Source organism: Trachypithecus francoisi, unplaced genomic scaffold (assembly GCF_009764315.1).
Source record: "Trachypithecus francoisi isolate TF-2019V2 unplaced genomic scaffold, Tfra_2.0 Lachesis_group4, whole genome shotgun sequence".
Lineage (NCBI taxonomy): Eukaryota > Metazoa > Chordata > Mammalia > Primates > Cercopithecidae > Trachypithecus > Trachypithecus francoisi.
The window spans coordinates 103,826,438-103,897,909 of NW_022681469.1; the positions used below are offsets into that span (position 1 = coordinate 103,826,438).

The window sequence follows — 71,472 nt, forward strand, 5'->3', positions numbered from 1 at the left end:
TGCTGGAAAGACCACAGTGGACATTCTACAAATGCAAATTCCCTCCTGGAACAGCCCAGCAACCCTCTGTACCTTCCCCAAAGTACCCATGCCAGGCAGGCGTAGAGTCTAATGGGGTGCCTAGGAATCAGCATTTAACACGATTCTGATGAATCAAAAAGTTTGAGAGGTCGGTCAGCAAGAGGCTGCCGTGGCCTCCACTCATTTGCAGGCTCTGAAGAGACACAGATTCAGGTAACAGGCCAGACAGGACAGGACAAGGATGGGGAGGTGGAGGGCAAATTCCATGGACCACCAACCACCCCACCATCCCCACTGAGACTCCGTGATTTACGGAGTGACAAAGCCAGGGAGAAAAGATGCCCCCACCATACGAGGGACTGAGATTTCACCTAAAGCATGCAGCATGTGGCTGAAGGCCATGGTTGGGCAAGCCAGGAGCACAGCACGGGGTTCACAGGCCCAGAGGTGCCCCCCACACCCAGACCCCGTGCAGACCTCCTAAGCACTGCCTGTGTCTCCTGCCTGGTTTATTTCCTTCCCCTCTTCTACTGTGTTGGTTTCTCAGCCGCCACCCACCACCACACACCCCTCTCTACAAGCTTGGTGGACTCAAAATGGTGGGGAGGTAAGATCTGGGCTCTGGGGCCAACGTCCTGCCTGAGACATTAGTTCCAACCCACCTAGCTGTGATGTGAGCCCCCGAGATTTCTCAAATGTGAGATGGGAAGGTAACTGAACCCACTCACCAGGACGGCTGTGCAGACTGAGATTACATATAGCCACACCTCGGCGTCCAGCACACGTGGGACCCCAGTCGTGTTGCCCCTGATGGGAATCCCTCTATGCCCCTTCTGCTACCAGAGCCAACTCCCAGCAGTAGCTGTGGAGGGTGCATCCTCTATTCCCACTCCACTTACTTCCCATGGCTCCATGCAGTGACCTGCCATGCAGCGGCCACCAGCAAATCCGGCCCCACTGGATAATGGACCACCATCCCCCTCCTCACTTTGGGGCGTCTTCCACTTGCAGTTCCGAAGCAGGCCAAGAAACCGCCCTCAAGGGCAGTCACCTGTTCCTTATTGCACATAATGACCTGCCACGCAGGACCACCAGCAAACCCAGCTCCATCATCCAGGCTCCTGTGGATAACCGAACTCCCATCGCCCGACCTTGGGGCATCTTCCACTTGCGGTTCTGAAGGGGGCAGAGAAACCTCTCTCAAGGGCACTAACCTGTTTCTTATTGCACGTAATGGCCTGCCAAGCAGGGCCACCAGCAAACACGATCCACCGTCCAGGTTCTGGTGGGTAACTGCCTCCCACCCTGCTTCCTCCTGGGGTGTCTGGGAGGCTCAAACGGCCCTCCAAGGGCACTCATCTGTTCCTTATTGCACTAATACCTCATTTACAGAAATCCACCTTGACTTCCAGCACTGCAGGTGTGACAATTTAGGAATCCTGCTTGCAAGCTCCAAGAGCTTGAGGTCACGTCCACCTCACCAGCATCCCAGAGACCCAGCACGGTCCCACTGTGTTTAAAATTCCAAAATACTCCTTCAAAATGCTACTGGAATTTGGTTTGCGCATAAAATGCTAAAAAACCTTCAAGTGAAACAAGTATCTTCAACTGTTTGATACAATGACATGTGAGTTACACATCTGCCAAATTGTAAAGCCTCACGCATAACATTTTATTAATGGTCAAACGGTTCATTAATATAAATTACGAGAATCTCCAAGAAACAGGTTTTCTTCTGGCATTAGATGACCAAAGGAAAACTGGGTTCTGGCTGGCTTTCAGGCCTGTAGAGGCAGACATATCTGCTGACACAATCAAGCTCCTTCCCACTGATGTGGCCTCATCCCAGGCCCCTCACCTGGATGCCCGCAGGCCCCTGGAGGAGCAAGCTGACCTGCCTACATTTCTCAAATGCACAGCTGTTGCTCACACTGTAGATGGAGCTCAAGGCACGAGCAGGCCACCACGTGAAAAATACCAGTCAGCGTCCACGCCAGGTGACGGTGGTTTTCACCCCATCCCAAAGCCCCATGTATGAGTTTACAGCCATGACTACTAAATGGATTTTTAGACCCTCAAGACATACTTTGTTTGCTTTTTTGCAACAAAGTTAAAAGACTATCACTCAGATACAGGCTCTGAAACTGTGCAATCATTATTTGGGAACAGAGCCTCTGCCAGATCAGGACAAGCACTTGGGACAACACCCCGTGACCTCGGTCCACACAAACCCATCCAGACCAGAGGCCTCTCGCACTGTAATTTCTGTGGATTTCTGTAAATGAGGTATTAGTGCAATAAGGAACAGATGAGTGCCCTTGGAGGGCAGTTTCTGAGTCTTCCAACCACACGGCCACATTAAGGCTGAAGCCCTGCCACCTCCAGAAACACTGTCCCTCACGAGGTGTGCCTGGCTTCTCCCTTTTTTCAAAACTTAACAAAACCTCAAAGGACAGGTCTGTGTAGAAAAAAACAAGCTACTTGCGATTCCTCTTCCCAGTTCAGGCTGTAGGAAGCTCATTTCAGCCCTGTGTTCTGACTGTGGCTTGGTTCCCATAAGAAAGTCAGAATTCCAGTCCCTGTCTCCTGGGCGGTGTGGCAGGCATACATACCTTCAGTTACATGAGGAAAGGCGTGGCGAGCCCCCTTCCTTCAGTAAAACTGCACAGTTCCCAGAACCCTGATGCCATCCCCCTCATGCCACTGTGAACACCTGGACAGAACACATTTTAATACGTGCACCTTTGTGTGCTAGTTTTCTATTTCTCCACTAAATCACCCCAAATTTATCACCCTAAACACTTATTTTCTCACATTTCTGGAAGCTGGAGTCAAAAACAGGTCCCACCAGCTAACGTCGAGTTGTCGGCAGGGCTGGCTCTGTGGAAGCGACCATCTCCTTCCCTCCCACGGCCTCTAGAGGCTTCTGCATCCCCTGGTCCATATGGCACCTACTGTCTTCAGGACCCACAGAGATCCTAACGGCCCCTCAACAGGAAGACGCAGAATGTCAGGAGCCCACACCCTAGCGCTAGGGCCAAACCTCCCCACCCTCCCAGCTCCTCACGCACTCCCGTGCAAGCTAATATAGATTCCACTTTAACTAGTGTCACCTGTGTAAGGGGTAGGTGCCCAGCTGTGAACTGATTAGCCTCACCCACACAGACCCGGGGAATAAACTCACAGGCCATGGACCACTCCACAAGCAATGAGTGACCACCTGCTCAGGGACCTCCATGGCCCAGCAGAGCACTCTGGTGCCTCCCCGTGGACTCAGAGTCTGCAGTGCCAGAGGGCCCTGGATAAAAAAGACAGCTCCCATCTCAGGAGGCACCCACCGCGGTTGGGTTCCCGGTACTTTAAGTAGCCCATGTGGACAAGCCGCACCCCGTGCAACTCCACCACAAGAATAACGGCTGCACGTGGTGAGTGCACAGGTGGCCACCCCTCAGTTCAGCTGGCTGTGTTAAGCACATCACCACCGTGACGTCAAATCAGACTCATCTGCTGGCACAGTCCAGGCATCGGCCCCTAAGAACATTCTGGAGTGCAATTCACAGTAGTGATTGTGATCAGGGCCACACGTGGCTAAATGTATTTACAGGAGGATTCCACAGCCAATCTGGTTGGACTGAGAGCCAGTCCCACTGTACATTCCCTCTGTACATTCTTACAACACCATTTTATTTGCACTTTATTAAACTTTTATGGCTTTTTTCTGCCTATCTTCTTTATGGGAGTGTTCCTTGTTCTTATGACTGCAGTGATACTTCAGGCTACAACTATCAATGTGTAAAATTCGTTTGGAAGGTGCCTTATCATTAAACATTTCACAAGCAAGCAGTCAGAGGCACCTAACCCGGAGGCCTGTTTTCTTCTCTGAGCCAAACCTACATTGGACTCAAAGAAAACGGCACACGGAGAGGGGCTGGATCTCCAGTGCCCATTCCTAGGGAGCCTCCTGGGGAGCAGATATGGAGGGAGAAGCCCTGGGCTATGGCACCGCCGTACTAAAGAAAAATCTATTTGGGTAAATGTAAGTGTCAGACATAAGAGATTAAGCAAGCCATGAAAAGAAACCACTAACCACAGCTTCTCCAAAACAGAACTAAACTCCCTTTAGTTTGCATTGGAAAAGCAGAAGTGATGATCAGGATACAAAAAAAATGACAAAGTATCTGAACACAGGAGAATAAACAAGGGCCACTGTCTCTTCCTGTGTCAGTGGGAGCCTCGCATCTAAGCTGGATTTAGAAGGTTACTACATTGGACTGAAAGTTATCCCCAACCCTAGTTTGTAAGCAAGTGGAGCAGAACGCTTCAATTATTTCAAGGTTTAGCGGTAAAGCTCTGTAACTCTCACAACCATTTTAGTTGGTGTGAATTTTAAAGTGACTCAATCTGTTGGCTGGAGTATCTAACGGCTTAACCACGGGGTCATGTGGGAAAATTATTCCAATTGCTTTTGTTTCTTCTACTGAAGATGCATTTGAACGTTCTTGTAGTTTGCAGTTGGCTGGTTCTGATGTTTGGTCCTGAGGAAGCCCAAGTACCCGGAGAGGAAGAATCTGAAACCTGAAGACACTCGAGTGCTGTCTGGGGAGATGGAGACCCCAACCCGAGGGCCACTGACAGACTCAGCATGGGTGCAGGGCCGCCCAATGCAACAGACCACGTATTTGCCACTTACAAAACAACATAAGCACACACCCCCAGGTGTGCACACACGCTCTGTACACACTCACGTCTGTCCGTGCCAACACCAACCCACAACCCCGAGGTGTGCACACACGCTCTGTACACATCTGTCCCTGCCAATACCAGCACACATTCTCTACGTGCTCACATCTGTCCCTGCCAATGCCAGTACATATCCCCAAGGTGTGCACACACGCTCTGTACACACATCCCTCTCTGCCAATATGAGCACACACCCCCAGGGGTGCACACACGCTCTGCACATACTCACGTCTGTCCCTGCAGCCTGAGTCAAACAGTCACAGAGTGGCAGAGGAGGAGGAGGGAGGACGTGATGGGCACTGAGGTCCTGGGAAGGTTCCCCTCCCTACTTCGGGAGAGACCCCTCATGTGATCCTGCCATCACTCACCCTTCCGCCTCCATCCTCCATCCTCCCACAGGGATCAGGAGGACGCCCACTGCACAGAGCTGTGATGAGCATGAACAGAAGATGGCAGGAGCTCACGCCAAGGTGCTGAGCACGGGGCCTACGGAGTGCTTCTTTCTGCTGTGGCTGACATCATCAAACAAGAGGCAGACACGGCTTCCAGAGAGAATGTCACTCACTGAGAAACTGAAACGTGGGACCTAGGACCCTGTGAAGGTCTAAGAACAAACCAACAAACCAAACGGTTTTGTTTGTTTTTCAAACACCATAGCCTGTTTTTTCTTTTTTTTCATGCTCTACCTTGGGTATCATTTAGTTTAATTTCAAAGTAAGTCCAATAAATACACAAAATCACAGGACTGAGCATGGAGCATTGTTTCACTTCATGTCCTCCAGCCTTTAGGACACATTAAGGAAAGACATGATTCCAGGATTCCCATTAGAAAGGCTGCCCTGAGGCACCTGCTGGGGCAGCCAAATTGCAGCAGTTGATGCTGCCCCCAAGCTGCTTGGATGAAGCAGAAGATTCTGGAGATCTCTTCTCTTCTGCCCCTCACCCAGGAGAGATAGTGCGGGGAGAAAGGTGAGAGAAGACAGGAAGAAGGAGGGGGGAGGGAGGTAGAGAGGAGGGGAGAGGGATGGAGAGGGGAGGGGGGAGGGAGGGAAAGGGAAGGGGGGAGGGAGGGGAGGAGAGGGAGGGAGAGGGGAGGGGGGAGGGAAAGGGGAGGGGGGAGGGGGGAGGGGGGAGGGGGGAGGGAGGGGGGGGGGAGGGAGGGGGGAGGGACATGTTCCATCCACCAAGGCAGCCGCACTGCAGAGAGAATGGAGGGTGTTTTGCCTCTCAGGACAGCAAGTTCAAGCTGTCTGTAATTGTTAGCATAAACAGTGACCAGCTGAGGACAGGGCTGTAATTGGAGTTGACAAGGTTTTATTTTCATAGTTGATATTGGGGACCTGGATCTAAAGCACCATACCTTGCCCTTTCGCCAGATGGGCCAATGCCTCTCTATACTTGACTCTATTTGACTAAATAGCTGATATTGACTAGGAATTATGACGTGTAGGATACCCCTTACCATAGTAACATCAGACTCACGTTCTAAATGCAATTTGCTCAGGGACTGGCTTCTAACTCTGCGTAGGAATGTTAAGCTCAGTCCAGTTCAATTCAGTAAGCATTTATCAAGAAACTCCTAGACCAAGAGCTGTGTTAGACACTGGGTATGGGGTGACGGGGATACGAAGATGTGGAATTAGAACTCGAGAAGCTCAAATGCTCTCATTTAATTCCCTAATGCAATTACCTAGCTTCAACCTGATGGCTGTAATGTCTAAATTCACTTTTTCTTTATTCCAGTTCTACATAACAAAGCATCAATAATCACAGAGGAATGATTCTGTGTTGGACTGTTCCGTGGACAGAGAAGAGCATTCTGACCAGCGTGAGACACTGTCTCCATTCCCAGGGAGCCCGTGAGGTGGCTGCACGGAGCACACGCGTGAAGATTCAGGAGCACGAGCATCAGGTGATGGGAGGGGCATGGAGACAGCACCAGACAGATGCCTGCTAAGGGGCCACTGCAGCCAGGCTGGCCGGGAAGGTCACGGGAGTGGGCACAGGCATGTCCCTCCAGCCGCACTTGGTTTTCATGAGGACACATGCAGGGAAGGGGATGACATTGAAATGCTGTGGTGCTGAGGGGAGGAGGGGAGGGACACAGGGCCGAGGGCTGGCCACCACCCCTTGCGTCCCTGCCCCTATGAACACTGCCAAAATCAGCCCCAACGTGAAGTGAGGTGGGTGAAACAGGTGGACAGACTTGGCTTCCATGGAATTCACAGATTCCAGTCATTAAAAATCCCTTCTGAGTTTTCATCTGGAAAACTTTGCAAATGTATTTAGTGACAAGAGGCAGAAGATGAAGCCAACACAGTTGGGCTCAAACCTCCGCCCTTCCCCTCTCTGCATCCGGGACCCACCCTGAGCCCCTGAGTGCGAGGACCCGGAGCTGCCCAGCCCAAGGGAGTGGCCCCTGACCAGAGGAGGGAGCCGCACGGCGGGGGCCCCCAGCACGTGGATGGCAGGATCTGTGCTATGTCAGTCCCAGGGCCCCAAGCAGAGAAGGCCTGGGGCTCCCAGCTGAAGTTTTGCTGTCTCCTCTGTCACCAAAGTCAAGAAGGACTGAGTGAGACCAACGTCGGACCTGCTGGCTCCTCGGTGGCTGCCGATGTGGCCCTCAGGCTGCGGGTGAAACCGTCTAGGGAAGCCCAGACAGTGGCAAGAATCACAGCCACGAGTGTTCCAGGGGCCCTAAAACACAAGCGCAGCCTGAGGAAGGCAGCGCTCGCTCAGATCCCCGTCCAGGCTTGTGTGCCACACTCGAGAGCACACGGCACCAGAACATGGCGCTTTAAGTGACTTTGTGGGGTGTAGGAACACAAAGTGGGGTCTCGAGTGGCTCAGAAGTCACTCCCACCAGCCCACGGGGACCCGGGTGGCCCCTCTGGACGTGGCTGGCGTCTCTCCAGGGCGGGCTCCAAAGTCCTATGGAGGAGGTGAGTGTCCGTCTTGCTCTGAGGAAGGACCCTGACAAGTATCCTGAACATGCAGACACTCAGCTGGCTGACTCATCTGAAGGGATCTGCTGAGCCACGAGCCAGGGATGGCTGGAGAGAACTCGACTAACACACGAACACTGCCGAGGCGCCCACCTGGGGCGCCCACGAGAAAACTACGGAAGCTGTGAAGACGGAGGTGTGCATGGGGATGGGAGAATCCTGGGAGGAGCCGCACTGGGGACCGGGAGGGACGGAGGGCTGGGCCCCACAAGCAAAGGAGGGAGGCGCTCAGTGCCATGAAGACCCCTCTGCACCCACGGCTGCAGGCCTGGCTGGCAGCACGACCTTGTCTGCAGAGGCCCAGGAGCACATGTGTTTGGCAGGAGCTGCCCTCCTGGAGCCGCACTACGGGTACCATCATTTTAGAGGCAGGTACGTGATATCAACCATGACAATCAACCCTGCCACCCTGAATTACAGCCATGTCCTCAGCGGGTCACTCTTTATGCTGACAATTACAAAGAGTTTGAACTCGCTGTCCCAAGAGGCAACAAGCCCTTCATTATCACGGCCACAAGCCTCTGTGCGGCCCTCCTCCCACTCCGCTTCCCGTAGGGGCAACCTGAAGTCCCATGACAGTGACTCAGAGCCAGCCCAGTAGCTTCAGTGCAAGAAAAATCACAAAAACTCAAACACATCCTAAACATGGGCAGTTGGTAGGAGCTGATTCCTAAATTAAACATGTTCGGAGGCTTTCTGGGCTAGCACAGCTCTGATAACAGGCTTGCGCTTTCTGCTCCCTGTGAAGGGCGGCAAGGAGGCCGGGCTCTGCCATTCTGCAGGCTCCGATACGTGGAGTCTGCCCTGTGGCCTCGGTGGCCTGTGCCAGACAGTGTGACCGTCGCCCGCAGTGAACACCCGGCACAGCAGAGCAGGCTTGGGGAAGAACAGAAAGTGACCTCTAAGCCTGCAGAAGACGCTAAGCCACGCACGGCCTCACGCACACTGCGTGTCAATCACCGCCGAAGCAGGAACGAGCTCTTAATAGTTCCAGTAAATGCAAAGGCCGCCCTGGAAAACTGCGTGAACCTTTCTGACTACTCACAGGTGGGGAGCCACTGCCTGAGACACAAAGGTAAAGAATTAACCTGAAACTGCATATTATAAAACTTATTTTTAAGTGATGGCACTTAATTTGAAAGACTCCCAAAGAATACTGCATTAGAAAGTGACAGAGTGAAACTGTGAAGCTGACCACAGGAGTCCCTGGAAATTTCACCAAATGTTGTGTCAAAACTGGGAAACAGAAGAACCGCACCTGATGAAACATTTGATTAATCACTCGAGTCCTCCCCACATACGAAGCTATGTTAAAAAGTGTTCCAAAGGTGGAGAGGATGATATTTCTTCCGATTTCACAGGGGATGTACACCACCCCTGCAATATGGTTCCTAACATCCAGGGGGCGAGAGGATGATATTAGTCTCAATATTGCAGGAGGTGTACACTCCCTAGTGACATTGTTCCTAATATCCAGGGAAGTAGAGGAGGGTATCACTCCCAATAGAGCAGGGAGTGTACACCCCTTCTGTGACATTGCTCCTAATAGCCAGCGGGGGAGAGGAAGATATTAGTCCCAATATTGCAGGGGGTGCACACCCCCTTGTGATATTGTTCCCTGTATCCTGGGAGGGAGACGATGATACTCGTGGCAATATCGCAGGGGGTGTACACACCCACTGTGATATTGTTCCGAATATCCAGAGGGAGAGAAAATGATATGACTCCCAATGTCAAGGGTGTGTACATCCTCCTGTGATATTGTTTCTTATATTCAGGGGGAGAGGATGATATTACTCCCAATATCGCAGTGGTTGTACACACCTCCTGCGATATTGTTCCTAATATCCCGAAGGGGAGAGCATAATATTTCTCTCAATATGGCAGGGAGTGTACACTTCCTTTGTAATATTGTTCTTAATATCCATGATGGGAGAGGATGATATGACTGCCAATATCGCAAGAAGTGCACAGTCACCTGTGATATAGTTCCTAACATCTAGATGGGGAGGGGATGATAGTTACTGCCCATATCGCATGAGTTGTAAAACCCCTTCGATATTTTGCCTACAATCCTGAGGGGAGAGGATGCTATTGCTACCAATATCGAAGAAGGCGAACACCCCCCTGTGACACTATGCCCAATATCCACGTTGGGCGAGGTGGCTCTTAATAGACAGTGGGGGAGAGAGGGTGGCTATTAGTTCCACCTCGCCGGGGGTGCCTAAACCCCCTGCGAGGTGGCTCCTAATAGCCAGGGGGGGGAGAGTGGGTGGCTATTAGTTCCCAACTCGTGGGGGTGCCTCACCCCCCTGTGAGGTGCCTCCTAATAGCCGAGGGGGTGCGGGTGGCTATTACGAGCCACCTCTCGAGGGTTGCCTCACCCCCCTCACAATATCTCTGTTGGCTGTACACCCACTACAGTACAAAGAATAACATTATCTTCTCTTCCTTTAGCTCTTGAGAACAATATCACATGGAGGGGGACACACCCTGCACTATTGGAAGTAATAACATTCTCTCTTATTCTGGATAGTAGGAACAATAGCTCAGGCGGGTTGGACAACCCCTGTGATACTGAGAGTAATATCATCCTCTCCCAACGTGGATATTAGGAACCATATCACAGGGGGCGTGTTCACTTCTTCGATATTGCTAGCGATATCATACTCTCCTCCCTGGGTATAGGAAACAATGTGACAGGCGTGGACACCCCCCACGTCTTGGGGAGTAATATCCCTCCCTGGATATTAGGATCCACGGTGGACACACAGCGTGTTTACGATTTTGTGAGTAATAGCATTTCCCCCTATAGACATTACGAGCAGTATCAAAGACGAGTGTACATGCTCTGCAATATAGGGAGGAACATCATCCTCTCCCCGCCTGGATATTAGAAACAATATCAAAGGAGCGTTTATAACCCCTGCGATACTGGGAGTAATATCATCCTCTCCCAGGTGGAAATTAGGAACAGTATCACCGGGGGCGTGTACACCCCCCGCGATATTAAAAGTAATATCATCCTCTTCCCTCCTGGATCATGGGAACAACATCACTGGGGGGTGTACACTTTCTGCGATATTGGGAGCAACATCATCTTCTGTGCCTTGGAATATTCAGGATAATATCACGGGGTGGGGCTTGTACATCTTCTGCAATATTGGGAATGAAATTATCCTCTCTTCCCCTGCAAATTCTGAAAGATATCACAGAGTGAGTGTTCACCTGCTGCGATATGGGGATTAATACCATCTTCTCCCCTTCTGGATATCAGGAAGAGTATCACACGGGGGTGTACAGTGTCTGCGTTACTGGGAGTAATATCAACCTCTCGGCCTTGAGATATTAAGAAGGATATCACAGGGTGGATGTACACCCCCTGCCATATTGGGATTAATATCAGCCTCTCCTCTCCATGGATATTAGGAACAATATCCCAAGCTGGGTGTACGCCTCCTGCTCTATGGGAAGTCATATCATCCTCTCCCTTCTAGGATATTAATAACAATATCACAGGGTGCGTTAACACAGCCTGCGATACTGGAATTATTATCATCCTCTCCCCTCCGGATACTAGGAACAATATCACAGAAGAGCTGTACCCTCCCTGCGATATTGGGAGTAATATCATATGCTTCTTCCGTGAATATCAGGAGCAATATCACCAGGTAGCTGTCCATTCATTGCTTTGTTGGGAGTCATGTCATACTCTGCCCCCCTAGGTATTAGTATCAGTGTCACAGGGTGAATGTACACCTACTGCGATATTAAAACTAATATCATGCTCTCTGTCCCTGGCTATTAGGAACAACATCACAGGTAGGTGTACACCCCCTGCGGTATTAGGAGTAATAATATGATTAATTATTAAACATCAATGATCAATTTTGATAATTATCAATGATATATTATTAATAGGATACCATTATTAATTATGCATACTTCTGTTAAATATATGATTATGCATGCTTAACATTAATTATTAATATTATGTCATTTAACAATATTATTAGTTCTTAATATTAATTATTATTTTATTACCAGCATCTCTTAGTATTGATTTAAGTGACATTAACTGCTGATATCATTATTTTATTATTAATAGTGATATTACTATTATTTGTACTAATCGTTAACAGTATTTTTTTTTAACAGTATTAATTTTTACTATCTTTACTGTGATTATTAATAACGATGATTACTATTAATTTTTATTATATGTATTAATTTTAATAATAATAGACTTGTTCCTGATATCTGGTGAGGAGAGGATGAGATTACTCCCAATATCGAAGAAAGTGTACACCCCTCTATGATGTTATTCCTGATAGCCAGGGTGTAGAGGATAACATTATTGAAACTATCGCAGTAGGTGTACATCCACTCGGTCATCTTGTTCCTTATGTACTGGTGGGAGAGGATGATATGACTCCCAATATGGCAGGTTGCGTAGACCTCCCCCGTGATATTGTCACTAACATCCAAAGGTGGAGAGGATGCTATTTCTTCGGATTTCGCAGTGGGTGTACACCACGCCTATGACATGATTCCTAATATCTAGGGGGCGAGAGGATGATATTAGTCTCAATATTGCAGGAGGTGTACCCTCTCTAGTGATATTGTTCCTAATATCCAGGGACGGAGAGGACGATATCACTCCCAATAGAGCGGGGGGTACACCCCTTCTGTGACATTGTTCCTAATAGCCAGCGGGGGAGAGGAAGATTTTAGTCCCAGTATTGCAGGGGATGTACACTCCCTTGTGATATTGCTCCCTATATCCTGGGAGGGAGACCATGATACTCGTGGCAATATCGCAGGGGGTGTACATATCCACTGTGATATGTTCCGAATACCCAGAGGGAGAGAAAATGATGTGACTCCCAATATCACAGGGTGTGTACATCCTCCTGTGATATTGTTTCTTATATTCAGGGGGAGAGGATGATATTACTCCCAATATCGCAGTGGTTGTACACACCTCCTGCGATAGTGTTCCTAATATCCCGAAAGGGAGAGCATAATATTTCTCTCAATATGGCAGGGGGTGTACACCTCCTTTGTAATATTGTTCTTAATTTCCATGATGGGAGAGGATGATATGACTCCCAATATCGCAAGAAGTGTACAGTAGCCTGTGATACAGTTCCTAACATCTAGGTGGGGAGAGGATGATATTACTGCTCATATCGCATGAGTTGTAAAACTCCTTTGATATTTTGCCTACAATCCTGAGGGGAGAGGGTGATATTGCTCCCAATATCAAAGAAGGCATACACCCCCCTGTGACACTACGCCCAATATCCACGTTGGAAGACGAAGACATTATGCCCAATATCGCAGGGGATGTACACCCACCCTGGGATATTGTTCCTTATATTGAGAGGGGGAGAAGATGCTATTGCTCCCAATAACGCAGGGGCTGTGGCGGTACACCCCTCCTGTGATATTGTTCTTAATATCCTAGGGAAGCGAGGATGATACTACACCCAATATCGCAGGGGGTGTACACCCACCCAGTGATATTGTTCTTAATGTACTCCACCTCCCACCACCAGGGATATTGGTCCTAATATCCAGGGGAAGAGAGGATAACATTATGTCCTATATCACAGGGGAGTGTACACACCCTCTGTGATGTTGTTCCTAGTATCCAAAGGTAGAGACAATGATATTACTGGCCATATCGCAGGGGGTGTACACCCTTCTGTGATACTGTTTTTGACATTCAGTAGGGGAGAGGACAACATTAATCCTAATATCACAGAAGGTGTACAGACCCCTGTGATGTAGACCCTAATGTACAGGGGAAAGAGAAGACTATTGTTCTCAATATCGCAGGGGCTGTAACCACCCTGCCCCCTGTATATTGTTCCTAATATGTAGCGGGGTGGAGGCTCATAGTACTCCCAATATCCAAGAAGGTGCACACACACCTGTGATAGAGTTCCTAATATCCAGCGGGAAAGAGGCTGATTTTACTTTCGATATCGCAGTGGGTGTACACAGCCCCCAACCCTGGGATAGCGTTCCTAATATCCAGGCGGGAAGAAGATGACATGGCTGACAATATCGAAGGGGGTGGACACTTCTTCAGTGATATGGTTCCTCTTATCCAGGGGGTGAATGGATGATATTACTCCCAATAAAGTAGGAACCGTACAGCCACCCTGGGATTTTTGTCCTTAATAACCACAGGGGAGAGGTGATATTACTACCAGTATTGCAAGGGGTGTACACCCCTCCTGTGATATTGTTTCTTATATCCAGGCAAGGAGAAGATGGTGTTAGTACCAATATTGAAGGGATGGACAGCCCCCATGGGATATTGTTCTAAAGATACAGGTTGAAAGAAAATGAGATTCCATCCAATATAACAAGGGGTGTACACCCCACCTGTGATATGAATCCTAAAACCTAAAAGAAGAGAGAATGACATTGCTTCCAAAAACACACAGGATGTACACCCACCCTGTGATATTGCTCCTGTCATCTAAAGGAAGAGATGATGATACTACTCCCACTACCGGAGAAGGTAGACACCCCCCTGTGATATTGTTCCTCATAACTTGTGGGGGAAAGCATGATATTACTTCCAATATGACAGTGGCTTGACACCTAATCTGTGATATTGCTCCTAATTTCTAGTAGGTAAAGTATGATGTTCCTGCCAAGAGAGTAGTGGTTGTACAGTCACCCTGTGATATGTCTCCAAATATCCAGGAAACACAGGACAACATTACCCCAAATCTCTGAAAAAGTGTACACCCATGTGTGATATGGTTCCTAATATCCGGAGGTGCAGAAGGTAGTATTCGTTCTCCAATCGCAGGCTGTGTACACACAACCTGTGAAATTGTTCCTAATATCCTGAACAAAAGAGACTGCTAATAATGGACACACATTGCAGGGGGTAGTAATTGGCTCTTAGATCCACATCGCAGGGGGTGAGGCACCCCCCGCCATATGGGGAGTAATAGCAACCCCTTCTCCCCCCACCCCCAGCTATTACGATCCACATCGCAGGGCAGTTCAGGACACCAGCTCTGCCCCAACCTTGACCCAGACAGTGGGTGTCATGGGACCACCTCACGATGGGTGGCAGCTCAGCTCGAAGGCATCCCTGCTGCCAAAGACCAACTGTTCCTGCTAGTTTGAATCTGGCCACAGGGTCTCTGTTGATGAGACAGGTGACCATGAGGCAGACACCCTGAAATCTAGCACGACAGAGCTCAACGCCCCCCATGAGAGGCACCATAGCACGCAGACTTTGCAGACATACTAGCGAAGGCCACAGCAGGCCCTGAGTAAGGAACAATCTGACCAAGATCCTGAGATCCTGCCGCACAGCCCTTAAACCAGGGACTGGAAACTGTTTCCCTAAAGAGCCAGGAATCAGTATTTTCAGCTTTGCCAACTGATCTTTGTCTCAAGGATGCAACTCTGCCATGGCTGCACGACAGCAGCCTTCTGCAGGTGGCCTGTGAAGAGATGGGCATGACTGCACCCCCATAAATCTTTACTTATGGACATGGAAACTTCTCAGTGTCATAAAGTGTTCTTTGTTTATTTGTTCAACCATTTGGAAATGTAAAATCCATTCTTGATTCACGGGTCACAAGAGCAGGCAGGGACAGGATGCCCCTGGCCGACCTCTGGAATGAGCTTAGAGAAGGAAATGACAGGCTGGGCCAGTGCAGCCTCCTCAGAGCAGATTCGCTGCAGGAGCGTCCTTCTTAGCAATCACTTCTCATCCTTTGTCGTGGCTTCAAGTGCAATTCAGGCGGGGAAAGAGAACAGAACTGACCTCAGCAACAAGAAGGAAGGAGATGCAGGACCAAGCAGCTGTGTGGATCAATCACACTCAACAGTCACACCAAGTGGAGCATAGGCAGGACCAATGTGGGGGGGGTGGGCTGAAGTGGAGGCTCTCTGGGGTGGGGGACCTCTGGATGGGCAAGATTCTCTACCTAAAACTCATATAGAGGTTCTACACAGCAGTAGTTACAGAAAACACACACTAAGAAAAAGGCCAAAATAAAAATAGGACACCAAGTTTGGCCAACTGGGTCTCACAAGCCAGTAGGTAAGAAAGCCCAAGTGGGCCCACCAGAGGAGCTGGGGCTGGGTTCCTGCCTGCAAGGGGCCTGGGACACCACATTCTCACAGGTGAGTACCGAAGCTTTGGGGAGGAAGCTTTCAGAGTCACCCAGTGAGCTGATCAGAGCTGGAGCCACAGAGCAGGTGAGGAGCCCTGGCCATGTCCCCGTGCGGGCTGAGAAGCTGGGGTGGGGGCACACCCCCAGGGGACGATGCAAACAGTGGGCCACGGGCCCTCCTCCTGCTCAGAGGATGCTCAGCTCCAAAGGGACCACCAAGGCCTGGAACCCAGGGACACACCACCTGACCATCATGCCCAGGCCTCCTGGACCAGGCAATGTCCAGTACAGGCAGGCAGTATGGGCTTGGGGCCAGGACAGGGGTGGATGGTCCTGCTAGGCAGACCTCCTTCTCCCTACCAGCTGGGCTGGTTGCACTGTAGTTTTGGTTCTGGCAACATATTGCTGCCCACGTTGGCCATATCAGTCCCTGGCTCCCTGGCTAGGCCCATTGCTGTCCAACTCACCTACACAGGCCCCACACACCCAGTGCCCACCAGACTCCTGTCAGCCAGGAGGACCCATGCTCATCCCCTGAAGTATCTGTGGGAGCCTGCATCCCACAGGGACCCACAGTTCAGGGCCAACCTCCATGGGGGCCTCTAGGTTGTTGTGGTAGGGGCGGGGAAGCATTGACCTCCAGCCCTCCCATCCTGGCCACTGTGTTTTTTGGGGATCATTCAGTCCTGGGAGCTTCCTGGGGACCCCAGAAGGAAGAGAACCGGGTGGTCATGGCATCCTCAGCCCCAGGCTCTGGGCCCAAGTGCAACAGTCTTTCGATTCTGGTTTGATCTGGGTGGCAACAAGAGGTCTTGTCATTCACACAAGGATTGGTTTCAATATAATTCATCAAGGGACTGTGGAGGACACAGATCAGCCTCCAGACCAGTTACACCTGGTGAATTAGCCAGTGCAGGCTGGGGAGTGGAAAAGCTGGCCCCTGATCTTCCCACCTACCCTGCCCACCGGATGCCAGTAGCGGCCAGGGATCCCTGACTTCAGGCAGAGGCAGGCAGCACAGTTGCTGCCTCCTTTGATCCCATCCCAGGGCCCACAGGGCCTGGAAAAACCTGGCAGGGGCTGAGTTGGGAGAATCAGGCAGGGGGATGCCAAGTGAAGAATGTGAGGGACTGGGTATGAGGGGCACTAAGGGCATAGGGTCTGCTTCCCCTGGGGAGGTGGCAGTGAGACATGGAGTAGCCAAGCCTCCGCAGGCACCACCTTCTGCCAGGCACACGTGGTGCCCATATCCACCCCAATGGCTGCAGGAAGGTTCTTCATCAACAAAAGGGGAGGACGCACCCACACCCTCATAGGCATTGGTGCCCACCCACATCAGAGAAGAAAATTACTGCTCTGCTCAAGGTGTGGGGAAAGGGACAATATCCCCTTCCTCCCCATGGTGGGTCCAAAATTACCTGCTTCTGCCAGCACCCCCACCCCCAACCTCACAAGCTGCTGACCTCCACCACAGTGCCATGCCACGTGCCAAGAACAGCTCAGCGGTATATCCCAAAGGGTGCTATCCTGGAGCGGCTGTGCTGGGCAAGGGACATGTTTCCTAGTCACAGAGGTTTTCTTTCTTTACTGCTCACCGGCCCTGTGCTTCAGTTTCTCCCACTGTGGCACAGTGTAAAAACCCCATCTTGAAGGCTAGGAACCCAGAAAGGTCACCACACCTGGTGAAATGGGGGGTGAAACTCCCTGCCTTGGACCTTTTGCTCCAGGACTGATATCCATTGGGACATAGCCAGGCCAGCATCCTGGGGACGGCTGCATTCCTTGCCTGGGGAACCTTGCTCCCAGTTAGGGATCACTGGAGTTGAGGCCCCTATGGATTGGGGGAGGCACAGGGGTAAAATGGAGGATGGAGGTAGCCCCATCATACAGGCCTGTGTTGACCCCAGAAAACAAGCATTGAGTTCAGACTCTTGTCTGAAGCTGGCCACCTGAAAATATTTGGGCTTTGGGGTGTGATGAGGGCCTGCAGTCAGGGAACAAAGTATGCTGGTTTGGACACGCAGGAGGTTCTCTGCAGCTCTCTCAGGTACAGGGTATGTTGCTAAGTATATGCTTTTAAAAACCCTAGGAGGAGGGGGCACCCAGAAGGAGCCCTGAAGTCAAGGGCAAGGTCCAGCCTTTCCACCTCCCCAACTGAAGACATGCTGAAGGACAATTCTCCAGAGTTTCACAACAAAGAAGAGAAAAAAGAAATCAACAAGACCTGGAGGATAGGCAAGCTAATGAGGGCTTACTGGGATTACCCTGCCTAATCCTCAAAACAAGCCTTCCCTATCTGTCCTCTGGGCCAGGTGAGGAAACAGGTCACAATAAGACATTCAGACCCTGGGCAGGCAGCTGGCAGCCTGAAGCCCAGGAGGTGCAAACACATTTTACTAAGGCACATCCTGCACAGCCCTAAATCTATTCAACCTTGAGTCAATACAGCACATGCTTCTGTGAGCACAGGGTTGGGTCTAGGGTTACAGATTGGCAGCATCTCAAGGCAGAAGAATTTTTCTTAGTACAGATCAAAATGGACTTTCTTATGTCTTCATCTTCCTACATAGACACAATAACAGTCTGATCTCTTTTTCTTTCCCCCACACAGAGAGTGTCACCACTGTATGTCAGCCACTGGGGGACAGGCTTCAGCTTACACCCACCTTCCAAATTCCACCCTCTCACCTTGGCAGAAGCTGGCCAGGAATTGGGGCTAATGGATGGGTGGGGTCTGCACACGACACCGTCTTCAGGTCCCCATGACGGCCTCACACATGGGTGGTGGCCCTGCAGTTCCAGGTGTCACACACACGCCAGCCCCTGCTCGGGCCCTGATCTTTGAGGAGGGGGAGCAGCAGAACCCGGACACTGGCCCCACAGTGCCACTCACACCCACAGATGATTCTCCACACAGGCATCAGGTCTCAGTCCTGGGCCACCTACCCCCGCAGGGCCTCAGCTCTTTCCCGGGACTCACGTGGTCCTTCCTCACATGTAGCTCTGGTAGGATGCATTGTTCTGTACCCAGGGGCTCTGAGGTGACAATGGCCACGGTCATGCAGAGTGCAAAGGCACTGGCTGGGTGCCCATTGTGGGGACCCTGACTGCAGCACTCCCAGACAATCATCAGGCATGCTGGCCCCCAGGCTTAGCTAGGGCACCAGTGGTAGGAGTGCACTGCTCTGGACTCTGCAGGAGGAGGACAACTGTCACCGCATCTTTATGTTCTCCTGCTGGTGTCACTCTGTGCTTCTCATCTCCTGGTTGTAGGATTCAGGGCAGACTCTCTGAACACCTTGTGGGAAACAGCAGAGTCCAGCAGAGAAGACAAGAAAAGCCCAGCTGTAAAGATGAAAAAATGGAAGGAGTGACATGGGCCTCCATTCAGATTCTGTATTTAAATGAGGTCTTCCGGAACACCTGCTCTCATTAGAAAATACTTCAAATATATGTATATGTGGTGTGTGTGTGTGTGTGTGTACATTTTAATATATCTACACACATATATTATTTAGTTAGTTAGTTAGTTAGTTTTTTTGAGACAGAGTCTCGCTCTGTAGCTCATACTGGAGTGCAGTGGCATGATCTCGGTTCACTGCAACCTCTGCCTCCGGGGTCCCAGTTCAAGCAATTCTCCTGCCTCAGCCTCCCGAATAGCTGAGATTACAGGCATGCACCACCATGCCCAGCTAATATGTTTTGTTTTTTTTTTTTCTTGAGATGGAGTCTTGCTCTGTCACCCATGCTGGAGTGCAGTGGCACAATCTCGACTCACTGCAATTTCCACCTCCTGGGTTCAAGCTATTCTCCTGCCTCAGCCTCCTGAGTAGCTGGGACTACAGGCGCCTGCCACCACGCCTGGCTAGTTTTTGGTATTTTTAGCAGGGACACGGTGTCACTGTGTTAGCCAGGATGGTCTCCATCTCCTGACCTTGTGCGACACAGCGAGGTCACTTGGGCAACAGAGCGAGACTAAGTCTCAAAAAGAAAAGAAAAAGAAAAAGAAAAAAGAACAATATAAGCCAAATTCACTCAAAAGAAATAAAAACGAGATGACAAGTCAATGGCACTGAACACAGAAAATCAACAGAAAAACTCAATAGAACAATAGCTGTTTCTTCATAAAGATCAACAAAATTGGTAACTATCAAGCCAGGCTAACAGAGAAAAAAAGAAATCATACAAATCACTCTAAGATGAGTACAAAAGTAATGGCAGTTTTGCATTCTTGGAATTTGCTGTTTGATACTGCAATACCCTCTTAAATAAATATGGTTATGTTATTCATCATTCTAATGGGCATTTCTTGCCTTTTTTTTTGCTAATGACTTATTACTTGTTTATTTTAGACTATGAAAATGATGTCAGACCGAAAGCAAATTCAAGCGACTTTCTTATTCGAGTTCAAAATGAGTCCTAAAGCAGGGAAGACAACTCACAACATCAACGCATTTGGCCCAGGAACTGCTAATTAATGTACATCACAGTGGTTCAAGAAATTTTGCAAAGGAGGCGAGAGCCTTGAAGATGAGGAGCGAAGTGGGCAGCCATCGAAAGTTGATAACGACCAATTGAGAACAACCACTGAATTCCATCCTTTCACAGCTACACAAGAAGTTGGCGAAGAACTGAATGTCGACCACTCTATGGTCATCTGGCATTTGAAGCCAATTGGAAAGTTGAAAAATCTTGATAAGTGGGTGCTTCATGAGTTGACCAAATATTTTTAAAAACATCCTTTTGAGGTGTCATCTTCTCTTATTCTATGAAACTACAATCAACCATTTCTTAATCAGATTGTGACATGCCACGAAAAGTGGATTTCATACAACAGCCAACTCAGTGGCTGGACTGAGAAGAAGCTCCAAACCACTTCCCAACGTCAAACTTGCACCAATAAAAGGTCATGGTCACTGTTTGATGGTCAGCTGCCGGTCTTCTGATCCACTACAGTTTTTAAATCCTGGTGAAATTATTACATCTGAGATGTATGCCAAGCTAATCGAAGAGATGCACGGAAAATTGCAGCACCTGGAGCTGGCACTGATCAACAGGAAGGGCCCAGATCTCCACAATGCCTGACCACATGTCATACAACCAGGGCTTCAAAAGTTGAATAAACTGGGCTATGAAGTTTTGTCTCATCTGCCATATTTATCTGACCTCTCGCCAACCAACTACCACTTCTTTAAGCATCTTGACAACTTTTTGCAGGGAAAACAAGTACACAACCAGCAGGATGCAGAAAATGCTTTTCAAGAGTTCATCCAACCTTGAAAGCACAGAATAAACAAGTTTACTTCTCATTGGCAAAAATGTATTCATTGTAATGGTTTCTTTTCTTTTTCTTTTCTTTCTTTTTTTTTTTTTTGACAGAGTCTCACTCTGTCACCCAGGCCAGAGTACAAAGGTGAAATCTCGGCTCACTGCAACCTCTGCCTCCTGGGTTCAAGAGATTCTCCTGCCTCAGCCTCTTGAGTAGCTGGGATTATAGGCACATGCCACCACTCCCGGCTACTTTTTGTCTTTTTAGTAGAGACGGGATTTCACCATGTTGGTCAGGCTGGTCTCAAACTCCTGACCTCCTTTTCTGCCTGCCTCAGCCGCCCAAAGTGCTGGGATTACAGGCGTGAGCCACTGTGCCCAGCCCATTGTAATGGGTTCTATTTTGATTAATAAAGATGTGTTGCAGCCTAGTTATACAAATTTAAAATTCATGGTCCAAAACCACAATTACTTTTGCACCAACCTAATAATTTAAGAATTAAAAGAAGCCTTTATATTAGAGAGCCCATGGATGATAAAATCATAAAGAATATTACAATCTCCATAACCCACAAACTTGGTAACTTAGACCAACTAGCTGCTTTAAAAGACACAATCTATTAATACTAAAACAGAGGAGAAATAGGTAATCTATATATATTGATATCTATTAATAAAATGGAATCAATACCTAATAACCTTACAGAAAACTTATATATTCCATAAATCTGACATTCTGTCATGTTATTCTAACATGTTATTCTAACTGTCTAGTGCTCATTGGTCAGAAAAGCCATGTCCACTATAGGATACTGCGGAGGGATGCGTTATGGAGAATTTAGGCAAGATAATATGATTTTCAGAGTTAAAGGAAGACAACCTGATTTATGTACAGTAATTCCTCATAATATCATAGGGGATACCATATTTAAACTTTGGGGTATCCCCAGGTATAATTCTTATTTGAGCCACATGTGAATTTCAGACACGGAGGCTTCCCAACTTTGGTGGCTTTCAACAAATGTGGAAGTTAACTCACAACCTATTTTGTGGAAGCATAAAATTCAATGAGCACTCATTTAACCTTTTATTTTAAATATTATTTTTGTAAACTTGCATTTCCAATTAGTTGAAATTTTAAACCTGTTTCAGTTCTTATCCACTTTTTTTTTTTTTTCCTGAGACAGAGTCTTGCCCTGTCACCCAGGCTGGAGTGCAGTGGCATTGTCTCGACTCACTGTAACCTCCGCCTCCCAGGTTCAAGTGATTCTCCTGCCTCAGCCTCCTGAGTAGCTGGGATTACAGGTGCCTGCCACCACGCCTGGCTAATTTTTGTATTTTTAGTAGAGATGGGGCTTCCCCATGTTAGTCAGGCTGGTCTTGAACCCCTGACCTTGTGATCTGCCCACCTCGGCCTCCCAAAGTGCTCAGATTACAGGCCTGAGCCACCGCACCCGGCCTCTCCATGCTTTTTAGGTGGAGGGGAGTAAGGGTTTCTTGGAATTAGGAGGAACTCCCATGTACCCAACCCATTTGGGTAAATTTCTTCCTTCAGAGTTTTTCAAATCAGCATCACCATTGTTAAAGGCCTCCCACATGGTAATAATTGTGCTACAGGGTTTTACAAACATGAAGTTTATGTTTGGCTGAATTAACGTCCTTGCTGTGGTACAAGGGGGCCAAAGGTGTTTTCACCAATTATGAAGCGGGTTCACTGTACAATGGCTACCAACTTTTCTGAGTACAATGAGGCCAAACACATTATACGTAAATTCCATGAAGTGAATTTGTTACTTACAAATAGCAAACAAAAGACAACAGAAGTCTAGGATTCAATATGAACCACTACCACAAGATCAGGAAAGCTACCCAGAGCAGATGGATGGAGTTTTGACTGTAAACGCTTCACTTGCACTACAACTGAGGGACCCCAGAAAGCAGCCCACATTGGGTTTTCTCCAAGGATGTGGTTTGCTGGACACAAGCGTTAAAGGTCATTCTGTTTCGAGCAGGGCCTATAACAGAGCCTGGACTGTTCTGACCTATGTCACTTGATTATCAGGATATTGCCTTCCCAGCATATCATACAGTTATCTTGAGAACTACCAGTAAGAAAGGGAGGAAAATGGCTCTGCACCCTTAAAACTGAAGGGTCAGGATATTTGCTGTGACAGAGGCACAGACAGTGGCAACAGAGTGTTCTTGTGAGCCATCTACTAGTTCTCTTAACCAGAACATGGCACCAGACCACTTTTCTATTTCCTTTCGATGGAAACTATTTCAGAATATTTTGAATATTTTGAGTTTCTACATCTATAGAGTGGTGGCACATGATCGCTGGCAGTGTAGACTCTCTGCATGGTTAAAGGAAAGAGTTCAGGAGCCCATCAACCCACATTGGTGGAGACCACCTAATCCTCCAGAGAGTGCCACTCCATCTTCCTGGGGTTAGCTCCACATGCAGTAAGGCCATTACGTCTAAGGCCGGCAAGACTTGCAGTCCGAAGATGAGACTTTCGACATGCTGAGAAACAGCAGTGATAAGAAAAGCCCACACACTGGCTAGGAAGTTTTCAATGCAAGCAGCTGAGACACTTCTTCATATACTTTGGTAGGGGCTAATATCAAACTATTTCTTCCCATTTTCTTTACTCATCAGTGCCTGAACCATGAGGCACCATAGATGTACACCTCATCAGGAGGGTGTATGGGACAACAGCAAGGGGAGCAGCAACACAAGAAACAAACAAGGCCACTACTTCTGCCTACATAATAACTATTGTCTTGGAGTGTACGATAATTAATAATGTTCACATGGCTGCCCTCAGCATACAGAGATGGTGACCAGAGCAGATGCAGGGACTACAGAGATACAGCCTGATTCTTGCTAATTAGGACTTCAGTGTTGGCTTATGTGCTGTGCTTTTGTGCATTCATAAGCCAGGGCCTCAAAACTGCCTGCTCAGCACAGGCCAAAGGTCATGCTGGGGTGCAATTAGACATTCATGTCTAGGAGATGAGAGCATTTTAGTGCGGGAGAAGATGACAACACCTGAAGACCACAAAACACTGTGCAGACCAAAGGGAAAGCCCATCAGCTCACGGTTCTGACCCAGGTGACTGCTGATGTGTTACGGAACAGTCAGCCGACAGCAGGTAGGTCAAGTTGAGCAGGTGTCCTGCATGAGGGCTGGTCCATTCCATTCGTGTTGCCAATTGTTTCAATAACGTCTCATGCACCCCACTGGTGAGGAAGGAATCAGCACCCTACGTTTACTGGCACCGTTAAGCACATGACATCTATTACTAAACAGATAAGTCAGACATCAGTTATTAATTACATATAGGAGGATGGGATAAGCTCCCACAGGCCCAAACAGGGATTAACTTGGGAGCAGAGAGTGGTATAGCATTAAAAAAGTGAGAATGTTCCTTTTATTTCATTTTTCTTTCTTTTTTTTTTTTTTTTTGACACAGAATCTCGCTCTGTCACCCTTGCTGGAGTGCAGTGGTGTGATCTCGGCTCACTGCAAGCTCTGTCTCCCAGGTAAACTGTATGTACTTAGGAATTAATACCAACTCATTATTAGCAAAAAATAAATATCTTTACATCAAGAGTAGTGTTTCCTTTAATAAAAATAGGTGGGATGTGTATAATGGACAAGGGGTAATCAAAATTTGCCAAATGAGTCTAATAAGACAATCCCAAGAATTCACAATCATTATTCACTGGTCCATTAATCACAGGAGAATATATACAAATGAAACTTACCTGTCCAGGCGCGGTGGCTCATGCCTGTAATCCCAGCACTTTGGGAGGCCAAGGTGGGCAAATCATGAGGTCAGGAGTTCAAGACCAGCCTAGCCAACATGGCGAAACCCTGTGTCTACTAAAAATACAAAGAATTCACTGGATGTAGTGGCAGGCGCCTGTAGTCCCAGCTACTTGGGAGGCTGAGGCAGGAGAATCGCTTAAACCCAGGAGGCGGAGGTTGCAGTGAGCCGAGACCGCACCACTGCGCCAGCCTGGGCAACAGAGTGAGACTCCATCTCAAAAAGAAATAATAATGAAATTTAAAAATTAAACTTACCTACATATTAGAAAAACATCCAAATTCAACCATGAATCCAGCACATTATCAAGTAAATAGACAAAAATTCTACCAACAAACTTAAGAAAATGTCATTATCTATGAAATTCAAGTACTACTGCTTAAAGAGCATTTACAGAACCCTCACCTCAAGGTTTCCCTGCAAAACAAGGTGAAATGCATACTCAAGACTCTTTAAGAATGAGCCACTGATAAAAACAATATACTTGTAACTTGTATAACACTTCATACATTTTTTTCAAGCACTGCATGATAATTAATTTGCATCAGGCTTTCCAAATTAGAAAAGCTTCACTTATAGAACTTCTTTCCAGTGGGAGTTTTCACATGACTTTTCAAGTAAATGTTAAAACTGAAAATATTCTTGCAGTTTCTAAACTGTTAGATTTTTAATCCTGTGTACGTTCTTGTATTTACAAGGTCCAGCCAGCTACAGTGTGCATTTTCATATGTCCTTGAGTGGGTATGAGAGAAATGAAACACTCAAACATTCTGGACATTCATAGGGTTTTTCTCAGGAATGAGCTGATTTCTTCAAATGGAACTAACGCAACTGAAGGCCTTACCACAAATTTAAATTCAAAAGGCTTTTCTCCACTCTGAGCCCTCCCAAATCTTCACAAACAGGAAAATCTGAAGGCTTGACCACATTTCCTACATTCTTAAGGTTTCTCTGCAGTGTGAGCTCTTTCATGTTTATGAGGGAATGGGAAAGAGTAAATGTTTTACCACATTTCTTACATTCAAGGGGCTTTATTTATTTATTTTTGAGATGGAGTCTCACTCTGTCGCCAGGCTGGAGTGCAGTAGCACAATCTCGGCTCCCTGCAACCTCCGCCTCCTGGGTTCAAGTGATTCTCCTGCCTCAGCCTCCTGAGTAGCTGGGATTACAAGCATATGCTGCCACACCCAGCTATTTTTTGTATTTTTAGTAGAGATGAGGTTTCACCATGTTGGCCAGGATGGTCTCCATCTCCTGACCTCGTGATCCGCATGCACAGGACTTCCCCCCAACCCTCAGTGGCTTTTTATGTCCTTGAAAAAGAACTAAGACAACTGAAATGTGCCACCATGCCTACCTAATTATTTTCTTTGTTTTTGTTTTGAGACAGAGTCTGCCTCTGTCGCCCAAGCTGGAGCTCAGTGCTGCGGTCTCGGCTCCCTGCAAGCTCCGCCTCCCAGGTTCACGCCATTCTCCTGACTCAGCCTCCCGAGTAGCTGGCGTGAGCCACCGTACCCGGCATTATTTTATTTTTTGTAGAGACAGGGTTTCACCATGATGCCCAGGTTGTTTCACATTGTTTTAATCCAGGCTGGTTATGAACTCCTGGGCTCAAGCAATACACACACCTTGGCCTCCCAAAGTGCTGGGATTGTAGGCTGAGTCACACCACCCAACCTCTATATCATGACTTCTTTCATGGCGAGTAAGGTGACTGGAAGGAGTGTAGGCTTTACCGCATCTCTTACATTCGTAGGGTTTTTCTCCAGTATGAATTCTTTCATGGAGGTGAAGGGAACTGAGGCGACTGAAGGCTTGGTCACATTGTTTATATTCATAGGGTTTCTCTCCAGTATGAGAACTTCTATGGTTACAAAGGGAACTCAAACCACTAAAGGCTTTGCCACATTGTTTCCATTCATAGGGTCTCTCTCCAGTATGAATGCTTCCATGGTCATGCAGGGAAGTGGAACAGCTGAAGGCTTTATCACATTTGGTACATCTTTCTCCAGTGTGAGTCCTTTCATGCATCTTAAAAGAACAAGAAAATCGGAGTGTTTTCCCACATTCCTCACATTCATAGGGCTTCTCTCCAGTGTGAGTTCGTTCATGTATTAGACAAGAACCGGAAACAGTGAATACTTTACCACATTGTTTTCATTTATAGCGTTTTTCTCCTGTCTGAGTTCTCTGATGTCTTTCAACTGAATTGAGAAAATGAAAAGCTTTCCCACATATCGTACATTTATAAGCTGGATTTCCACTGTGCATTATCATGTGTCTTCTAACACCTGGAACAGAAAGGAAATGTTTCCCACGCTGTTCACATTTATATTGCTTCTCTCCATATGGTTTGTATCCTGAGTGAACTAGGATGTGGCTATTAAGGAGGGAATGACGTACAAAGACTTTTCCACAAATACTGCATTCACATTGTTTTAATCCAGTAGAAATGTTCTCATTCAGATCAAGATTTGGAATGTGGCTGACAACTTGTCCATACTGACTATTTTCTTTGCTTTCACACAGTCTCTGTACCATATGATTTCTGTAAAAAAAAATGACAAGCACATTATTATTGGCTGGTTTAATAGTTTTCTACTTATTCATAGATCTTCGACTTACACTGCTACCAATGCCAGGGAAAATGGGTTTTTGTGTTTTTTTGTTGTTTTTGTGCCATGACTGAATTATTTGAAAGTAAATGGGCTACTACTGAAAACACAGCTACCACCTGCATGGCTATGACCAAAATAGTAACATCCATATACGCAATTTTGTAGTAGTATTTTCAAGTAAACTGTTTTCCAAACACTGACTGCTACACTGAAGTACGTTACATTTTGGGTGAAATTTTTCTAAAAAGAAATGAATTTCAAGTGACTCTTATTTGCTTTGATTGCTTGTTTTTAAGTTTATGACATGCTAAGATTCCTTCAGAGGACTTTATTTCCTATTCTCAGAGCAAATTATCTTGTATCTTTCCCAGGTTTTTCAAAGTGATCTTCAATATTCTGCTCTTTCTGTTTGTTTCCTAAAATGCAGGCCCACAAGATTATCATGAATTATTTCAAACTATAGAAACATTACTGCATTTCATGCTCATTTGTATACAGTGCCCATGCCTGATTTATTCATCAAATCATTCCCTTGCCCCATTCCAAATCACAAATAGCACTGAAGATAGGGAAATACTTCTGTAATTAAGTGAAATGTGTTGTCATTCTTACTTACAGAAGCCAGGTTCCTGCAGGTTTCCTACATCACTTCTCTGTAGAGATTCTTCTGAGAAGAACCTAGCAAAGCCCATTCCTGCTGGATAAAGTTCACAGCCACATCCTCAAAAGCCATGGAGTCCTAGAACATTCCACACATGTGGATAGAAGGATGAGTGTGACTGAGAGCACTGGGAATCTATACTCAATTCATAAGCTGTTTACATGATTCTAAAATTTCCAAGCATTTATTCTATGACTTGATTGTCACAACTCTTACTCTATTCACACATACTCCCTCCCACACGGCAGTACTAATGCTATAATTGAACGATTCAAAAAGGCAACAGCAAACTAGAAACACCCATCTCATTAGCGAATACAGGGAGTAAGATGTGCTGCTAGGAGTTACCTTTTAACTTCACTTTGTACATTTCTAGTATCTGTCATAATAAAGTCCTACCTGATGTGCATAAGTGAGTTAATATTATCAGTGCTGAGACTACTTATTCTTAAAAACGCCTGCTCACAAATTTCCATCTTTGTTTGTATTAGGAACTTACATTTTGAAAGGGATTCCACCAACCCAAGTAATAAGAATGACTCACTGCATCTAAATGGCTTATGCAGTATATTTGCCAAAACTTTTTCTGCTGAAGGTCTATTATTTAGTGTCACTGCAGTGGTGCTTAGGGAACCAGACACAAAAACACAGTCTGAACACTAAGTGTTCAATGAGTTTCCCTGGTAGACAATATTTTACATGTGCTGTCACTTGTTAACAGGGGAGGTGAGCCCATTCCATGTGATTACACCAAGAGAGAATAGGCTTATTAAATTTAATTGAGTAGCAAATAAAACAATAATTGATATTTAACAATACTAATACAACAATTTTTCAAATTTCTATTGCACAATGTCAAGGCAGAGAAGAATAAGAGGAAATAGGACACAAGTTTTTTAGAATGACATTAATGTCACCACTTCCAGATGCTATTCCCATGAAAACACATAAATTCCCATATCAGGTGGTTTTAGGCAAGAAAACTACTCTTTCATACGTAGTAAAAATGACAACTCTCTAATGATTTTTAGTCATCTAAAAAAAGAGTGATGGCTTGTCTAACATACTTCTAAGATTTTCAAACAAAAATATTCAGGACAGCACAGTATTAGCAGAGAGATGAGCAAGCAGACCAAGGGGAAAAAAGTCTTAATGACCCAGCATTTATATGGAAAGTTGAGGAATGCTACAGTAGGCACTGTTGAATAGAAAAAGAAATCACACGCACTTTAAAACATGAGGCAAACCAGGCTGGCATCTACTTGGGAAAATGCATTGCATTCTTTTCTATTCCATGAACAATAATCAACTTATTATATATTCAAATATGAAAGATAAAACCAGAACATTTTCAGAAGTCACAGGAAGATTTTTTTTTATGAAGGATTAGGCAGAATCTTTTTTTATGTAAGAAAAAAGTGATAAAGGAACAGACAAACTCAAACATATTAAAATTTAGGGAATAAAAAGAAAATAGAGTGGGCTGGGCATGGTGACTCACGCCTATAATCCCAGCACCTTGGTAGGCTGAGGCGGGCGATCACCTGAGGTCAAGAGATTGAGACCAGCTTACCCAACATGGCAAAACCCCCCCAACTTTTTGTTGTTTGTTTGTTTGTTTGTTTTTTGAGATGGAGTCTCACATTGTCCCTTGGGCTGGGGTGCAGTGGCAAGATTTTGGCTCACTGCAACCTCAACCTCCTGGGCTCAAGCAATTTTCTTGCCTCAGCCTCCTGAGTAGCTGGGATTACAGGTGCCTGCCACCACACTCAGCTAATTTTTTTGTATTTTTAGTAGAGACAGGGTTTCACCGTGTTGGCCAGGCTGCTCTGGAACTCCTGACCTCGTGATCCGACCACCTTGGCCTCCCAAAGGGCTGGGATTACAGGCATGAGCCACTGTGCCAGGCCTAAAACTCCATGTTTACTAAAAATACGAAAATTAGCTGGGTGTGGTGGTGGGTGCCTATAATTCCAGTTACTCGGGAGGCTGACACACGAGAATCACTTGAACCCAGAAGGCGGAGGTTGCAGTAAGCAGAGATGGCGCCACTGCACTCCACCTGGGCTACAGAGCAAGACAGTGTCTCCAAAAAGCAAAAAACAACAACAACAAAAAACACTCAGATATCCAGATAAGAGGATACACATGTGTCCACTGTCATAAATTCTTCACCAAGCAACAAGAGGGGGACTGACATTTTGGTGAATCTTTGTAAATGATCAATTTATCTATCACACTTTTATTTCACCAGTAGCATTTACAAAGCTAAGTCGAAATTACCCTTAAAAAGAACAGACCTTTAAAACTTACTACACTCACTCTGGGGAAGAAATAAATACGAATTTTTAACAAATAAAATACATCATTTTACCTTGCCTCTTTGGAAATAGTATTTTTATCTTTCAAGCTGTACTGACAAAATGTATCTTACAGTCAGTGAAAACCTGAAACTCAAATAAGTGGACAAGCCTTTTCAAGGTAACAAACTCAGGGAGAGGCAGTGCAGACTCCAACACAGACCTTTCTAAGTGTCACGGCAGGCCATTTTATCCCTCGGGACACCCATCCTGTTCGGTAAAGTACTCAGTGACCACCTAGGAGTCACTGGCACTGCTCTTTGTCCTCCCGTGTGCCTTAAGTGCATTTCAATATTCAGGTTCTTGCACATCCTCTCTGGGGTGGGTTTTCCTTGTCCTTTGGGACAGTTTTTCTCTCTTCACAAGTCTGAGACAATCTAGAGAGCAGAAATCATTTCTGCCTTTTCCTCTCAATATCAGGATCCCATTGGCAGACCATCACTGTGTCTCCGAGGAATGAAAACTCCGGCTGGAGGAATAATTTTAATGACCTAACTTTCATGGCATTACATTGTATTGTCCATTCATTTTAATGTCCTAAAATTTTAATGACCCTAAGAGGTCATCATTTTAGATGAAACTATACCAGGAGATTCCTCTAAGGCCAAGAGCATCCAGCTGATCCCATGAGAGACTCTACCCCCTACCTCAGGCTGTCCTTGGGGATGAGATGACCCTGGGGCTGATACTCACTAGACCCTCCAATAGACATGGCCACTGTGGTATCCTGGGCATTTAGAACTTAGACAGTTCTAAAATGCCAGGACTAGGGAAAGACAGGAGGGTGGCTGAGGACACAACACCCTGTAAAGTTTTCACTGGGGGACCTCAACCTAAAGACATTTTGGTAATATGTACACTTAGGAAAGATGAAAAGAAGAGAGGCACAAAGATTTTTTTTACAGTAGAGTGTCAGATGATTTATTCTCCGCTTTCCTCTCATGTAAAATGTTTGGAAACAGAAAAATATTTTGGCCAAGGTGGCTCACACCTGTAATCCCGGTGCTTTAGGAGGCCGAGGAGGGCAATCAATTAAGGTCAGGAGTTCAAAACCAACCTAGCCAACAAGAGGAAACCCTGTCTCTACTAAACATACAAAAATTAGCTGGACGTGGTGGTGGGCGTCTATAAGCCCAGGTACTTGGGCGGCTGAGGCAGGAGAATTGCTTGAACCCGGGAGTCAGAGGGTGCAGTGAGCTGAGACTGCACCATTGCACTCCAACCTGGCGACAGGGCGAAACTTCGTCTCAAAAAAAAAAAAAACAGAAAAAATACATACACATGTGTGTGTATATGTATATGTATGTATATATGTATATATGTGTATATAGATGTATATATGTGTATATATATGTGTATACATATATGTATGGTTTGCTTCCTCATTCACCTTATCAAAGCCTCTCATTTACGCCCCTCCTGTGGACCCCAAACCACAAACCATGACTGCGGTACCCGGTTTATGAATCGCCGTTTGCTCAAACACACCGTTTAACGTTTTAACACAGCCTCAGATTAATTTTAGGGGGAGAAAGGTGGGACTGGAAGCTCCATGAACCACAGCTCCTCCCACGCTGGAACCCCTCACACCGAGTCGGGGCTCTCACGGATCACCCTCCCGTGGTCACCGCACTACCTGGGTGGGGGAGGCGCGGGGTTCCGGAGAGGACTCCCGCCGGCGCCCACAGGTACAGACAGGACGCAGGGGTCCCGCTGCCCGCGCCGCCCGGCCCTGCACAGAAGGGGACTGAGGCCCGGCTACGCCGCGGCGAGTCGGTCCGCAGGTTCCGCAGCTGATGGCTGCTTCCAGCAGGTTTCAACCAGACCTCTTCCCCACTTCGGGAAGCCAGGCGCAGTCCACTCACCATTCCTCGGCTTCCCGGGTGTCCTGGCGTCAGCTAGGGATGTCCCAATACCCGCAGGTCACACGGTGGCAGAGGCTGCTGCAGAGCCACCTGGGCCTCCCAGAGCCAAGAAGTAGCAGCGGAGACTAACAGAAAGAGCCTACGCTGGCGAAGGCGAGACAAAGCGCCCGCCAGCCAGATTCTGGAAGCCGCCCTCTCCTTTCCCGCCGCGCGCCTGATTGAAGGGTCCCCACCCCAGCGTCCCTGATTGTATGGGGCTTCAGGCCCCGCCCCCTCAGGCCCAGAGTGACAGGAGATTGCGATCTCACGTGAGGCTGGATGACGCCAGAATGACCGTTTTGGCCTAGCGGTTTATAGGGGGTGCGTCCTTCCTGCCCTGGGATCTGACCACGGAAGGAGCACATTCGCATTTAACCTTGTATACAAGGTTATAGCTATCTGTGCATAATATAGATATAAAATTGCAAGCAATATAATGACAATTCTGTAACTGCTCAGTGGGTTCACCTTGCCCGCTACCTAGACAGAGCCGGTTTCTCAAGAGGGGGGAATAGCAATAGAGAAGGAGTAATTCACGCAGAGGCGGCTGTGCGGGAGACCGGAGATTTTACTTTATCTTTTTATTTTATTTTATTTTATTTTATTTTATTTTATTTTATTTTATTTTATTTATTTTTCTGAAACAGAGTTGCTCTGTCGCCCAGGCTGGAGTGCAACCACGGAGTTTTATGATTATTCAAATCAGTCTCCCTGAGCATTTGGGGATAAGAATATTTAAAAAGTTTATTTTGCCAGGGTTCAGGATGCTTATGCATGACACAGCCTCAGGATGTCCTGATGACAGCTGCCCCAGGTGGTAAGAGCACTGCTTGGTTTTGTTGGAGATAAATGCTCGGTGCCCCAAAGTGAAACCAGCACTCAAGTAAAAGTTTTATCAGCAACCCAATTTACCTCTGCAGAAGCGTGCAGCTCGCATCAATCACAATCGCAAGAGCACTAAACAAAGGAAAGCCGGGTTTTTTATTCCTAACGCAATCCCTACTTCTGGCATGGGCTGGGGCCAGACCTCAAGATCTAAACTGACCCCGTTGGCTATTTGTGAATACTTTCCCAGATAAGGAAGGGGGAAGGGAGTCGTGAGTTACAACGGTGGGTGGGACGTGTGGTTTCGAAGGGAGAAATGGGTGCAGAGCAGGTAACCAAGGGAACAGATGGGAGTGATTGATTAGAACTGAGGGGAAGGTTGTTTACAGTAACTAAGGGCAAGGAGGCATGGAGAACAAGAAAGTTGGGTTCGACAACAAAACACAAGAACGTTAACATGCCAAACCTTGGAAGAGAAACTGACTGTATCTGACAGTTTTACATATTTTAGGGAGACAGGAGACATCAATCAACATATGTAAGATGAACACTGGTTTGATCCGGTACAACCAGAAGCAAAAGTGGGTCAACTCAAAGCCAGGAGGGGGCTTCCAAGTCACAGGTAGGTGAGAGACGAACGGTTGCATTCTTCTTAGTTTCTGATGAGCCTTTCCAAAGGAGGCAATAAGATATGCATTCTTCTCAGTGAGCAGCAGATGACTTTGAATAGAATGGGAGACAGGTTTGCCCTAAGCAGTTCCCAGATTGACTTTCCCCTTTATCTTAGTGATTTGGGGGACCCAAAATATTTTCCTTTCCAATTTCCCCCTTTTGTTTTAAAAATCTTTTGGAGAAAACATTTTAGAAGAAAATCAGTCTCTGGTGTCAGGTTTTGTCTGACTTCTCATGGAGTAGCTGGGATTACAGGCGCGTGACACCACACCTGGCTAATTATTATTATTATTACTTTATTTTTTTGGTAGAAACGGGGGTCTCCCTCAGTTGCCCAGGCTGGTCTCTGGTGCCCAAGGCCGGGGTGCCCCTAATCTCTACAAATAATCCAGTGAAGGAACATCAGAGCGTGGAAAGCCGAGGACGATCTACAAAGGACTCCCAAGTAGGTTTTCACTTCAAGCTCTAGGGTAAGCAGGGCGCTCAGAGAATTCCAGGGAAACCGGGAAAATGTGGGTCGGGCTGAGAGTGAGTTCGCTAATTACTTAAGCCTTGTGCGGCAGTTACTGCGCCGCGGAGGGGTAATTGTGAGGACCCAAAATCTCACATCTTTGTTCCATCTGGTAGACAAGTATTCTCCTTGGTTCCCGGAATATGGAACCACGAATGTAAAAGATTGGGACAAGGTCGGATCAGACTTAAAACGATCATAACAAGAGGGCCACGATATTCCTGTCTCTGCTTGGTCTGTGTGGTTGGCACTGGAGCACTGGAGCCCTTCCACACTGAGGAGGAGAAGGAGGAATTTCAGGATGACATAGGAAAGTTGAATAATCAGGAGTCTAATTATCAGCAAAGTGAACCATGACAGTCTAGTTTTAAAAAGGGCGAGAAACGAGAAGGTATGTATGTATGCTAATCTCCAAAAACGTAGAAAAGAAACTGTGCCACCTACTGCGCCTTTAGGGGAAGGTCTGGAATGGCCACCCCCAGGCCAGCCTCAGGAATTTTTGGAAGGGGAGCCTGAGATGCGCCTTGCGGCTCCCATTGTTGCAGGCCCCGCCAGCAACTATGGCGAAGGGAAGCTTCAGGCTTGTCCAACAGCCAATTACCATAAGGGAATGATCCAGGCTTGCCCACCTGCTAACTATATAGAGGAGTGCTGTGAGCCGGTCCAAATACAAATTATGGCACAGGGACAATCCAGGCATCCATTTGCCAGGCACAAGAAATGGGGAATTTGAATGCTTGGCAGTTTCTGGTCGTTATTTCACCAGCTGAGGAGGCTAGAGAACTTGCTCAAGCATGCTGGGAGCCATTTCCTTTTAAAATATTAAAAGACTTAAAGCAAACAATTGGACAATATGGGCCAAATTCTACTTACGTTCATTCCTTGTTACAATGTGTGGCTTATAACAGACGTTGAATACGTATGGATTGGGAGGCATTAGCCCGATCCACCCTGTCCCCCTCTGAATTTCTCCAATTGAAAACCTGGTGGACAGATGAAGCAACACATCAGGCATGCAGAAATGCTCAAGACCAACGTCCCGTTAATATCACATCTGATCAATTGCTTGGAGTCGGACAGGCATGGAGTACTCTAAATCAACAGATGGTAATGGGTGATAAGGCTGTTGATCAGCTCAGAACTACATGCCTAAGAGCCTGGGAAAAAATTCACGACGCTAGTTCTGCTCATCCTTCTTTTAACACAGTTCAACAGGGTCCAAGGGAGCCTTTTCCAGATTCTATCACTCCTTTGCTGGATGCGGCTCAAAAGGCTATTTCCAATTCTCATGCCAAGAAAGTGATTGTTCAGCTGCTTGCTCATGAAAATGTTAATACAGAATGTCAGGCAGCAATTAGACCTATTAAGGGATTGGCAGATCTAAATGAGGAAAAACTTCAAGTGAATACATTAAAGTCTACGATGGCATTGGGGGGCACTTATATAAGGCCAGCCTCCTTATATAACACCAGGGGGAGAGAGGGGAATGCTATTACTCCCCATATCGTGGGGGGTTCCTCACCCCCTGCGATGAGGATCGTAACAGCGAGGGGGAGAGAGGGGGTTGCTATTACTCACCATTACGATGTGGATCGTAATCATTACTCCCCCTGCAATGTGTGTCCATTACTAACAATCTCCTTTGTTCAGGATATTAGGAACAATTTCACAGTTTTTGTGTACACAGCCTGCGATAGGAGAATACCATCCTTCTCCTATCGCACCTCTGGATGTTAGGAACCATACCACACAATGGGTGTACACTTCTTGGGAGATTTGGGGTAATGTCCTCCTGTGTCTCCCTGAATATTTGGAGACATATCACAGGGTGGCTGTACACCCACTACTCTCTTGGTAGGAACATCATACTTTACCTACTGGAAATTAGGAGCAATATCACAGACTGGGTGTCAAGCCACTGTCATAATGGAAGTAATATCATGCTCTCCCCCACAAGTTATGGGGAACAATAACACAGTGGGGTGTGTACCTTCTCCAGTAGTGGAAGTAGTATCATCATCTCTTCCTTTAGATGACAGTGTAGCAGGACGAGCCGCAGACAAAACTCCTCAGACACCGGATTAAAGAAGGAAGAGGTTTTTTATTCAGCCGGGAGCGTCGGCAAACTTGCGTCTTAAGAACCGAGCTCCCTGAAGAAGAAATATGTGGCCTTTTTGGGTCATGATAAATCAAGCATGCGTGGAAAACGTGACGAGGGGCTACATGCATCAGCTAACAGAACAAAAAGTTTTGCAGTGCTTTCTCATACAGTATCTGGAATTTACAGATAACACTAGTAGTTTTGGTCAGAGGTTAATATTATCATTATTATTTTAACCACCAGGGCCAGATGGTGGTGCCAAGGTCGTCTAGCTATTTATCTTACTTCTGTTTCTTTCCAACTTTTTGCTTTCTCCCCCTTCTCCTGTCTTATAAATTAGGGAAAAGGGGAGATGGGGAAAAGCTGGGAAAGAGCAGAAGCGGTGGTCTCATTCTATAGTGACACAGCCCAGCTGAGGCAGGGCAGGTGCACCCCTCTCCTCATAGGCTGCCCACCTGGCCTCGCCTTGGCCTCACCATTGTGGCAGCCCCCGTGCTGCTGCAGGCAGGGTGTGCTGCTCCCAGGCCCCAGGCGCTTGGGGACTTGTCTGGAAGGGGGCAGAGCACCCATGCTCACTCAGCATCACCAGCATGCAGGTTCACAGGCCTGGCACTTGGTAGCCTTGTGGGGGCACTCTTTTGTACTTGGCACAGGGAAACCGATGCTTCAACAAGAATGACCAGCCCCTCTGCTGGCAAAGAGGAGAGAGGAGGGCCTGGCTCAGCCCAAGTCCTCTGTGACCCCGTACCCTGCTTCCCTGATGCAGCTGGAGGGAAGACAGCTGCGCCTGTGCTCAGCACAACCCTCTCGTCCTCCCACCTAGCGACAAACCATAATAATGGCACGGGTGATACATCCCCAGAATCGAGACCTGCCAGGGTCTGGGCTGAGCTCTCACTGTGAACCCAGGAGATGGTGGGAAAGGAGGTGAAAACTATGAAGCCCTTTCCTGTTACCACAGAGACTGACCCCAGGGAGCATTGCCCAGCCTGCAGCTGGCTCAGGGACTGGGTAGAGAGAGGGATGAGCCCCATCCAGGCTCCAGGCAGTCCCTCTCTGTGCCTGCTGAGGCCCTGCAGGTGCCCTCTGTTCAGTGAGCATCAGTCCCCTTCCTCCATCCAGCAAATGGGAAGGTGGTGTCTAAAGTGTGCCTATGAGAAAACTGTGCTGCTGTAAAAATAACTTAATGTCCAATATCCCTGTCCCTGCACCCTGACAAAGCCTGCGTTGGGCCACTGGCCTGCCTCCTGGCCTATGGTTCTGCCAGGTAATGACGGGATCACAGCACCTCTGCCCTCGACCACCTGACCAGAAAGTCACCCCACCTGGCTGCTCATGGGAGCGAGGCTGAAGCCAGGGCACTGGCGCAGGAGTCATCCCCTGAGGGCCTGGGGAGCCATGCAGAGTAACAGACACCGTTCAGTATATTCAGGCAAAAAATGAAAACATTCTTTTGAAAATAGACCCCCAACATTATCATCTATGCATCTGAAGGCGGAACCCGCTCTGCATGTCCAAAATGGGCATTTACTATACTGAGGAGTTCAGCAAAATTTCTATTAAGTGGGTGCACAACGTTTTGCACCAGCCTCACAGAAGAGTCTGAAGGAATTTTAATATCTTTATCCCAGGCCCTCCGGCCCGTTTCCAGGGAAGCCCATGGGTACAGTGTGTTCCTCCCTCGTCCTGGGATTGTGACTGTTTCTTGAATGGTCATCCTTCATCTTCTCCATACCGAGGTGATTTTTCCCTCTCAGAGTCTGCGGGAGGATTCAATGACAGGAGGAAAATGGTGTCGGTCAAAGCCAGTTCCCAGCCTCCCCTGTCCCCAGGGGTCTGACGTCTGGAAGGACAGGACACAGAGGGACCCAGCCCCAGATGTGCCATCCCTTATAGGCTTAGCTCCCCCAGCCTCAGCTTCTGTGCCAGACGCAGGTGTGTGCAGGAGGCGATGCAGCCATAGGGTCTGTGTCCAGGCATCCACAGGTTGCGTGCCTTGTGGGGAATGTGGGTTCATCTCCCGCTTTCCCACAAGGGTCATTTCCTTTCTTGTCAGAGACTCACCAGTTGCCACACCAGGGCAAAAACTTAAAAGTCAGAAAAGCTTTGTGTTTCTGTGCCAGGGTCCCAGCCAAGACCCCCAAGGACCCAGGGGGAACTCCTGCCTATGCTGTCAGCTGTGCTTCTCATCACCACCCAAGAAATCTCCTCTAATGAGCATGAATGGGAGGAAAGTCAGCATAGGCCTTCTCAGCATTTCTGTTGTTACTGAACTCTTTCTATGGGCCAGGCACGTCACACGCATTATTTAATACTGTAAGGGTACATTTAACAAATGAATTATCCTTGCTGTGAAGAGGGAGACGTTTTCCCCATGTTCCTAGAGCATTTTTGACCCAGTGACTATGAATCTTTTCTCATCTTTCCATATGTAGATAAATCTTGGTAAAGATAAGCCACCTACTAATTTTACAACCCAAAAATGTTATGCAAATGTCGGGGATGCATCCCTTTTTGAAATATAAGCATCTGAGAAGGCAGCACCACACACTCCCTATACCTGTGGGCTTTAACCTAAGAACCTGATGATTGCAGCAGGAACCATCTGCTAGCAGGGACAAGTAATTGAAGTTTTATTATTCCCTGGATAAAGGCAATCGACTAAAGCAAAAGGTCGCCTGGATTCCCGAGTGAGTTTAGGATGAACTTTGTAAAACATGCAGTAAAGGGCACTGTTGAGCTTCTTATGGGAAGACAAGGGGCCAGGAATCCTGACAGCTTATGAATATGGTGGTTAAATATACGGGAGTCAGCCAGGCGCGGTGGCTCACGCCTGTAATCCCAGCACTTTGGGAGGCCAAGGTGGGCCTCCCAAAGGTTAGGAGATTGAGACCATCCTGGCTAACATGGTGAAACCCCATCTCTACTAAAAATACAAAAAAAACAATTAGCCGGGCGTGATGGAGGGCGGCTGTAGTCCCAGCTACTCGGGAGGCTGAGGCAGAATGGTGGGAACCCGGGAGGCGGAGCTTGCAGTGAGCTGAGATCGCACCACTGCACTCCAGCCTGGGCCACAGAGGGAGACTCCATCTAAAAACAAAAAAAAAAGTTGCTGGGATTTCTGTGTGTGCTCTCTTCACAGGTGGGCTGCAACACGCTGTAGTTAGATGTGCTTAGTCATTAACAAAACTGCCTCCTTCCTTTTCTGTTCTGTGGAGAGACCTCTGCCTTGCTAGGGATTTATCTCCCCAACAGCTCTCATTAGAGTCCTGTAAGGAACTGCTCCCACTGTCTTTGTTCACAGGTGAGAAGCGTGAGCTAGGAAGGCCCAGGTGAGCAGGCTAGTGGGTATCAGAAGGCAGTTAACTTCCTGAGCCACCGTGGACCCCAGGCCTTCCAGATGCCCTTGCTGGCAGCATCTGTGGTGTCCTTCAGGTTCCTGTGACTTGATCTAAAGTTGTGTAACTGGAGAAAGCCTGCGGAGGAGGTGCTTTGTAAACTGGGAAGTGCTATGGAAGATTTAAGAGAGAAGAAATGCCAATGAAATGTGTCATCTCAGGCATTTGTTGATGGTCTGAGGAGTGAAGCTGTGATGAGCCCTGGGCCACCTGGAAGCCCTCCCTGCTGACTGCCCATAGAGGCCGGGACACCAGGTGAGCGTCCTACCTGACTGTCCTGTAAAAGGGAAGCCACATCTGACTGCTGCAAGGAAACCAATGATTGTGTTGTCAAAATCTTAAGGAGAAGGCTAGGCCAAGACTTCAGGAGACAGATCCAAGAGGGTCCTGAATGGGAGGACCCTGGGTCAGGGCAGACCCCCCCCGCCGTTCCTGCCATCAGTTAGAAGTGAGATGAGATTGGAGGTAACCAAGGAAACTCCAAACTCTTTAGTTTTAAAACTGATTTTTGGCCATGACCTGATTTTGAAAAGCCACAAGGTAAGGCCAGGCGTAGTGGCTCACGCCTGTAATCTCAGCACTTTGGGAGGCTGAGGCCAGCAAATTGCTTGAGCCTGGGAGTTTGAGACCAGCCTGGACAACATGGTGAAGCCCTGTCTCTACAAAAAGTAAAAAAATTAGCTGGGTGTGGTGGTGTGTGCCTGTAGTCCCAGCTGCTTTGGAGGCTGAGGTGGGAGGATTGCTTGAGCCCGGGAGACAGAGGTTTCAGTAAGATGGTGCCACTGCTCTCCAGTCTGGGCGACAGAGTGAGACTGTCTCAAAAGAAAAAAAAAAGTCACAAAGTGTATCTTTCTGGAGAGAACATTTGTTTTTGGCTAATAGTGTTTTTTCCTCATCATCCAGTGATTTCTAAGTAAAAATATGCATATATACCCATGACTTTCTGAAAATGGCTAATGCTTCTCAGCCCTGGCTCATGTTAGCATCACTCGTTAGAGTGGGCTGGCACTGGCCTGGCCCCAACTCCAGAGATTCTGTTTAGTTGGTGGGCCCTGACATGGGTGTTTTATAACCCTTCTAGGTGATTTTTTTTTTTTTTTTGAGTGCAGTGGCACGATCTGGGCTCACTGCAACCTCTGCCTCCCGGTTCAAGTGATTCTCCTGCCTCAGCATCCCAAGTAGCTGGGACTATATGCACATGCCACCATGCCTGGCTAATTTTTGTATTTTAATAAAGCCGGCGTTTCACCATATTGATCAGGCTGGTCTCGAACTCCTGACTTCAGGTGATCCATCTGCCTCGGCCTCCCAAAGTGCCTGGATTACCTGCGTGAGCCACTGCTGGGAAGGAGACCCACTGCTCACTGCCCAGGGGCAAAGGCTGTGCAGATGGAAGGGCCAGGCTAGAGGAGGTGACCAGCCTAATAAGTGATTAGTGAGTGGCAGAGCGGTGCCAGAATCTCAATCTGTCCTGACTCCAAAATCTTTCAGAATCCCCAAATCACGCAAATTACCTTAAAGGCCATGAGGCTTCCGCAGACCATGCATGGGTCTTATATCCTTGGCTGGGCGCTCTCATTTGATCTTCACTGCAGTCCTATGAAACAGGCACCTATACTTTGATCTCCGTTTTCTAGATGAGAAAAATGGAGACTTTGCCATATGAAGTAACGTGCCCAGCAACACGCAGCCAGGAGGGAGCCCAGGAAGCCTGGCGCTGGAGGCGCCCCTGCGTGAGCTGCAGCGCTGAGATGTGCTGTGAGTATAACATTCTCACCGGATTTTGAAAATGTAGTGCTAAAAAGTAAAACATCTAATAAATAATTGTTCATATTTATTAATCGGTTAAATGATAATATTTTTGATACTCTGAGTCACAAATCAATCTCATGTCTTTTTGCTTTTTCAACGTGGAAACTGGAAAATCTAAAAATGTGGGCTGTGCCTTCTTCCCCGTGGACAGCGCTGCTCGAAGCCTGCCCCTCCCCGCGCTCAGTCCAGGGACGCTGGCGTTTCTGTGCGGCCGCGCCAGGCAGGGCTCGGGCTTTCCGTCGGGGCGTCTGTCCGGTGCCTGCCCGATCCTGAGCAGGCGCTCCAGGTGCGGAGAGCCCATTCCCAAATCTGAAGAATGGGCGAGGCACTCTCCACACAGAGAAGCGTCAGCACAGCGCGAGGGAGGCGGCGCGGGAGCGGGGTCCGGGTGGAGGGACGGCGGTGGCGCACGAGGCGCTCCGGGGGAGCTGGGTCCGGGTCGGGGGAAGGCGAGGGCGCACGCAGCGCTCGGGGGAGCGGGGTCCGAGTGGGGAGACGGCGAGGGCGCACGCGGCACTCCGGGGGAGCGGGGTCCGGGTGGGGAGACGGCGAGGGCGCACGCGGCGCTCCGGGGGAGCGGGATCCGGGTGGGGGGACGGCGAGGGCGGACGCGGCGCTCGGGGAGGCTTGCCCAGGACCGATGCGCAGTCCAGACCCCCGGCGAACGGAAACGTTAGAACGTCCCTAGAATGGACACGAAATAAGCCAGGGAAGGGTCTGGGAGAGGAGCCGTGTAGAAATGGATACAGGCTGGCAGCGAGCCGGCAGGCCACCCCCGGACAGCGGCGCCCTACTAGGCTCAGGGGCTGCGGAAGGGGCCCCGGCCCTGCGGAGCTGCTCGTCCCTCTGGCCCCGCCCAGCCCCGCCCCAAGGCCGCCTGCTGCTGTCACCGCTGTCCTATGACACAGGACATATGTCCTATGATGTAGCTGGGCCATCACTATGAAAACACGGCAGTGCTTGAGTATTCAGTAGATCCAAGCGGCTGTTCAGAAAGTATGGGCCCCTCCACCGTGCAGTCCCCAGAGCAGCTCTGGGGAGCCACACTGAGTCGTCCGTCAGCACGAGGAGACTGGTGGGCACCGGAAAATGAGGATGAGGAGGAGGGCGTTAAGGGGCGTTGGCGCAGGTGACAGGCTGCAGGTCAGCGCCCGAGGCTGCAGCACACTCCCACCCCGGGCCGGAAGGGCAGGGACTGCACGGGGACCCTGAGGACAGAGTGCAAGTGACCCCCTGTCTCCTACCCCAGAGTAGCTTCTCACTGGCTCCCCAGCCAACCTCCTGGGTTTCAGGCAGATGGCCAGGGTGGGGGTGGGTCTGAAGAGAGACCCCAGCCAGGGCATACTGGTTGTAGCCCGTAAACCCCTGCAGGTCTGTGTCGCTCCCCCAGCCACTCAGCCTCCCTAAACAAGGAAGCTGGAAGCTGACATCCCTGGGTGTGTCCAGCTGCCCAAAGCCACCAGCACCTTGTGTGTTTCCCTCTTCCTGCTTGGCAGGAAGCAGCTGGAAGCCATCTTCTCTTTGAGACTGGCCCTTTCACGCCACAGATGGCTGCACTCCACCAGGAAGGAGGAGGAGCACAAGCGGCCTTGCGAGCCTGTCTTGTGTGGAAGAAACCACTTTCCTGGGAGACCAGAACTAAGTCACTTGACTCCTCTCAGCTGCAAGAAGAGTGGGCAGCCATGATGGGCACACCCTCGATTCCCAGCTGAGGCTGGCACGGTTGCTGCCCGGTGGGTGGGAGGACCTTGTGGGGGCCTGGGTCACCAGTGACCCCAGAGACTGCAGTGCACTCCAGGTAGGAAGTGTGCATTGCTCATCTCAGTCTGTCAGTGTCCTGGAATGCCTGGCAAAGACTCTGCTTTTAAACACAGGTTAAATGATGCCGCTCAGTCGATGGGAGCTTGTCATTTGGGCAGAAAGTGTGCAGTCCACTACTGGGGCTTCTGGGACTGGGAAATGGGAACACTCACATTTTGGGCTTGGAGAAAGATCCCAGTTACAACTGAAACGATTCTAAAGTACCAGGTTAGCTCATCTTCTAGCATTTTTTCCTCCTAAGTACAAAGCTGTAAAAGCATGAAAGATTTAGGCTCCTCTGCAGGGCTTGAGCCTTCAGAGGGGGGAGCGACCCACCCAACTAACCACCCCACATAAGCCGAGCGCGTGTCAAACTCTTCCCAAAAGAGCCGCGTGGCAGGACACCATCTAAGGGCAAAGGCTTTAGAGATGGGTGAGTTACACTATGCTCAGTGGTGCTGCGGGCCCGGAGCACTCCCATGGTCTCCCAAGCTTGTCAAGATCCTAGTTACCCAGAGTATTGACGGCCTACTGTTGGCACTAACTGCAAATACTTCAGTGAATGAGAAAGTCGTCATTCATCCCTTGGACAAGGAGGAAGCCCCGTGGCACCCACTGTAGACTCTGCTCCCAGGTTGCCATCGTTCTGTTTATTGGCTCTCGAATAGTCGAAAGTCCACTTAATAATAAGGTCATCCAGTGCGTTTCTCCTTGTCACACACAGCTATCGTGAGGGAACCTTGTAAGTGCCTTGTTGAAAACCTGGGGCACTCTGGCTTTGTCACAGTGTTTCCCAAAGTGTGTTCCTCCCAACCGTTGGGCCTGGGAGCAACTCTGTGGAAGGAGGTTCTGTGGTGACATCACTTTGGAGAACTCTGAATATAAGATTCCTCTTCTGGAAAGTACCTTCATGTATCAACAGCTGTATGTCCCTTTGGAAATAAAACTGTTTAACAGAAAACTCCATTCCTTTTTTTTGTGTAATATTAATTAACATCTGTGGTGGCAAAATAATGGCCCCTCAGAGATGTCCCTGTCACAATTGCTGGAATCTGTGACTATAGTGGTTTATATAACAAAGGGGAAATCAAGGTTGCAGGGAAGATTAAGGTTGCCAACTAGCTGACCCCAGATAAGGAGGGTAGACTTGATGACTCAGGTTGGCCCAGTGGAATCACAAGGGTCCTCAAATGTGGAAGAGAGAGGAAGGTCAGTCAGCGGAGAGATGATGATGGAAGCAAGGTCAGAGAGATTTAAAGATGCTGTGCAGCTAGCTTTGAAGATGGAGGAAGGGGCCACAGGCCAAGGACTGCTGCAGCCACTGGAAGCTGGAAGACACAGGATACAGATTCTCCCCTGGAGCCCCCAGAAGGAACGCAGCCCTGCTGATTCCTTGAGTTAGCCCAGTGAGATGCATGCGGGACTTCTGATCCCCAGGTCAAATGTCTAGTGTTGCATCCGCACGTTCGGGAGAGAATCGGGGGCCTAGACAACACACCAGACATTTGACCTAGAGCTCAGATGGGGAGAGAGGGCAGGCACGAAGATATGGTCTGAGACCAACATGGAACTCAGGAACAACAGGCAGCGCTTGCCTGCCTGAGACACTCACATCTGTGTGTGAGGTGCCCACGGCGTGAGCACACAGTCACCCTCCGAGTTGTCACGGAACCAACCACAGCAGCTGCTGGGAGCAGAAAGTCACAAGCTTGTGCCCACTGTTGCTGCCATGCAAACTAGCAAACCAAGCCCCTCTTTCCCAGATCCTATTTTTAATATTTCTGGCAATGAAACAGCGTGTGCTAACCCTAAGAAAAGGTAAGTCACGTCCACGCATAACCTTGGATTCGAGCAAATCCCTTTTGAATGCTGTGCTCCTGTTTCTCCGTGTCCACCCACTCTGTGGAGAGCAGCCAGGCAGATAATGTGGGAACGTGGAAGTGCAAGCTGGAGACTCGTACCCCCACTTCCGGTAGTAACAATTTCTTCGGTTTTTCCAGCTAGAAAATAGGTGTCCTCTGGATGCTGGGGAGCTGCAACCAGGCTTGGGGGCCATGGTTGTCACCCAGCATCTGTGCCGTTTGCTTGTCACAGTTCTCTCAGAGCTGGTGCTTTTATCCAGGAGCTTCATTCCTAAGAACATTTATCTTACCCACTACTTAATTTTGGGTAAGAGACTCTTTCCAGAAATAAACCATTTCTTGTACTTTGCTAAATCATTATCAGTAGTCAGTGGCCTCCAACACCAGGCTTTCCACCCAGTGTCCATGGCTGACAGCCCTGCCAAGCCGGAGGCCCAGCATCTGCTCAGTGTGGCTCCAGACATTTGCAGCCTTGCTGACCTGGCAGGGGGCTCAGGGCAAAGCCACAAACAGGCTGTGTCCAGGAAGCTCCTCTGTTGGCTTGAGCACCATCTAAACTGAGCTCATTCAACAGAACAAAAGGGTCAAGCCAACATGTAGTTCCTTCATTCTCTTGCGTTTCCCAGACCCTGGCGTGTGCACTTCTGGGGGTGATGTAATAATTAGAGTACTCTGATGAAAAGTTTTTTTATTTTATTAATTGTACTGGTATTTATGATGTGAAGAGTAAAAACAAGGATCAGATGTAAAGTCAATTCAAAGAAAAATGTTAAGAAAAATAGAAACAAATCAGAGACGGCCATGACAAACATCACAAAGTTGTGCCCTGTGACTGATGCTGGGGCACCCGGATGGGGTGGAGGGTTCCTTTCCAGTACGTGGAGCAATGCCCAGTGAATACCTTCTCTTGGGGCATACGTGCACCTCTGCCCACTTGCTTCCATCCCTCTCCACCTCTGGACACTTTATATCCTGATTAATTAAGTTTATTGGTAGAAGAGTCTCCTGCAACTCCACCTGTTACACATCTCACTGCGTCTATTTTTCCATATTCTTTTCCAGGAAGAGGCTGTTTGCATGAGAAAATTTGCATATTTCTCTGTGGCTGTTATTCTCATGTAGCGAGTTTGCATTTGGCTTATTTCACTCAATATTGTATTGGAAGCATTTTCTATGGTGCATATTATCCCAAAATAATTTTCAACTGTAGAGGTTGGTTGTTTCCTGTTCTTTAAAAGTTTTAAAATCTTTTGGCTGGGCGTGGTGGCTCACGCCTGTAATCCCAGCATTTGGGAGGCCGAGGCAGGTGGATCACGAGGTCAGGAGATCGAGACCATCCTGGCTAACACGGTGAAACTCTGTCTCTACTAAAAATACAAAAAATTAGCCAGACGTGGTGGCAGACGCCTGTAGTCCCATCTACTCGGGAGGCTGAGGCAGGACAATGGTGTAAACCCGGGAGGCAGAGTTTGCAGTGAGCCCAGATCACGCCACTGCACTCCAGCCTAGGCGACAGAACGAGACTCCGTCTAAAAAAAAGAAGTTTTTTTTTTTTTTTTTTTTCTGAGACGGAGTCTCGCTCTGTCGCCCGGGCTGGAGTGCAGTGGCCGGTCTCAGCTCACTGCAAGCTCCGCCTCCCGGGTTTACGCCATTCTCCTGCCTCAGCCTCCCGAGTTGCTGGGACTACAGGCGCCCGCCACCTCGCCTGGCTAGCTTTTTGTATTTTTTAGTAGAGACGGGGTTTCACCGCGTTAGCCAGGATGGTCTCGATCTCCTGACCTCGTGATCCGCCCGTCTCGGCCTCCCAAAGTGCTGGGATTACAGGCTTGAGCCACCGCGCCCGGCAAAAAGAAGTTTTTAAAGTTTTTATAGAGACGAAGTCTCACCATGCTTCCCAGCCTAGTCTCAAACTGCTGAGCTCAAGCCATCCTCCTGCCTCAGCCTGCCAAAGGCATGAGCCACCCCACCCAGACTGTTTCCTCTTTTTTTTTTCTTTTTAAATGAATACCACTGGACACACAGCTCTTGCCTTCTATTGAACTTTTAGTTATTTTTGGAGAATAAATTATTGCAAGTGGGTCAAAGCACACAAATGTTCACACTTCTTAACTGCCCACTCCACTAAGCTTGAGACCTCTTAGCTCATAGAAAAAATGGTGACCTTTGTTCTCAATATGCACAGGACCTTATCAAAGAAATTTTTCAAAGAATGAGATTAAAAAAAAAGTGGAAAAATGACAAAGGATATGAATGTTACCTCAGAAAAAAAGAATACACTTGGCCACAAGAATATAAGACATGCTCAGCCTCACTGATAAACACTTGCAAATTCACGCCAAAAAAAAAAAAAATCTTGTAAGTATAAGCAAGGACTGACAAGTTTGGCAGTAGCCCCGATGGTAAGGTCTGGGGAACAGTCACTGTCATTGTGCTCTGCAGACATGCCAATCAACAAAGCTGTAGGGGAGGATAACTTGCAACCACTGTCCTCAGTGCTGGGGATAGCAGCAGCACTGTCCAGGAGCACTTCCGGCCACCGTGGAATGTTCTGGACCTGGATCCAGCATGGCTGCCATGAGCCACATGTGATTACTGAGCACTTGAAATGTGACTGGTGCAATGAGGGACTGGATTTTTAAATTTTTCATTTACTTATAATAAACGAATTGAGATAGCCACACATGGTTAGTGGCACCTGTATGAGATCAGTGACAGCTGCAAAATGATGCTGGCTCTAGGAAGCCCAGCAGCCTGTGATGGGGCTGCTTTGAGAACAGGGCACAGCTGAGTGCCCTGTGCTGGACTATGGCTAAGCCAGCTGAGTTAAGCACATCTCAGGGAACTCTGTGTGCAAAACAAGAAAGAGGAATTGAAAACAGAGAAATAGTGGGAAGAGGCAGAGGAGAAGAATAAGAATTGCCTGTTGCCATTTTTGAAGTGTGGCCTCCAGGCCTTGCAGCTGTATCTGCATGGCCATGAGCAGCACCGCAGGCCTGCGTGACATCTGGCTGAGTGGCCACTGAGAAGGGTCTTTGCTGCCTCAGGTCCCAGGCGTGGCCATCAGTACTTGTCAGAACTGGAGCAGGGGACTGTGCCTTACAGCTGGATCAGCTAACCAACACTTTCTGGCTGTTCCTGGCTCTTAGATGTGGAACCAAAAATGTTACTGTATAGTTTGGTAAAAACAAATCATTACTTTGCACACGATGGCTTACAAATCTGATTGCAATGGATTTGCATAAAATGAAGCATAGCTTAGTTTCTTCATGGTCTGGTCTAGTGTAAAAATGGAGATGCTGTTTGTCATGTCAATGATGGGGTGGGAGAGAGAGTGGCCACTCTGCCAGTGGGTTCCTGCACCATCTGTGGTGTGCACTAACATTTCCCAAAGGGAGCAATATATTGGATCCTTTTCAAGGCAAATAGTCTTGACAATGCCTGATAATTCATCTAGGCACCCTAGTTAAGTGTTCTATAATTATTAAAGAGAGTTAGAATTGTAAGCCAATTTTAGTTCACATATATATACATACACACACACACACACATATATATTTTAACATTTAAAAAATTCTTCCTGGCTGGGCGCGATGGTTCACACCTGTAATCGAGCACTCTGGGAGGCTGAGGGGGACAGATCACAAGGTCAAGAGATTGAGACCATCATGGCCAACATGGTGAAACCCCATCTTTGCTAAAAATACAATAACAACAAAAAATTAGCCGGGCGTGGTGGCAGGCACCTGTAGTCCCAGCTACTTGGGAGGCTGAGGCAAGAGAATCGCTTGAACTTGGGAGGTGGAGGTTGCAGTGAGCCAAGATCGTGCCATTGCACTCCAGCCTGGGCAACAACAATGAGGCAATGTGCCTGGCCCTAAACGTTTAGCTTTTTAAAAATCCTTGTGAAATCTGTCCAGGTGTGGTGGCTCACGCCTATAATCCCAGCACTTTAGGAGGCCGAGACAGGTGGATCATGAGGTCAGGAGTTCAAGACCAGCCTGGCCAATATGGTGAAACCCTGTCCTTACCAAAAATACAAAAATTAGCTAGGTGTGGTGGCACATGCCTGTAGTCCCAGCTACTTGGGAGGCTGAGGCAGAAGAATCGCTTGAACCTGGGAGGCAGAGTTTGCAGTGAGCCAAGATTGTGCCACACTGTACTTCAGCCTAAGCGACAGAGCAAGACTCCATCTCAAAAAGAAAAAATAAAAAATCCTTGTGAAATTTATGTTTGTTAATGGTGAAAAACAGAGCTGCCAAATTATTTTTTTCCACCTTTGTAATCAGTTCTCTAAACACCAGTCTATCCCCTTTTCCCGCCCATTCAAAACATCCCATAATCCCCAATATACATGGGCTTTATTCAGACCTACATTTTGTTCCATTGCTCCATCTCTGCCATTTTAATTGCTATCGTTCTTTTTTTTTTTTTTTTTAAGATGGAGTGCAGTGGCATGATCTCAGCTCACTGCAACCTTCATCTCCCTGGTTCAAGTGATTCTCCTGCTTCAGCCTCCCAAGTAGCTGGGACTACAGGGGCCCGCCACCACGCCCGGATAATTTTCTTTAGTTTTAGTACAGATGGGGTTTCACCATCTTGGCCAGGCTGGTCTTGAACTCCTGACCCCATGATCCACCCACCTAGGCCTCCCAAAGTGTTGAGATTACAGGCATGAGCCACCGTGCCCAGCCTTAATTGCTACAGCTCTTAAAATGTAAAGCTATTCCTGGACATTTTCTCTTGCAGGTGAGTATTAGAATCCACTTCTCAAATTTCATTTTAAAATGATTTTGGTAACTGGGTTAAATATGCAGTATTTTCTAAGCTGACAAAGAACACAATATAGTCAGTAGGTGGATGTGACTCAATGGGTTTTCCCCCCTCACTCCCCAAACAGCCCTCATTTCCACATGGTCTCCCCCTGACATGAGGCCCTGGTCACTGGCCAAGACCAATCCGTCTGCCCTTGCCAGGGGCCTTCCTTGCCCTCACTCTCCAGTTTTCTTTATGGTATTGGTCAGCACCAAATAATATGTCAACATTATTTATGCATATTTTAGATTTATCATCCGTCTTTCTTGCTATAAATCTTAGTTAAAAAGGGCAGAGCTTTCATTGATTTATTCACTGATCTATCCCCAAGGCACATCATAGACACTGATATTCATTGAATGAGTGAATTTGGAGCGATGGCGTTTGAGATGTGAAATTTGCCATCTCATTTGAACACCAACCTTGGTCTTTAGGGCTAACTCCCCTCCAGGTGCAAGATCCTGGAAAGGTGCTCTCTGTTGAGGAAGAGTAACTTCCCCATGGAGAAAGGCCTTCGTTTGGTCAAACCACCTCATTTCATTTAATTTGATCTTCTCAACAATTCTGGAAGGAAGATGATGCAGATTCAGCTGCAAGTGGGAATGTAAATTGGTGTAACCTCTTGGAAAAAGAATTTGGCTTGACATGTCTTAATCATGCTCTCTCCTACCCCTCAATCAGAGACCACTGGAACACACTGTGGGCTAATAGACTGGGCTTGTTTCTCGTTGCAGCAAGGAAGAATGCATGCCCTGGGGAGCCTCGTGTGTTCTACTCAGTAAGGTTGTTAGAAAGACACGATGATAGGATTAGGGCTTGGGTGACCTGCAAGGGGGTTTGAGGAACCCAGGCTCTGCTTGGATGGATGCTGTCAGGAAGTGGGGCTAGCTCTAGAGTCAGGAATCTTTCTTTACAAGCAGGAGGAAGGAAGCCAGGTGAGAGCTGCCCCGCAAGGCAGCCGCAGTGCTCAGGCAGCCAGCACAGGGCATCGGGGCTTCTTTGGCAGGGATGGTGCATTTGTGTTCAGATGTGAGTCTGGAGGGGCTTATTCCTGCCTTGATCCCTCATGATCGGGGTGGACGTGCCTGACACGTTATGTTCCATGACATAGTTTATATTTAGCAGAATACAGGGCCCAGCTCCTGCATTTCAGGGGCTGGTATTCTCTTTCTCACTGCCTTTTAACCCAAGGAGTCCACTTTTGGGCATCAATCATAAGCAAATAGATACACAGGCAAATGAAAAATGTAAGGCCAGGCGCAGTGACTTGTGCCTGTAATCCCAAGCACTTTGGGAAGCTGAGGTGGGCAGATCATGAGGTGAAGAGATCAAGAGCATCCTGGCCAACATGGTGAAACCCTGTCTCTACTAAATATACAAAAATTAGCTGGGCGTGGTGGTGCATACCTGTAGTCCCAGCTACTCGGGACGCTGAGGCAGGAGAATCGCTTGAACCCGGGAGGTGAAGGTCGTAGTGAGCCAAGATTACACCACTGCACTCCAGCCTGGCAACAGACTCAAAGAAAAAAAGAAAGAAAGAAAGAAGAAAAGTGTATGTACATTTCACCATTATTATTAATAGAGAAAATGCCCTCCAAATATAGGTGCAGTAAAGAAGTTTTACAAAGCAAATATGTGCCACAGGCCATGTTGGGCAGGGCAGAGTGCAGACAAGGCTGAGGATGGCATGGCCACGAGCGGCCGCCATAAGCTGGTGTGTGCTGCAGCCCTACAAAGATGGCTCACTGGCCCAGAGACACTCAAGGACAGTGCTAAATAGAGAAGTGAGACACACGCCTATAAATATAGCGTACTATCAGTCATGCAAGGGAAAATCTTTATTTATTCAACAAATACTTCCTCAGGACTGACTCCCTAGGGAACAGACCTGCCCTTGTCTGTCTTTTCTCTGTGACTCATGACGATGGTATAGGGAGATGACACAGCATGTCCTAGAGGGTGGCTGGCTAAGCTCCAGGGCCTGGCTTCGTGAGGCGTAAGTACCAGCTGCTGAGCTCCAGAAGTTGGACATTTCCCATGTACTCCAAACTGGCGGCGCTTCTGAGGACCAAACAGTGACAACCAAGTTCATGTTTTGGTGACTGACAAGAGGGCGTGGGCACAGTTGTAAATCTACTCTGTTGATCGCCAGCTGGGGACGACTTCTCCAGTGAGAGGACAGCTCAGTTGTGCTCAGGAACTTTCTGGTAGCAGAAAGACCTGATTTGGCCTCGGCAGGGGTCGGGCTGGCCCTGGAATTAAAGCCAGGTGAGAAGGAGCATCTTGGACGAGAGTCACCAGACCCCAGAGGGTGAAAGCAAACCCTGGGTGGGCTCCTGATCTAAAGGATGGATTCTGGGGGAGTCCCCAAATAGGTCATGTTCCTTCAGGTAACATGCTTTACATTTCATATCTACTGTGTAAAACAAATTATCCCCAGACTTAGAAGCTTGAACAACAATACTTCTTATCTCACAGCTTCCCGGAGTCAGGAATCTGGGTGTGGCTATTCAGGTTCCTCCAGAACAGGGTGTCTCATGGCGCCTCACGCACAGCACAACCCCAGGTCTGGGTCTACACATCTCCTGCAACATATACTTTACATTCTGCTCTTTTTTTTTTTTTCCATCAAGGCCTTTACATGTCCACATCTAAGCACACACAACAAGTTTCTCAGCTTGCTTTTTAAGTCTAAGTATTCTAGGTAATCCAGTAACTCCTGGTCCTCAACTTCCTAACTCCTGACTAGGAGACCACTCTGGTCTGCCTGTGCTGGTCGCAGGCCAGTGCCTGAGACAAGGCCTGTCCAGCAGGTCAGGTGAGCGGCTGCACATGCCCCCAGCACCCTGTGCAGCATCCTCTCCTATGCCTCCCACTTGCACCCTGCTCCCTGAGTGTAGTCCTTGGCACATCCTTTAATGTCAACAATTCCTTCCAGACCAGAGACACAGGCAGGGGCTGAATGCATGCCAGCCCCTCGCAGGTCCACGGGGTAGAAAAGTGGCCTTGCCCCCAGCCTGCCCTGTCCCAACACCCTGGCTCCTCCTTCCACACATTCCGAGTGTCACCCCGTGGGTGTGAATGTGGGAACGAGACCCAGTGGGGACAAAGCCACTGAAGCAAATTCTGTCCCTTAAACCTGTGGAACCAAAGCAAGGCTGGCAACTCTGACCCTCCCGTGCCTGCTCTGCCCTCCCAGTGGCTCTAGCTCCCTAAGCTGGAACTCAGATACAGCTTCAAAGGGAATCCGGAGGCCACACAGGATGTGGGCTTATCCCTTACTCATGCAGGAGAAGAGCTTCCGCAGTGTGAATAAGACATTTAATCAGCCAGTCCTGCTCAGAGCCCTAGACCCACTCTGCTCTTGCTAACCTGAAGAACAGACACTAGGCTGGGCATGGTGGCACGTGCCTGCAGTCCCATCAACCGGGGAGGCGGAGGTGCAAGGACTGCTTGAGCCCAGGTGGCCAAGGCTGCAGTGAGCCATAATCCAGCCACTGCACTCCAGACTGGAGTGACAGAATGAGACCCTGTCTCTAAAAAAAAAAAAGAATAGACACTGCAACAAGCAAGCACTCTATCTTGTCATAAATTTCACCTGCCAGGAACTCCCTGCTTTGACCTGCTTGCCTTCAGGTCGTTGGCCCTGAGCAGGTGGCCAACGTTCTTTCACCACTTTGTGGTCGCACCTCCATTTCTGTTGCCCTTATCCTTCTTCGCATCCACTGGTAACTGTCTCCTGACTGATTTCCTCACCACCAATACCTGCCTCCTCTCCCCTTTCCCTCATTTAGGAAACACGGTACTTTCCAGTTCCAACATATCATGATTTTCTGTCTCTCACCTACCCAAAACACCATGTCCTCAATTCCACAGTAAAGCTAGAACTAGCTATTCCTCTTAGAACCACAGAACTCAGCTGTCTAGAAGAAAACAATATTGTGGGTCTCTGCAAAACTGCATATATCGAGAAGCTTCAGACTTAGGGAAAACATAAAAATAGCTGATGTTGGAAAGAGTAGGGGTGGGACATTGGGGAGAAGTAAGGAGCCAAAAATTGGTAGGAGATGGCCATGAAGCATATTCTGTCTTCCAGCAAATGGTGAAGCCATTCTGGAAATACACTCATTACCCCACTCAGTCCTGGGGAGTCTAAATTTCTTGGTAATACATCTTCAACTAGAAGCATTTATCAGACATCAAATCCCCTAGACATCTAGCTTGCCTTTCCAGGAAAAAATAAAAAGACAAATATAATTTAACAACAAACTTGTGTAGCAAGAGAGACACTAATGGTGAGAGCTGCACATAGTTGGTGTTAATGGTAAATGTCTTGAAGTCTGGTTATTCTAGTGAAATCAAAATCCTCCTCAATTCAAATACCTCTTAGGCTCTCTTGACTCATCATTAGACTGCCTGAACAGCAGGAAAGTTCAGTCACTCAGAGAACACTTCTTGGGCACATTATTCTGTTGCTGGTATGTGGGACACAGGAGCTGAGGAAGTGAGTATGCCTACGGGGTCAGGTTTGTCTATGCAAAAACAAATGAACAAAAGACTCTGAACGAACAGTTGCCAGCGGCCTATGCAGTGACTACTTCCTTCCACTCACTCAGCACCTTGGGCCACATTTCTGTATTGCAGGGTTGGAATGGGCTTTGTTCAGCCTCAGTGAAGAAGGGACCAAACACATTTGCCCCAGGTTCAGGGAGATCATGAGATTCTCCCATTTTCCCAGTGTCAACACTGGGGATGGTGTGTATACATCAGGCTCATTGCTGGGGAACTCGGCTATCTCACCAAAATATTCCAAATAATTGCTGATATTCTGGATGCTGACTGCTTTACTTAAAGGCATCCACTGTACATACGACAATGCAAATTTGAAACACTGGCTGGTAGCGGCAGAGCTACTGATCCCAAACTCTGGTGGGGCTCTTTGACTGGTTTCAAGGTCAGGGTGCAGAAAGTTCAACTTTAGAGCTCTTTCCCACCAAGAGTTTTCTTTTCTTATTAAATTCAAAAAATGTGTATTGATTAACAACTCAGTGCTAAACCTATGAGAGAACCCAAAGACTTAAAAACCTGGGGTCCTCAGGAGGCTGAGGCGGGGGAATGGCATGAACCCAGGAGGCGGAGCTTGCAGTGAGCCGAGACTGAGCCACTGCACTCCAGCCTGGGCAACAGAGCGAGATTACATCTCAAAACAGAAACAGAAACAAAAACAAAAATAAAACAAAACCACCCTGGGGTCCTGCTCTCCAAGACATGTTAAATGAGATAATATAAAAATTCCCATTTCTGGTACCTGAAAAAGATTTAGGGCTGGAGAGGTCACAACGTTCAGTTTGCTGACCTCATCAATCATCTGTCCCCAAACAGACAGACAGGCAGACAGACCTCTTGGAGAAGTCATCCTCAAAAGTAAGGCTGCAGGGCCAGGGTCGACTTGAGGGCAATGGAATCCAGTGGAAATCAGTGGAAATCGCTTCTCAAGTACACTTGATGTTTGGACACTTTTCAGCTCTTAAAGCTTCTGACGTTGATTGGATGCTGGTATGGCTTTATAAACACTTGTCTTTTTCATATTTTCTTAAGGATTCATGACTCCTCGACCACCTTGTATATTCTAAAATAAATATGCCATAAAATAAATAAAACAATTTTCACTTACTGCATAGTTTCTTCAGACGTTGACCTTGTTTGGGCCAAACTTAGCTATTACTGAACAAAGAGTTATAAGCCATCGTTGCTTAGTGACGTCTTCTATCATCTTCACTGAGGCTGCAATTGGCATTCTGCAGGCTCTTTCCAACAAGACCATTTCTCTGGTACACAACTGAGCAAACACCCTGACTGAGTTAAAATCCACAATCATTTGGGGAGCACTGCTCTGTGCAGAGGAAGCTCAAAACACCTAGGTGACGAAGAGGAGCAAGACCCATCCCTGACCCACAGAACCTGCCTGTAGCCCTGGATCCTGCCGGCGCAGGGCAGGGGTGTGATGAGGTGGACACCAGGTGCTCTGCAGAGCAGTGTTGGGGAAGAGAAGTTCTGCAGAGGGAGAAGGCCCCACATCCCCAGGGCAGGTGAGATGTGAGCTGGGTCTCCTGGGATGAAGGAGACTGGGCTGAAGGAGAGAGTAGGGAGGAGCACTCCAGGAAAGCAGTGAAGTTTGGTGGAGCGCTGGCTGTGGGTGGGAGGCAGGAGAGGAGGCGGGAGTGGGGCCTGAAGGGTAAGGTTACCAGGGGCTGAGAAGCCATTAGACTCTCAGCAACAGCCCTGAGCTCCAGACTGCGCTTTGTTTTTTATCAAGCCCCTGCCCCCCACATCATGTTATATCAGGGAAGCTCAGGGGATCCCTATGTCAAGTGGCAATTCCTCACCCTCCCCTTCTGCTGCATGAGGTCAGATATCAGCTGCCCAATATCCAGCAGCGACTTTTAATATCATGTTTTGTTTCTGAAGGTGGCAGGGACATGTAAGCTTGGGAGTATGTGAAAAGAGCACTGAATCCAGAGTTAGAAAACAGAAACAAAGTTTTCATCAATTATGTAAAGCAGCTCTCTGCCCCTGGGGTTGACAACAAACCTAGCCACAAACAGGGCCTAGTTTTCTCTCAGGATGTCATAGTCTAAGACAAACGAATGCCATGCAAAGGAGAGAAGTCAAGGCAGGGGATGTTGAAAGCAGAAAGGAGGGAGGAGTAACTAACTCCTGTGAAAAGGAGGCATCATCAGATCCGATCCTACTTGGACACTGACAGCTGAGCCTTCACTGCCCCTACTGGGTCAGAAACCAAGCAACACGAATATGGTACCCCATGGGGGGTTGTGAGCCCAGACAGATGGGTGCACCCAGTGGGCTGCACTGCGGAAAAGGAGCCCTGAGCTCAGGGCATATCCAGAGGGAAACATCACCTACTGAAGTGTCCTACTGCAAACACAGCTCTGAGATGCCCAGTTCAGGAGCGGCCAGGCCTTGCTTGGATACCCAGTGTGTGAGTTTCCCGTGGCCACCATAATAAATGACTATAAACCGTGTGGCTCAAAACAGCAGATGTTTATTCTCTTACAATTCTGAGGTCCCAAAGCCTGAAACTGAGGTGTCAGCAGGGTGGTTCCCTCCACTGTCTGCGAGGGAGAATCGGCCAGGCCTCTCTCCTGGCCCCCAGCGGTTTGCTGGCAATCTTTGGCATTCTTTGGTTTGCAGACACTTCACCCGCATCTCTGCCTCCATCTCCAATGACCTTCTTCTCTCCGTCTCTGCGTCTCCCTCTCCTTTCTCTTACAAAGATATCAGTCACTGGGTTTAGGGCCCATCCTAAATCCAGGATGATCTCATCTCCAGGTGTTTTAATTACATTTGTGAAGACCCTTTTTCCAAATAGGGTTGCATTCACAGGTTCTAGAAGTTAGAACTTGGACCTATCTTTTTGGGGGCCACCATTCAACCCACTACCTCCAGGAAAGACTGTAGGAGAACAAGAGACGGGTGGAGGATTGCCACTCCCATTGCTGAGCTTTCTTTCTTTCTTTTTTTTTTTTTTGAGGCAGTGTCTTGCTCTGTCGCCCAGGCTGGAGTGCAGTGGCCGGAACTCAGCTCACTGCAAGCTCCGCCTCCCGGGTTCCCGCCATTCTCCTGCCTCAGCCTCTGGAGTAGCTGGGACTACAGGCATCCGCCACTTCGCCTGGCTAGTTTTTTGTATTTTTTTTTAGTAGAGACGGGGTTTCACCGTGTTAGCCAGGATGGTCTCGATCTCCTGATCTCGTGATCTGCCCGTCTCGGCCTCCCAAAGTGCTGGGATTACAGGCTTGAGCCACCGCGCCCGGCTTGCTGAGCTTTCTTAACAAGAGAACGGTTTTCATGTCAGCCTGAAGCAGTGATCTACATGAGCAAAGACATGGGTCTGGAAAGGGGAAGAGAATGTTTGAGACAAGGTATCATATTTTACCACAAGTGAGGAAGCCTGGAGTAAATGGTGTGAGATAAATCAGCCTGCATGCTTCCTATGTGTCAGCACTGTTCTAGGAGCTGGGACAGTAGCCGTAAAGCAAACAAACACTCCTGCCCTCATGCAGCTTACATTCTTGTCAGGAGAGACAATAGGAAACAATATTAAGAGGTAAATGTTCAAATATATTAGAGGCAGAATCTGGGAGAAATGTATCTAAGGCAGAGAGAATAACCAGGGCAAATGTCTAAGTGGAAACTGTGCTTGCCATGCTGGGCCAGGAGGGAGGCTACTGGGTCTGAAGTCAGAAACCAAGAAGGCTCAGAGACTGAACTCTCCTTGCACGCTGACAAGATGGCCTGCACAGCTCCACATCACATGCACATGTGTACAAAACACCAGACCAAGGCCGGCCGCAGTGACTCACGCCAGTAATTCCAGCACTTCATGAGGCAGGGGCGGGTAGATCATGAGGTCAGGAGTTCGAGACCATCCTGGCCAACATGGTGACACCCCATCTCTACTAAAAATACAAAACTTGGCTGGGCATAGTGGTGCATGCGTTTAATCCCAGCTACTCGAGAGGCTGAGGCAGGAGAATTGCTTGAACCTGGGAGGCGGAGACAGGTTGCAGTGAGCCAAGATTACGCCACTGCACTCCAGCCTGGGCGACAGAGCAAGACTTCATCTTGGGGGAAAAACAAACAAACAAACAAAAAACAGACCTCTGAATCGGAGAAATGGACAATTTATTACTCACAGTGAACACAGCAGCCAGAACAGTATCTTCAGTCACTTTCCTATGCCCCTATTCCCAAGAAGAGGGGATGTGGACCGTGCCACCTGGGCAGGCAGTAGGTTTGCATCCCAGGAGAAGGACCTGAAACTGGAAGACTTGAAGATTTTATCAGGGCTGTGGAGGACCTGCCTTTCCTCTCCTCCAGAGATAAATGACTCATTATCCAGCAACACACAGGTCAGCACCGACCTCACCAGCAGCAGGCTCACAGGAGAGGCAGGGGCATTGGGAGAGTGGGAGGCAGCACAGGGCCAGCTCTTTCAGGAAAACAGAGAAACGGGGCAGTTCTAGAGTGGGAAGTAGGGGCACAGAGAACAGGAAGGAAAGGTGGCCAGCGAAGGTATCACACCAGCTCCCACTGTGGGCACCCAAACCCAAGCCTCCTGGAAAAGTCTAGGAACTGTTAAAAATCCACATCTCAGCATCACCCAGCCAAGGAGTGGGCTGGGGGTATGAACACATCCCCCATCATTCCCTGATTAAAGGCTGCAGGAGTGGAATTCATGCCAAGGCACTTGAGATCGACCAAAGATACAGCCAGGCAGAGGCAGGGGAAGGCCAGCCCTCACCCAGAGAAAGGCAGGACAGGGGTGGACGTGGGACCCACGGCACTGTGGCGGTACACACAGGGACCTGGGCAGGCACAGTGTCAGTCAGAGGTCCAGAGACCTGAAGGTGAGAGGGGCGGGACCCTTGAGGTTCCAGGAAAGAGCATCTTTTATTTTTCCATTTTGCAGTGACTTGGAGATTTGTCCACACCAGTGCACAGAGGCGGTTTATTTATTTATTTATTTATTTTTTAACAGCTGCTTAATGTTTTATCCTAGCAGGAACCCTACTGTGGGCCATTTAAAGTGTTTCAAATCTTACAGGGCTGAGCCTGGTGGCTCACACCTATAATCTCAGCACTTTGGGAGGCTAAGGCAGGAGGATTGCTTTAGCTCAGGAGTTCGAGACTAGCCTGGGCAACATGGCAAACTCATCTCTAAAAAAAAAAAAAAAAAAAAATTAGACCTGTAGTCCCAGCTGCTCGGGAGGCTGTGTGAACAGCAAGGGGTCAGTCTGGTTGGGGGTCTGTTTGGCTGGGGTCTAGATAGGGCCTGAATTGCTGGGGGTCCATCTGTCTGAATAGCTGGAGATATGTACTCATTTGGGGGACTTCTCTGTCAATCTGGAGGATCACATCTGACCAACCAACTGGGGTTCACCCATCAAGATGAGAGTCTGGCCGGCTGGCTGGGATGTCAGGATTCCATGTGGCTGATGTCTGTCTGGCAGTCCATCTGGTTGGTTAGGAGTCTGTCTGGCCAGAAGGCCTTTTCAGCCAGCCAGCCCACCTGGGGGATGGGGGTAGGGTCTGAGAAGTCTGTTCTCCTGAGGATCTGTTTACAGTTCTCCTGTGTGTCTGTTCAGCTGAGGATCTGTTTACATCTGTCTAACTTAGGGGTCCACCTGGCTGTCCAGCTGGCAGAGATGTCTATCTTTTGGGGGCTCTGGTGGTCTCTCCGGCTGGGGGTCCCTTTGTCCACCTGTGGACTGTATCTCTGAAGGTTTGGCTGTCTGTCCAGGTTGGTGATCCATCCGTCTGTCTGCCTATCTGGAGGTCTTTTTATCGGTCTGCCGGGATGGCGAGGGGTCCACCCATTTCTCTGTGTGGTCCCCTGAGTGTTCAAGTGAGGCAGGCTCAGGTGCTGAGGATGGACCAGTGCGTTATGTGGTGAGGACAGCAGTCTCTGGAAGCTCATCTGTCCATTCTCTCCTTCGTAACTCAGGGGCCAGGCCCCTTCCCGATCTTCTTTCTTGAATCTGCTCCGTGTAGCCTCACCAGCCATTATACCAAACCTACCTCCTGCAGCCTCAAGCCTTGAATTCTACAGTCACTGGGGCAAAGCCCCTGCATTTCCCACCCTGAGAAACTTTTATTTTGATTCAGGCGCACTGTTTCCATTCTGCACACTGAGCTCAGCAGCGCCGGGACATCAGCAGTCCGAGCTCACAGGAGGCAACAGGCAGGAGCTGGGGCAGACTCACACCCGGGTCCACTCAGCAGGGGGGTCCCGGGGCCCCTTGGGCCTCCCAATGCGCAGGTTGAAACCTGGGAGAGGAAGGGTGCCGTGGGTCTCAGGAAGAAGCTTCGGTGTGCGGAGGCTGGCAAACACGAAGAAGGCCATCCCCCTGCCTCCAGGACATCCACAAGACTGAGCTCCATGCCCCATCCCTCAACCCCAGACTCCTGGGGTTCACTCAAAGCCGCAAAGTCCCAGCAGCCCAGGCTCTCCCTGACTTACACAGCCCACCGGTCTGAGCTCCACCCGCCACGTCCTCGTAGGCGCCAGATGCGGCAGGACTTTGGTCAGCAGGAACTGAGGGCAGGAGACCCCCCCGCCACGAGTCAGCTCCGGAAGCCCCAGGGAGTCCCAAGACCCCACCCCTGGTGGGGATGCTTCCCCCGAGGCCCGAAGAGGAGGGCCGAGGGCGCCTGGCGGGAGAAGGCGCATACCCCGAACGTGGCCTCGAGCCTTGGGGCGCGGCGGAGACAAGCAAGCTAGTGTCGCCCGGAACTCTGCCCCGGACCCGGACCGGACCCGGACCGCGACCGCCAGGGGGCGCTTCCGGGGCGTGGCCAGGGACGCCGCGACGTCAGCGTCGGGGCGTGGCCAGGTTAGCATGGGGGCTGGGGGTGTTCGCGGCCGCCGGGGCCCTGCGGACCACAGCAGGATGGTTCCCTGAGAAGGAGCAAGCCTCGACTCACCGTGGCCAGGCACCGTGCCCCGCACGTCTTCCGCGTGCGCCCCGGGCCGCTGGGCGCGCCCCGTCTCCTCGCTGTAGAGCGGCACCTCCTCCGCGCTGCACGCCCCTGTCCCGGTCTCAGTGCCCGGCCCGGCGCCCGCTGGAGCCCCGCGCTTCTGCACCACCGCGTAGGTGTCAGCCATGGCGTGGCCCGGGGACCCGTGCACCGAGATGCTCCTGCAGGCAGGGAGGGCCAGGAGGAAGTGAAACGGCGGTGCTGGGCAGGGCGGGAGTGGGAAGGCTGCTCAGGGCGCAAACCACGGGCTTCCTTCCCGTCGAGGCGGTGCGCTAGACGGGAGGGAGGGCTCCCTTGGTGCGGGCCTCGCTTCTGTGTCCCTAGCGCCCTGCACCTTAGGTGGATGAAGGAGGAACGGGGTCGGCCTGAAAGGTAATTGGAGCAGACTGTTGGTTTGAGGGGTGGCATTTCTGTGTCAATGTCTATTGAATACAAGAATGCGGAAGTAGCACAGAGGACAGGCAAGGATGGCCGCGAGGACAAGAGCCTTAAGTCTCCGCTGCCAAGGCGGCTCAATCCCATGCCCGCAGCACTCAACGTGCAGCCTGACAAGAGGGCGGCATCTAGAATTATTTGCTGAATTGTTTTTTGTTGCTTTTTGAGACAGGATCTAGCTCCGTCGCCCAGGCTGGACTGCGGTGGTGCAATCTCCGTTTACTGCAACCTCCACCTTTTGGGACTCTCCTGCCTCAGCCTCCGAAGTAGCTGGGACTATAGGCTCCCTCCCGCCAGCATGCCTGGCTAATTTTTGTGTTTTTAGTAGAGACAGGGTTTCACCATGTTAACCAGGCTGGTCTCTAACTGGCCTCAAGTGATCCATCCTCCTTGGCCTCCCTGAGTGCTGGGATTACAGGCGTGAGCTACCTGAATTAAGGTTTGATTGGAGGATCCAGGAAAGGCCTAACTCAGAAGGCAGGGCAAGCCTTAGAGGCAGAGGCAAGGGGACCACTGTGATGAATGAATCATCTTGGAGTGGGTTCCCAGGGCTCAATTTAAAGAAAGGGCCAGAGAGCACTTGGCGAAGTGAACAAGGAACGGACTGGTGTTCCAAGGATGAGGAAGGGGTTAGCCTGAGAAATTGGGTAGGGAAGAATGTGGGAATAGAGCTGGGTACCTGAGGACTCCTCCTGGTGGGCGGGGTATGGCGAGAAGTGCCTGGGGAGTCCGGAGGAAGAGGGCATCATCGTAGAGTGGGGCACAATTCTGAGGAAAAACAGGAGGGGAGGCTCCTGTGGGAGGAAGCTGGCCAGGCCTCTCACGGGGCTCTGGGAGAAAGCTTAAGACGGGAGAGCCTGATAAGGATGCCCGGAGGAGGGCACAGGTGGATGTCATAGGCAGTGCCTGCTCCCAGGAGTCCCGGGGGCTGGACCCTGCTTGGGGTCCTGGTCTCTGAGGGTGCTGATGGTGGACAGGAGAGTGGGAAAAGTGCCTCTGTACCTCTTTGATGTTCTGGTAGTGGAGGCTGGCATTCTGGATCATGGAGCAGAACATCTGGGCCACCGTGTGGTACAGGAACCTGTACTGCTCCTGTTGGGGTGAGGGACCATCAGGAAGGGAAGGCAGGGAATGACAGTAGCGGGCCACTGTCCCTGAAGATGAGGAGACCCAGCGTTCACCTCTGTCTGCACGGCCGCAGGCCGCTGCTTCCTCATCTCAAGGACCACATCAAAGAGGCTGAAGTCAGGTGGGATCATCTGGGGCAGACGGACAAGGCACTTGAGCAGGACACGAGGTCATGGGCAGCACACTGCACACACAGGATGCCTGCATCGTACCTGGGTCAGGAGCAGCTGCCTCACGTAATCCACAGTGCACAGGACACCTGTTCGCCCACAGCCCGCACTGACAAGAGAATCAGAGCATGCCTGGTCAGGTCCTGACCACAACCCCTTTTAGACAGGGCATTTGGGGATGGGGGTGAGGGTCCTAATGGATCCCTTGCGGAGCCTCTTGATTCCCAGAATCTCCAGATTATATCTGAGCAAGGAAAACCTTTTTAATCACTTACATTTTGTTGAGCAGCAGCTGTGTGCTTATTCCCCAGCTGAGTCTATGCTGAATAAGTGCTCACAATGACAGTCCATGGAGGTGAGCAAGGTTTCTCAAAATAGGCACTCAGACGACAAGACTAGCCCCATGCCCTGCACTCCCCTCCCTGCCCTGTCCCCTCTGCCTCACCAGACCCTCCTGAAGCCCATTTCCAGAACCTGCAGTGGACACAGAGGGGTTCAGGGCCAGATCCCTGGAGGCGACGGGCTTCCTCCACCATGGCAAGCATGTGGTCAGGACTGCTGGGGACCCCACGGTCTGGCCAGGACATATACTGTAGCTGGGACACAGAACGGGACTCCTGAAACACAGAAAAAGATGAGCAAAAGACTAAAAAAAAAAAAAAAAAGCATTAATTGGGTACTTACTATACACCAGGCCCAATTCTAGGCATCTTCCATTTATATCTACCAGAGAATAACTGAGGAGGTGGGTACTAGTATGATGCCCATTTTTACAGGGGAGGAAATCTCTTCCCTTTCAGGAGCCCCTTTGCCTCCTCCTTCCTTGTCACAGTACCTTCTGGAATGTGACCTTGAGGGTCCTCAGCATGATGTCCTCATTCAGCCACTTCTTCTTTATCTGAGTAAGGGGGTTGGGGCAAGTAAGAAGAGGGAGGAGAAGAAAGATCACAGGTACCAAAAGACATTTATAGAAAGCAAAGCATTCCTGATTAAAAAATCAAATACAGAAAACATTTTAAACATTCACATAGGCCGGCCGGGGGCGGTGGCTCACGCCTGTAATCCCAGCACTTTGGGAGGCCCAGGCGGGCGGATCACGAGGTCAGGAGATCGAGACCATCCTGGCTAACACAGTGAAACCCCGTCTCTACTAAAAATACAAAAAAATGAGCCAGGTGTAGTGGCAGGCGCCTGTAGTCCCAGCTTCTCAGGAGGCTGAGGCAGGAGAATGGTGTGAACCCGGGAGGCGGCGGAGCTTGCAGTGAGTGGAGATTGCGCCACTGCAATCCAGCCTGGGTGACAGAGCAAGACTCCGTTTCAAAAAAAAAAAAAACATATAGCCCAAACTTCACCAAAGCTTTCATTAAGGAAACATTTGACACAGGAGAAAAAGAGGAACTATTATAAAAACACAAGCCCTTTTGCAGTGAAAAGAGATTATTTTGTTCTAAACTGAAACTTTTATTGTATTTATTAAGTACTAACGGTATGTATGACTTGAGAGTTCCCCCAGGCTCTTTTGAAATGGTAAGAGAAGTAAGACTTTCAAGAACTTAAGCAGGCACATTTACATGACAGAGATAACTGTGATTGTAGCCAAAATAAAAAAGCAAAGGCTATCCCTATATTAAGTTCTAACTATTTGCAGGCTAACACCAGAGGGTTTCCTGCAGTGTGAGTGGACTGTGGGTTAAGTCATTCATCCTTTTAGGCCCAACCCAAAGCCTTTCCACCCTGGGAATCTTCCTTGAAACCTCCCACAGCTCACCAGAGTGATGCAGAAAAGCCCAGTCTGCACTGGCTCCTGCTCCTGGGCCCAGTACCGCTCACACCTTTTCTGCAAAGGTAAGGGACAAAAGGCAGGGAGTGAGAAGAGGGAGTCAGCTTTAGAACTAGCTCAATCCTGCCGCAAGACACCCCAAGTGCTCGTGGTGTAAGCACAGGCAGCTATACTTACAACCTATAACAGAGGCCAGCCAACAGAGCCATCAGATTAAACACATGCAGACTCAATGGAGGTGTGCTGCTGACCATGCAGGGGAAATACAGTCTAGGATACCCTCCCACTGTTAGTAACTAGAAACTGGACAAAATACATGAGCCGCTATTTTCAGACACTGGTTGGCAGGCGTTGCAGTACTGTGGTCACTGAACAGACCACCCTGGCTTATTGCATGGAAGTGTCACCAGGCTGTAAGACATGCGTCTAATGATCCCACAGAGCTGAGCCAGAGACCATGGCTCAAGGAGGCCAAGGCAGCTAGAATTTGCAGGGCTGAGTCCTGCAAGGAACAGAGCTACGCAAATAAAAGAAAAACTTGCATGGAAGTCCCCTCCTTGATTGTTTGGTTGAATAATCTGAATATATACAGCATGAAACCCTATTAGGCCAGGCAAGAATAACTTCCCATGAAAGAATAGCGGGGATCTGTACGATGAACATTTCCTTGAGCTCACTATGAGAAAGAATTCACATTCCCTCTAGCTAGAGTGTAGAGGCATTATCAACTATAAGGGGCATTTAGTGGGGAACCTAGAATGACCACACATTAGAAGTATGGCTAAATTAATTCTAGAACAGAGGCTACTTGATCAGCCATCCAAAAGTTCCTGAAAAGGCAAAACACTCTAAAGAAAACAATCCAACACTTACCTGTGCAAAATTCAAAATATCAAGCATCCAATAAAATTGTACTGGATATACAAAGAAGCAGGAAATTGTGACCCATAACCAGGAGAAAAATCAGTCAGTAGGAAAGGGCCCAGAAATGACAGTTCAGGAAAGAAGCGAAAACTCTTAAAAGAGCTAGTACAAATATACTCAAAGATGAAAAGGAAAACATGAACATGCTGCAGAGTGGAATGAAAGATAGAAAAAATACCTGAATGGAATTTATAAAGAAGAAGAATAAGATGTATGAAATGAAAAATCCACCAATAGCAGAGTAGACACTAGAAGAAAAGATCAATAGACATAAAAACATAGCCATATAAATAATTCAAAATGAAATGAAAAAAATGAAGAGAATCAGTTCTCTGTAGAAATATACCAGACAGTCTAGTGTATGTGCACATGGAGTCCAGAAGGAAAGGAGAAAGGGGGGATAACAGAAATTTATGTGAAGAAATAATAGGTGAAAATTTTCCCAAATTCGATGAAACTATGAATCCACAAATTCAAGAAAGTCAATGAATCAGAGGGAGAATAAACCTAAAGAAAGTCACACCAAGGCAGATCATGATCAAATTACTGAAAAAGATTTTTTTTTTTTTTAGACACTTACTCTGTCACCCAGGCTTGGAGTGCAGTGGTGCAATCTTGGCTCACTGCAACCTCCATCTCCTGGGTTCAAGGGATTCTCCTGCCTCAGGCTCCTGAGTTGCTGGGATTACAGACACACACCACCACACCCAACTTTTTAAAAATATTTTTAGTAGAGACAGGATTTCATCAGGTTGACTAGGCTGGTCTCAGCTCCTGATGTCAAGTGATCCACCCGCCTTGGCCTCCTAAAGTGCTGGGATTACAGGCATGAGCCACTGCACCCAGCCCCAGAAGAGAAAATCATAAAAGCATTATGCACAAAAAGGCACATCACATACTGAGGAACAAAGTTAAGAATTATAGCAACATTTTGTCAGAAACTGCAAGTCAATGGTATAATATCCTAAAAATGCTAAAAACCTTTTCAGACAAAAGCTGAGGGAATTCATCACAAATTTGCACTCTGAGAAATATTAGCGTACGCTCTTCAGATGCTTATAGACAGTGGCTGCTGCCTGTAATCCCAGCTATTTGAGAGGCTAAGGCAGGAGGATTGCTTACGGCCACTTCAACACCAGCCTGAGCAACACAGCCTGTATCTTAAAAAAAAAATAAATTAAATTAAATTAGCTAGGTGTGTTGGCAACATAACTAGCCTGTATCTAAAAAAAAAAAAATTTTTTTTTTAATTAGCTGAGTATGGTGGCACACCTGTACTCTCAACTACTTGGCAGGCTGAGGTGGGAAGATGGCTTAAGCCCAGGAGTTTGAGGCTGCAGTGAGTAGTGACTGCACACTGCATTCCAGCCTGTGTGACAGAGTGAGACCCTAACTCTTAAATAAATAGGATAAGTAAGCTCTGCATACAAAAGGAACATGATACAAATGGAAATACAGATCCACACAAAGTAGCAGAGTAGGGAGAAAAGTAAGTGACTAAATGTAAAAGACATTTCTCTCATTTTAAACATCTTTGAAAAAATAACCTAGTGAATTTTATCAAAGAGGAATTAATACCAGCCCTTCACAAACTCTTGCAAAAAACTGAGAGGAACCATTTCCCAACATATTGTGTGAGGCAAGTATTACCCTGCCACCAAAACCAAAGACATCACAAGAAAACTACTAACCAATATCTCACAAACACAGAAACAAAAATTCTCAATGAAATACTAGCAAAGTGTTAAACACCATGACTAAGTGGGGTTAATCCCAGGAATGTAAGATTGGTTCAACGTATGAAAGTCAATGTCATACACCATATTAGTAGAATACAAAGCAAATGATCATCTGAATGGATGTGAAGAACAAAATTTGACAAAACCCAACGGTCTTTTATAATGAAGTTCATTAGAAATTCAGTGCTCAGGATTTTTATTGGGGCACCTTCTGCACAGCATGTAGGCACACTCTGCCTAGGCTGTACCAAAATGTCAGACTATCAGCAGGAGAACAGGTGTTCTGCATAAAGCATATTGTTTGTATTAACAGTTTAGGCATAGTGAGCACAGTTATCAGAAAGCTAGGTTTCTAGAGGCCACCCAAGAGTCTACAGGAAGGCCTTTCAAAGCATAAACAGTTATGCTTGCTATGTTTAACTCTTCTGCATGGCAAGGGACCTACCCAAAATAGCCAAAACAATCTTGAAAAAAGAACAAATTTGGAAGACTCATTCTTCCTGATTTCAGAATTTCTACAAAGGTATAATAATCAAAACCATGTTATACTGGCACAAAGATAAACACATCAATCAACTTAATAAAATTGAGAGTTTAGAAATAAACCCTTATATTTATGGCCAATTAATTTTCAACACAGGGGCCAAGACCATTCAATGGGCAAAGCATATAGTCTTTTCAACAAATGGTTCTGGAACAACTGGATAGTCACATGCAAAAGAGTGAATGTGGACCCCTATCTCACATCACATAGAAAAGTTCACCCAAAGTAAATCTGAGACCTAAATGTAAGCAAGAAAACTGCAACACACTTAGAAGGAAAAACAGGAGTAAGTCTTTATAACCTCTGATTAGGCGATGGCTTCTTAGATACACCAAAAGCACAGCAACACAATAGATTGGAATTAAAATTTCACAAAATGTTTGTGCTTCAAAACACATCATCAAGAAAGTGAAATGACAACCCACAGAATGGGAAAGACATTTTAAATCATGTACTGATAAGGGGCTTATACCCAGAATAACTCTTACAACTCAATAATAAAAGACAACCTCAAATAACCCAATTCTAAAGTGAATAAATGACCTGAATAGACATCTGTCCAGAGAAGATATACAGATGGATGGATAAGCACATGAAGACCAAAACCACCATGAGGTACCACTTCCCACTCATTAGGGTGACATGCATGTCATTGTCATATGCCACACGATGTTGTGGTTAACAACAGATCACTTATACGATGGTGGTGCCATAGATTATAATAGAGCATATGTAGAAACCTGACACATGGGACTTGATTTTGACATTGCATATTAAGTTGGGGAAATGACTGATACTCAGTAATGGTGCTGGGACATTTGGTTTTCCATATGAAAAAATACATACAAATAAAAATGTATATACCATCTATGTTTGTGTAAGTATACTCTATGATGTTCCCAAAGAGAAGATAGTCTAACAATGCAGACCATATCCCTGTCATTAAACTACACATGTCCCTCCCTCTCTCTCTCTCCGTTGATGGGAACGTGAAATGGTACAGCCACTGTGGAAAACAAAATGTTAAACATAGAGTTATCACATGATCCAGCAATTCCACTCTTGGTGTATACCCAAGGAACTGAAAACAGGGATTCAAACAGATACTTGTATATCAATTTTTTTTTTTTTTTTTTTGAGATGGAGTCTCGCTCTGTCTCCCAGGCTGGAGTGCAGTGGTGCAATCTCGGCTCACTGCAAGCTCCATCTCATGGGTTCATGCCATTCTCCTGCCTCAGCCTCCCGAGTAGCTGGAACTACAGGTGCCTGCCACCACACCCGGCTAAGTTTTTGTATTTTTAGTAGAGATGGGGTTTCACCATGTTAGCCAGGCTGGTCTCCACCTCCTGATCTTGTTATCCACTCGCCTCCGCCTCCCAAAGTGCTGGGATTACAGGCATGAGCCACCGTGCCTGGCCTGTATACCAATGTTTGTAGCAGCATTATTTACAATAGCCAAAAGGTACAAACAACCCAGATGTCCAACAGGTGAATGGATAAACAAAATGTGATATATACATACAATGAAATATTATTTGGCCTTGAAAATTGTGAAATTCTGATACACACTGCAACATGGATGAACCTTGAAAAAGGGACAAGTATTGTATATTAGTGTATTCCTGATTCCACTTGCACAAGGTACCCAGAATGGGCAAATTGATAGGGACAGAAAGGAGAATAGAGGCTACCTGGAAATGGGGGAATGGGGAGTTATTGTTTAATGAGTACAGAATTTCTGTTTGGGATGATGAACATGTTCTGAAAATAGACAGTAGGAATGGTTACATCCATTGTGAATGTACCTAATTCAATGGAATTGTACACTTGAAATTGTTTAAATGGCAAAATTATTTTTAACATTGCTCACTGAGCACCTATAAAATGTCAAATTTTATGTTATGTATATTCTACCACGTCATTTAAAGAAAGACACAACGGCATACCGCTTCACATCCCCTAGGATGGCTGTAAAAACAGAAAGACAGTAACAAGCATCGGGGAGAAGAAATGGGGGCCCTCAAACATTGCCGTGGAAATGTCAAATGATGCTGCCACTGTGGAAAACAGTTTGGCAGTTCCTCAACATGTTAAAAATAGAGTTTCCATCTGGCCCAGCAATTCCAGCAATACCCAAGAGACATGAAAACACACATCTACACAGAGACTTGTATATCAGTGTTGATAGCAGCACTGTTCATAATAGCCAAAAAATAGAAAGAACCCAAATTCTATCAACTGGTAAGTAAAATGTGATAGAGCCATTCAGTGGAATAGTCTTCAGCAAAACAAAACAAAAACAACGAAAAAAAACATGCTAGGCAAAAAAAGGCTACATATTATATGATTGCTTTTATATGAAATATCCAAAGTAAGCCAATCTATAAAGACAAAAATAGATTAGGGATTGTCTAGGGCTGTAATGGTTGGTGGGAAATGGGGAGTGACTGCTAATAGATATAGGATTTTTCTTTTTTCTTATTTATTTATCTATTATTATTATTTTTTTTAGAAACAAGAGTCTTGCTCTGTCGCCAGGCTGCAGTGCAGTAGGGGGATCTTGGCTCACTGTGACCTCCAACTCCCTGGTTCAAGCTATTCTCCTGCCTCAGCCTCCTGAGTCGCTGGGATTACAGGCACATGCCACCACACCCAGCTAATCTTTGCATTTTTAGTAGAGACAGGGTTTCACTCTGTTGGCCAGGATGGTCTTGATCTCCTGACCTTGTGGTCCACCGGCCTCAGCCTCCCAAAGTGCTGGGATTACAGGCGTGAACCACCATGCCTGGACTGGATTTTTTTATGGAATGATGAAAATGTTCAAAAA

At 48.0% G+C, this 71,472-nt stretch overlaps 1 protein-coding gene, 3 long non-coding RNA genes and 1 pseudogene across 19 annotated transcripts in view; all 5 read right to left on the reverse strand.

Annotated features, from left to right (window-relative positions):
- Nucleotides 1–20,242: 20,242 nt before the first annotated feature.
- LOC117072074 lies at nt 20,243–26,043 on the reverse strand. The gene is made up of 2 exons (XR_004432707.1): nt 25,807–26,043; nt 20,243–21,203 (listed from the first exon to the last, which is right to left on the reverse strand). It is a non-coding gene; the product is annotated as an uncharacterized LOC117072074 (long non-coding RNA).
- A 535-nt stretch (nt 26,044–26,578) lies between these two features.
- On the reverse strand, nt 26,579–32,875 carry LOC117072071. 2 transcript variants are annotated; one of them, XR_004432703.1, is made up of 3 exons: nt 32,535–32,875; nt 28,261–28,387; nt 26,579–27,578 (listed from the first exon to the last, which is right to left on the reverse strand). It is a non-coding gene; the product is annotated as an uncharacterized LOC117072071 (long non-coding RNA). The 2 variants fall into 2 exon arrangements; XR_004432704.1 differs by lacking the exon at nt 26,579–27,578 and adding an exon at nt 27,694–28,064.
- Nucleotides 32,876–37,254: 4,379 nt separating this feature from the next.
- LOC117072184 lies at nt 37,255–38,101 on the reverse strand (annotated as a pseudogene).
- A 19,309-nt stretch (nt 38,102–57,410) lies between these two features.
- LOC117072069 lies at nt 57,411–58,871 on the reverse strand. The gene is made up of 2 exons (XR_004432701.1): nt 58,177–58,871; nt 57,411–57,896 (listed from the first exon to the last, which is right to left on the reverse strand). It is a non-coding gene; the product is annotated as an uncharacterized LOC117072069 (long non-coding RNA).
- A 1,649-nt stretch (nt 58,872–60,520) lies between these two features.
- Nucleotides 60,521–71,472, reverse strand: part of PTPN18 (protein tyrosine phosphatase non-receptor type 18) — a 17,221-nt gene continuing 6,269 nt past the window's right edge. For 10 of the 15 annotated variants that reach the window (XM_033191948.1, XM_033191953.1, XM_033191950.1 and 7 more), the window contains 10 exons: nt 65,427–65,495; nt 64,494–64,556; nt 64,133–64,275; nt 63,701–63,767; nt 63,542–63,619; nt 63,363–63,452; nt 63,040–63,128; nt 61,872–62,086; nt 61,408–61,482; nt 60,521–61,214 (listed from right to left, as the gene is read on the reverse strand). In XM_033191948.1, coding sequence (XP_033047839.1) covers nt 61,147–61,214; nt 61,408–61,482; nt 61,872–62,086; nt 63,040–63,128; nt 63,363–63,452; nt 63,542–63,619; nt 63,701–63,767; nt 64,133–64,275; nt 64,494–64,556; nt 65,427–65,495 — 957 coding nt within the window. In that variant the 3' untranslated portion in view covers nt 60,521–61,146. Of the gene's footprint in view, nt 61,215–61,407; nt 61,483–61,871; nt 62,291–63,039; nt 63,129–63,362; nt 63,453–63,541; nt 63,620–63,700; nt 63,768–64,132; nt 64,276–64,493; nt 64,557–65,426; nt 65,496–71,472 lie in introns of those variants that run through there. The other 5 variants (XM_033191954.1, XM_033191949.1, XM_033191956.1 and 2 more) reach the window with 3 other exon arrangements.